We start from the raw sequence: 72,089 nt of genomic DNA on the forward strand, positions 1-72,089 counted from the left end.
AGGGAGGCAAGGAATGTCCAAGAGGAAGAACAGTGAGGGAAATGCTATACTTGGATTCAGGTTTTTCTGACTAAAATACTTTCCAAATGCAAGGTGGCACATCTCCCACAGTTCCATTCCCCACAAGTATTGCTTATCCAGTGAAGGGAAAATGAACCAAGACTTTCAGGCCAAATATTTCCTGCACCAGGGTGGTCCAGGAAAAGTGAGGAGGTGCCCCATAGCCCAGCAGTTATGGGCTACCACGGTTAGTGTGTTTAGCTGAGGGCTGAGGTTCTGCTCAGCTGGAGGCAACATGCAGCAAGAGGGTGTGCCATGGACTCCCTGAAATAAGAAAAGCCTTCTGGTATGAATTTGGTTCCCGCTTAACTGGCCTGAGTCATCCAGTCAAATACCCTCCTAGGGAACCTCCAGTTGAGCTGGCTTCTTTGACAATTGTCCCTTTCTTTTTTCACAGAGCCAGGAAGGGCAATGTGGGTGCTGCCAGAATTCCAGCTTCTTCCAGGCCTTTCCCGTACATCCTGCACCCCCACTCCCCACACCCCTTTTCCTGTGTTCTCACTCCCTCTGTTAGTCTTTCTTCCTAACATTTCTTCTTCAGTGTTTCTTCCACTCTGGCTTCCCATGCATGTACAGATCCTCTCTTTGTGCATCCTTTATTATCTCCCCCAGATTCCTGCCAGCTTGATCTCTCACCCCCTTGCTCTGGACCCCTTCCATACTTCTTTGTGACCCTCTCTACTCAGTCTATTGTCTGTTTTCCTCTAAACTCTAAGATCTCACTCTCTCCCTGTCATTCTCCACCACCTTCTCAGCTGGATATCTCCCCCTCACTAGTTTTCCCTTTTCTCCAGGGAGCCTCTCCATTTCTGGCATCTCCCCATCTCTTCCTAAGCGATTATATCCTCCTCTCTCTCCCTCACAGCCCATCTCTAATTCCTTCCCCTCCGCCTCTCTAGGCCAGGCCACCTGAATCCTATTCCATTTTTAGATGACTGATTATGATACCAGCTTAACTTTATTCACAGCCGGAATGTACAGCTGTTCCTTCCTTTCCTGCTGCTCCACAAAACACACTCAACCTTTTCAAGAACACACATTCCTTACACAAGGCATGTCATGTCCACATACATTTGTATTTTTGAAAACAAAACAACAGTTGTTCTAGCTAAGATGTAGGGTTCACAAGGACCCTTAAGCTTTCAATACACCAAAAAGGAACATGTTTTGCATGTCTACAGAGCACACAAATGTGGCAAAAGTTACCATAACAGTTAGGACTTTTTCACCAAATCATAGACATAGATGTGGAAATCATCATCAAACTTGATGAAATACACAGAGGGTTTGGCTTCCACTTGGTGGATGACCATGCCAATTCGTTTGGAGCCATCTTCTTTGGTATATTCCACATGTTTACCTATCAGGCCATCTACAGCTCCCCCTGGCTCCCTCTCTGCTGGAGGAGACTCATTGGACTCTGGCATGATACGGAGATCACCTTCTTTATAATCGTCTAAAAGCTGGTACATGTACAAGACAGGATCTTTCTCATAGGTAATATAAAACCAGGCTTTCATGATAGGTGCTTGGGCTAAAACCATCCCCCTCCATTCATCCTTAGAACCATGCTCACCCTCAAACATATGTTCCACTGCTTTGCCAATTATGGTGTTTGCAAGGTTAGCATCACTGACTTGAGATGATGCCACCCTGTCAGAGAGAATTTTAAGAGACAAAACTCTTTCATCTCTATGAAGTTCCAGTCCATAGACACAGTCAATTCCATCATATTTCACCAGATAAAGAGAAGGATTTATATGCACCTGATCCAGAACTGTTCCCTTCCACTGGGTGATGGGCTCATCGCCTTCCTTCCATCCGTGTGAAATTCGGCATCCCACAATGTTCCTGAGGGGTTGGGAAGAAGGTCTACCCCTCTGCTTCTTTTGGAAGACTTTTTTCTTTGACATGTTTGCAGACCCAGTGGCCAGTCCTGCATCTGCTCTGGTTTGTTGCCCTTCGGTCTCCTGTACGTTGGGGGTCTTCATGCCTGCAGGTGGAAGAGAGAGGACAGAAAGAAAAATTTATTATGTCATAAGGTGAACTTCTTCCGATAGCGATGTCTCTCTGCACCGTGTGTTGGCGCCAAAATTTTCACAAGGAGCCGCACACCAATGCCGGAAACTCTGGCTGCGTGCCTGCAGTGCCCTCCTTCTATGTTCCTTAATATGTTTGGAAGGGCGGGAGCATTGGTGGTTCTGGCTGGGGTAAGGAACTGTGCAGGAGAAGGGCGGGCTACCTCCTCCTTACTGAGGGTCCCCAGTGTCCACTGCCCCCACTCCCCTGCCACTGGCGCCCACTCCCAGCCCTCTACAAAGCTCCCATCCCTCCATCCCCCTGACCAGCACCCACTGCCCTCTTGTCCTGAAGGCGCTGCAGTTGGCTGCCCACATGCCCCGCTCCGACCCCAATCCGTTTCTTGGTACCCACCGTCCTTGCTTTCCAGCGCTCACCTTCAAATCCTTTCCTGGCTCCTAAGGCCACCCCATTTCCCTATTGCCCATTGCACTCCTCCACGTCACCGGGCGCCCATCCTCACCCCATATATCCCCACGCCCCCCACCCCGTGGAGTTCATCTTCCCCCTTGTCCTTCTTCCACCCTGGCGCCCACCAATGGCCTTGCCCTGCCTGGAGCCACCGCCAGGGATCTCGAGCCTCACGTACCCAAATCAGACACCTCCCTGCCGCCAGTGTTGTGAGCTTGCGGTGAAGGAGGATCCGCAAGAGCTGGGAGGGGGTGATCCTTAGGCGAGGAGCGTGTCTAGGAGGGCGGAGAGGCAGGTGAAGAGGATGACTGTGGTCATCAGATCCCGGCTTGAGAGTCCTCGGCCTTTCTGCTGGTGCTTGGGTCTCTCTGCTACACAGGTTTCCCACTCGCCCTGCTGCAGCAGCAGCTGCAGTCTCCTCCCTCTTAAGGTAGCGCAGCTTCCTGCCAGGAGAGAGTCCTCCCCTTCCTTCCAAACAGAGCGTGCCCCTTCAGTGTACACTCCCTGCAGCCCTGTGGGCACGGGAGTCATGTCTGGTGCCTGGGTCCTTCTCCTTTCTAAAGTGTGGGCAGTTGGGTCCAGAATCACCTCACTGCAATTCCTAATGTCCCTACCCAGGGTTTAGCCTCACTGCACTCACCAACCTCTTCCCCCTCCTGGCCTCTGCCCCTCTGCTTTCCATACTGCAGGAATTCTCCTTTTCCTTGTTCCTAGTGCGCTTATGGTATTACCTTTATATACACGTATATGCCTTTCCTCTCATATAAGGGGACTTGGGGTAGAACAAGAGATGCACAGTGCTCAATGACTCTTGTAATATTTTCTGACTGGTCATTCCCGGTTTTATCTCTCGATTACATTTATTTTTCTTTTTGTTTTTATCTGACTGCAAAATAATTACATGCACTATGTGAACACTGTTTAAATTTCAGAAAAGTGTTGTTAAGAAGAAAATTATTAATCTCACTTTTTTTCCCCAGGGCTCACAACAAAATAATAACATTCATTATTTCCTTTGCCTGTTTTCTAAGCTTTTTCGAATCCTAGCAGAATTTTGTATATTTAATTTGCATATTTAATCTGCCCTTTTTCATATAGAATAAACATTTGCTCAGTGCATTATATGGTTTTGAATAAGTTATTTAAAAAATTCATTCAACAAATATTTATTCAGCACCTATTACATTCCTGTCACTTGGTCAATAACAATCTATTATAGAGTCGCCCATAATTTAAATTTATCTCCTGCTACTAGACATTTAGGATAATGTTTCCACAAGAAATGGTAATATGATCTATTTATCAAAATAGAGAGCTTTGGAAAAAATAACTTTATTTTTTCAGTAGGTAAAAATGGTATTTTATAAATCAGTGGAGGAAGATTGAGTATTTTTTAAGGAATATGGAATGATCCTTTAAATATTTTGGGAAAAGGTTTTATACTAAATTCATACCCATATTAATATTTGATTAATTAAAATGTAAAATGCAGCAGAATAAAACAAAACAAATAGCACATGAATGAATGTAAAACCCCCAAGGACATATGAATATTTTAGTTACTTATGGTATCTGAATCAAGGGATGGGTTGGATGTCGACAGAAATAGGTTTAAAACAATAAAATAATTTCTAAAAAGGAAACTAACATCAATAAAAATGTGAATTCATTGGTGAAATGTCTATTCAAGTTGGGTACACCTTTTTTTATTGTGTTGTTTCAGAGATGCGGAAATATTGGGTCATTCTACTTTGTTCTTCTTATTCAATATTGCTTTGGCAATTAGGGGCCCCATATCTCTCTATATAAATTTGAGCATTAGCTTTCCATTTTTGCAAAGAAGGCTGTTGGAATTTTGATGATTATTCTGTTGAATCTACAAATTGCTTTAGGTAGAAATGGCCAATAAGCACAAGTAAAGATACTCAGCATCATTAGTCATAAGCGAAATGCAAATCAAAACCACAATGAGATATGGCTTTAGCCCCACCAAATGCTTAGGATTAAAAATTAAAAAAATGACAGGTATTGGTGAGAATCCCAGCCTAATCCAATGCTGGTGGGATTGTAAAATGGTACAGCCACTGTGGAAAAGAGATTGGAAGTTCCTCAAAAAGTTCAACATAGAATTAGCATTAAAAAAAAATGATCCATCAATTCCAATTCTAGGTACATAGCCAAAAGAACTGAAAGCAGGAACACAAAAAGATACACATATACAAATCTTCATTGCAGCACCATTCACAATAGTCAAAAGATGGAAACCTAAAAATCCATCAACAGATGAATGGATAAACAAAGTGTGTTATATACATACAATGGAATGTTACTCATCCATAAAGAGAAATGAAGTTTTGATACATGCTACAACATGGATCAACCTTGAAAACTTTATGCTGAATGAGGTAAGTCAGTCAGGAAAGGACAAATAGTGTATAATTCCACTTATATGAGATATCTAGAAGAGGCAAGTATATACAGACCTAACTTTATTAATGGTTATGGAGTTCAAACAGAACAAGGGGATACTGAGTGGTTTAAAATCAGGAAAGGCGTGAGTCAGCGTTGTATCGTTTCATCATACTTATTCAATCTGTATGCTGAGCAAATAATTAGAGAAGTCAGGTTAAATGAAGAAGAACACAGCATCATGATTGGAGGAAGACTCATTAACAACCTGTGATATGCAGATGACAGAACCTTGCTTGCTGAAAGCCAAGAGGACTTCAAGTACTTACTGATGAAGATCAAAAACTATAGCCTTCAGGTTGGATTACATCTCCACATAAAGAAAGCAAAAATCCTCACAAGTGGGAAAACAAGCAACATTATGATAAACAGAGAAAATATTTCAGTTGTCAAGAATTTCATTTTACTTGGATCCACAATCAAAGCCCATGGAAGCAGCAGTAAAGAAACCAAACAACTTATTGCATTGGGTTAATCTTCTGCAAAATGCTTCTTTAAAGTGTTGAAAAGCAAAGATGGCACATTGAGGACTAAGGTACGCCTGATGCAAGCCATGGTATTTTCAATTTTCTCATACACATACAAAGCTGGACAATGAGTAAGGAAGACCAAAGAAGAATTGATGTATTTGAATTACGGTGTGGGGGAAGAATATTGAATATACCATGGTCTGCCAGAAAGACTGAACAAATCTGTATTGGAAGACGTACAGCCAAAATACTCCTTAGAAGTGAAGATGGCAAGACTTTGTCTCATGTACTTTGGACATGTTATCAATAGGGACAGACCCTGGAGAAGGACATCATGCTTGGTAAAGCAGAAGGTCAGTGAAAAAGAGGAATACCCTCAATGAGATGAATTGACACAATGGTTGCAACAATGGGCTCAAATACAGCAAACGATTGTGAGAATAGGCAGTGTTTTGTTCTGTTGTACATAGGGTCCCTATGAGTCAGAACCAACTAAACAGCACCTAACAGTAACAACCCCCAAGAAACCTTTTTATACGTGTTTGTTTCTAATTGCTCCACCATGAAAATTTAAAACCACAGGTATAAAAAGAAAAAAGTAAATTTTTTTTTTACAGGTATACTATCTGTTTATTAATTATTTATATGTCCGTGCTTTATACATGAAAACAGTTAGCCTAAAGCTTACTATTTTTACTCAATGCAGTGATCAGAATGAGTAAAATTTGAAGTTAGACCTTAAATTAAAAATTAGAAAGCTATTAACATCTAACTTAACTGCATAACTGTATTAGCTGACTCAATGCAATTTACTTATACAAAATATAATGTATCAAATTATATATTCAAATTAGTAACTGGCATAAATACATAACAATTGCAATGTAATCACATTTTAAAAAATCATTTGAAACTTATTTTTCCAGGGAAAGTAAAACAATGGAAATTATTAAATTATTTTCTTAAAAAATGTTTTTAACTCTTTCTTGCTAGAGAAAAGTTTAAGCTTAACTAGATGCTAGATGTCGTCAGTATTTTTTTTCTTTTCAGCACTTGACATGATTAATGATAGATTGAATAGTTTTGTAAAATTTATTGTAAACAATTTTTATTTAGTTCTCAAAGCCCAAGTCACATGTAAAGGCACTGAGGATCAAATATAAAGGTAGCTAATGACAGTCAATAGGCAGAGGTAAGCCACCTCTAGTGATATGAGTTCAAGAATAAGCAATTGATTGAAAGTCTTCTGGTCACAACCATCTATTTGCCATGGTTCAGTAGTGCTGATATTACATGCACTTTGTGTATATATCTTCCATGAACTCCACTTAAATGTCGCTGATGTGATACCTAAGAAATCCCCAAAGAGAGAAATTCAATCTAAGGAATAAGATTTTATAAGATATGATTGAGCTTTGGAGTGCCACAAATCATTATAATAGCTAACGTTTTTTCACCTCCCTCCCTGTGCCCCAAAAGTATTAATTTTCTCCCCCTTGGGGGCAAGATCAGCTTTGTCAAGAATGTATGATCTAAGGCTTGCAGGGTAAGGCAGGAAGACTGGATTGTATATCACATACAATAAGATACCTTTGGAGAGTTTTAGGCGAGAGGGTGACATAATCATTTCCATTTTTAAATGATTTGGCTATTATGTGGAGAATTGAAGGAAGGCAAGATTGGAGGCAAGGACACCTGGTTAGGAGACCTTAGTTCCACACACCAAATTTAATCAGGCCCAACGCCTTATCTTCTCTTCCAAATCCTTTAGTTATGGAGACTAAATCCTCTTCCAGGGTGCCAAAGCATCAGGTCATGTGCTTACTGCTCTTGTTTTCATTTACCTCTTAGTTGTTGGTCCCTGGGGATTTTTCTCACCATTTTTAAAGCTCAAATATAAGGAGACCTGTTATTTTATCAAGCATTTTTTAGTGGAAGAGTTTTCATCTACTCACTTTTTATCCTGTCATAAACCAGTGTGCAGTTCCCTTTCTTGATGATGGAGACCAGAAGATTACAGGGGAGTCACAGGAGTCATGTTCCTACTTTATGAGTTCCCTCCCTCAATACTACTGCTGTTCCTTTGACAAGTGAGGTAAGAAGTTCATGGTTAATCTCAGAAGTCACAGGAAGTAGTTAAAAAAAAACAAAGACATTAAGGCCTGTGGTGCGATGGATCACTTTTACATGGCCTTTCCAGCCATGGTCTTGTAACTCCTACCAAATGATTGGATAGGGCTATGCAAATAAGGTGCTTATGGCCCACTAAGGTGATTGGATAGCTTGCTAATAATATAAATAAGGTGCATGGCACCCTTGTGGGGGTGGGTCCATGCAAATAAGGTGTGTGGAACTCTAATGAGGGGGTTGGTCAGTTTTGCCATCCCACTAGGCTTAAAATGACCTATCCCAGAGGCAGAAAGGGGGAGTCTCACTACCACCAATAAGAAGAGACAGGTGTGGAGCACATCTGTTGGACCCGGAGTTCCTGCACTGCAAGCCTCCTAGACCCAGGAGCAAGGGTGGATTATCCAATAGGCAAGGTAAGCAAGCAATATGCTTACCTTGCTTACCAGATCATCTGTAGCGAACAATTCAACGTTTTTTCATCACGTCAAAGATTCTGCTTCTAGGTATGGTTGGCATCTGTCTCTCTCCCAACCCCACAGCACCTTCTTAAAAAATCAAAGACTCTTTTCAAATTTACAAATGCCGACAGGGTGAATGACCCAGTAAGCAAGGTAAGCACAGACTTACTTGTGTTTACTTACTAATCTGTAGTGAACAATTTCACATGGGTTTCTCCACAACTTTGATGTGTAGTGAAATTGTTGACTACAGATAATCTGCACAATGCTTACTTTGCTATTGGATAATCTACTCCTGCCCAGGAGACAGAGAGAGAAGCTGTAACACAGATGACAGTGAAAAACGGTCATGCAGCAGTAGCAAGAGCAATAGCAACACAAGACAGTAGGAACCAGGAGACCTGTGCAAGCAAGGTGGCTGTGGTGGGGCTTGCCGATCCACATAGCTAAGAGTTTTAGCACTTGCTGGACAAGGCCCAGAGTAGGGCCCAGCAGCAGAGGGCAAGAAGAAGCTGCCCTGATCAAGAAGTCTATTCTGAGTTGTACCTTGTTACCACCCTAATAAACCACTTAACTTTAAGTGTGGATCATGAGTTCTCTGAGACATAGTAGCGAATTACCAAATTACTGAACCTAAAGACCAGAGGGAGAGTACTGAGGGGATGGGGATTAGTTGATATTAGAGATCATGGAGTGGTACAGCAGTTTGGAAAAATTGAATATTTGGGACATCTTTAACCTCCGACTCATAGGAACCAGCTTTGTGCTGATCCTTATAAAATAAATTATTTATTTAAGGCCCCACTGAAAAATTTTCTCCCCTAAACTATACCCCATTGCAAATTATGCCCAGTTATATTGTGCAAAATGGTAACTGCACAAAGTTAAGGAATTCAATTTTTTTTCTCATACCAACAATTATATATACCAAACCCAATTCCAGCTCATAGCGACCCTATAGGACAGAGTAGAAGTGCTAGGACAGTGGGGCTTGCTGGACAAGGCCCAGAGTAGGACCCAGCAGCAGAGGGCAAGAAGAAGCTGCCCTGATCAAGAAGTCTATCCTGAGTTGTACCTTGTTACCTCTGTAAAGTTGTTACCTTTGTAAAGTTCTGTAAAGTTGCAATCTTTACAGAAGCAGACTGCCACATCTTTCTCTCCCGGAGCAACTAGTGAGCTCTAACTGAAAACCTCTCAGCTGGCAGTCGATCATTTAAGACTGCACCACCAGGGGTCGCAGAATTATATATAATGGTCATCAAATACGATCTTTCAATTCCTCTGGCTTCATATCTTCATCTGATTTCTCTAGTTGGTGAGTTTGGGAGGAGTTGGGTATCTGAGAAACCTTTTATGTTATCTCTTGGGCCTACCCTCTTTTAGGCAAAAGATGCATTCTGATTTACTCTCTACCACAGGGTAAGCTTTATGGGCAGGATTACTTGTTCCTATGAGGGATGCCTGAAGCTATCCAGCTCTGCCTGTAACTAGGTGAAGCATAAGGAAGTCATTGTGGGCCCATATCTAACTATTGACTTTTAACAATTACAAAGGCGATATTTTGACTTCATTTGTATGATTCTTGTGCTTGTTTCTTGATTAGTTACAAAATTGTAAAGATAAAAAGTAGTTATTTATTAGCCCTCTGAAACCTCAACTGTAACATTATGTTGAACTGTGGCACAGTCTCAATCCTGAGGGAAAGGCCGAAACATTAAAGATATACCTGGATCTAACATTACTTCTCCAAAGTAAATATAAGACTTGGATTACATTAACAGGGAAATGCAAAAAATTCAAGCTCCATACAGAAGAGGATATGGAACAAGGGAGATCATTGCTGATGTCAGGTGTGGATAACATTGCAAAGAATGAGAATTCCAGAGCATTTAAATATGCTTACGTGGAACCTGTACATAGACCAAGAGGAAATTGCTTGAACAAAACAAGGGGATATTGCATGGTTTAAAATCAGAACAGGTGTGCATCAGGGTTGTAACCTTTCACCATACCCATTCAATCTTTTTGCTGAGGAAATCTGAGAAGCTGGACTATATGAAGAACATGGCATCAGGATTGGAGGAAAACTCATTAACAACTCATTAACAATATGCAGATGACACAACCTTGCTTGCTGAAAGCCAAGAGGACTTGAAGCACTTACTGATCAAGATCAAAGACTACAGCCTTCAGGTTGGATTACATCTCAACATAAAGAAAACAAAAACTTTCACAACTGGACAAATAAGCAACATCATGATAAACAGAGAAAATATTGAAGTTGTCAAGGATTTCATTTTACTTGGATCCACAATCAATGCCCACAGAAGCAGCAGTCAAGAAATCAATTGACTTATTGCATTGGGCAAATCTGCTGCAAAAGACTAAAGTATTAAAAAGCAAAGCTGTCACCTTGAGGACTAAGGAGCACCTGACTGAAGCCATGATATTTTTAATCACTTCATATGCGTATGAAAGCTGGACAATGAATAAGAAAGACTAAAGAAGAATTGCTGCATTTGAATTATGCTGTGGGAGAAGAATATTGAATATACCTTGGACTTCCGAAAGAAGGAACAAATCTGTCTTGCAAGAAGTGCAGCCAGAATGCTCCTTAGAAGTGAGGATGGCGAGACTTCATCTCACTTACTTTGGGCATGTTACCAGGAGGGACCAATCCCTGGAGAAGGGCATCACGCTTGGTGAGGTAGAGGGTTAGAGAAAAAGAGGAAGACCCTCAATGAGATGGATTGACACGGTGGCTTCAACAATTGGCTCAAACATAGCTATGATTATGTGGAGGTGCAAAACTGGGCAAAGTTTTGTTCTGTTATACACAGGGTCTCTATGAGTTGGAACTGTCTTGATGGCACCTAACTACAGTATCATGATCTCTAAGAGTTTATATATACATATAAACTGTAATGCATGCACAGAGCAAAGCTGATTGTCTGTGTGAATCCATCACTAATAGCATACTCACCTCCATCTTAACTCACCAATACTCAGAAAGGACCATACTACTTGGTTTTGGGGAGTGGGGAACAGTACCTGCAATGCACTTTGAACAATCCTACTGCAGTATGCGCATGTGTCCTTTATCCAGGCAGGTACAAATTCAAGCCCTACTCTAATCCTACCCACTTTCGAACAGCCAATTGCTTTAAATTCTGCACTAACTGTTCTAATTCTATGACAGACTCTGTTTGGACTACCTGCTACCCCATTACCAAGATATCATCTTTTAGGTTCTTACCTGGTGTCTTAGTTATCTAGTGCTGCTATAACAGAAATACCACAAGCAGATGGCTTTAACAAACAGAAATTTATTCTTTTACAGTCTAGGAGGCTAGAAGCATGAATTTGGGGCACTAGCTCCGTGGGAATGTTTTCTCCCTCTGTAGATTCTGGGGGAAGGTCCTTGTCATCAACCTTCCCCTGGTCTAGGAGCTTTTCAGCACAGGGACCCCAGGTCCATTCCAGATACTTCTTTCCTGGTGGCATGAAGTATCTTTCCTCTCTGCTCAATTCTCTCCTTTACATCTTAAAAGAGGTTAACTCAACATACAACCTAATCCTGTAGATTGAGTTCTGCCGCATTAACATTACTGCCACTAATTCTGCCTCATTAACATCATAGAGGTTAGGGTTTATAGCACATAGGATAATCACATCAGATCACAAAATGTTGGACAACCACACGATACTGGGAATCATGGCCTAGCCAAGTTGATTCACATTTTTGGGGAACATGACTCAATCCATACCCCTTGGTCCTAACATTGGGCTAGGGGAAATTTCCGGGGGCGTGGAGATGACTGCAAGAACATATCTAGATTTCTTTGGGTCACTTTCTGATTCTCCAGTGGGTCATCATCATCAACACTGTATGTGAATCCAGGGCAGTAAGAGCTCAAATGCCTCATCTATGGTTTTCCATGAAAGTTTGTCTGTCTCATGGAAATCTTCAAAAGAAGGCCAAAAAAAAAAAAACCTGTGTTGTTTTTGGCTCCTTCTGTATTTCCCTTTCATCCCATATCCTATCTAATAGCAAATTCTGCAGACCTTACTTGTAAAAATATAGCCAGAATTCGAACGATTCTCTCATGTCCACTGACAGTCAGAAACTACCATTATCTATGATCTGGAATATTGGAACAGCCTCCTAATTGTTCTCCCTGCCTCCACCCTTGCACCCCTATGGGCTATTTTCCAGGGTTGCCAGAGAGAACTTGTTAAAATATAAGACAAATCATAGCACTCCTTTGCTGAAAATGCACAGATGGCTCCCTATCTCATTCCGTGTAAAAGCAAGATTCCATTCTAGGAACTACAAGACTCTAAGCTATTTACCTCTCCCTCATCCCCCCCCCCCTTTTTTTTCATCCCCATTACCTCTCCAAACTCTTCTCCTGCTATTTTCTACCTTGATCCCTCAATTCCAGCCATGCTGGCATTCTCAGTGTTCCTTGACTGTACCAGACCCACTCCTGTCTTGGGGCCTTAGCACTAGCTGTTCCTTCTATGTGGAATGCTTACCCCACATGCAGCCCCATGACTAGTTCTCTCCTTGCCTTCAGATGTTTACTCAAAATCCATGTGTTCTCAGTGAGACCTTTCTTGGCTACCCTGTCTAATAGCAGCCACTTCCTTAATGTTTCATTTTCCCATGCTGTGCTTTGTTTTTTTCCTTCTCAGCTCTTATCACTATGAAAATACTTCATGTTTTGCTTGTTTATCTTGCTTACTGTCTGTCAAACTAAATGAAACTCCATGGGTGAGAATTTTTTTTCTTTTGGCTTCTTTTCTTTCTTACCATATCATCAGTACCTGTGCCTAGAAGAGTGCCTGGCAGAGAGCCCACCCAAAATAAGAATTTGTGGGATGAAGCTAAAACCAGTAAATTAAAAAGTGAATGGAGACCAAGTAAGAAAAAACGGGGACGGGGTAATTTTCTCTGGGTCTAACCAAAGAGTTACAGATGCAAATGCCTCCAGGAGGTAACTGGGTATTTTGTTAGAGTGAAGCATGCCAGCTGGGAGTGTGGCCAACTGGAGAGGGCACTTTGAGTCCAAAATGGGCTCAGCCCTTTCTCAGACCCAGCTGCTTGTGTCCTTGTTGGAATGTAGGCACTAATCCTTGATTTTTTTTTTTAGGAGAAGACAGATATATGGGTTTTTGAAATATGAAATCCTCCAAATGTCCAAAGTAGTTAATTTAAACAGAGAAAAATAAAAATCACGAGGTCAAACAAAATATGATAGCTGATTGAAATTGGCTTATGGTGGTCTCATGGTGTTTGATGGAATAAATCGTGTGATATATGAGAGAAAATTAATCCTACTATGACGAGGTGGGCTTGTCTCGAGTAAATCTTGAAGCAATCAGATTCAAATCATGTTGGACAGAGAGAATGAACTGGAATTATCACCATCTTTCAGTTCCTGGAAGCTCCCTGCCTCCCTCCAGTATGCATGGAGGTAGGGAAGCCTGGGCAGTGGAGACTCGCTAGCACTCTTTCTTAGGGGACAGTGGTATAGTTTAGTGAGGGTTGGGGAACCCAGAGAAAGGTCTTGGGAAGGTACTTCAGGAGAATGACTGCACGAGAATAAGGAGGAGAGAAAGAGAAGAATGCAGACCCATGAATTGGGACACCTTATTTCTGAATGACTTTATTGGGGTTGCCAACTCTTCTCATCACCAACCACCATCCCTGTATGTGGCACAACATACCAGAGGGAGTTAGTCACAGTCACAACTCCCAGCTCAATCTACCTCATGTAGCAGAAGTGAGCTGTGTAAACTTCCATCACAGTTCCTGATGAGCTTGTGTTAGGCAAGACTGGCTAGGAGGTACTTTCGAAGGGGTCGGCAGTCCCTGGCTTTGTGGGGGATCTGGCCAACATGGTGCTTCTGGAGGCAGGAGCTTCCCACTGTTGGAGCACTAGGTGGCACCACCTGTGGATTCAGGCAGCTGCTGAGAGAAGGATGCACTCTCAGAGTACTCCCCATGCCTGGGAGAGACATCGAGCTCAAGCCTCTGAAGTTTCTCCTCTCTAGGGAGGCAAGGAATGTCCAAGAGGAAGAACAGTGAGGGAAATGCTATACTTGGATTCAGGTTTTTCTGACTAAAATACTTTCCAAATGCAAGGTGGCACATCTCCCACAGTTCCATTCCCCACAAGTATTGCTTATCCAGTGAAGGGAAAATGAACCAAGACTTTCAGGCCAAATATTTCCTGCACCAGGGTGGTCCAGGAAAAGTGAGGAGGTGCCCCATAGCCCAGCAGTTATGGGCTACCACGGTTAGTGTGTTTAGCTGAGGGCTGAGGTTCTGCTCAGCTGGAGGCAACATGCAGCAAGAGGGTGTGCCATGGACTCCCTGAAATAAGAAAAGCCTTCTGGTATGAATTTGGTTCCCGCTTAACTGGCCTGAGTCATCCAGTCAAATACCCTCCTAGGGAACCTCCAGTTGAGCTGGCTTCTTTGACAATTGTCCCTTTCTTTTTTCACAGAGCCAGGAAGGGCAATGTGGGTGCTGCCAGAATTCCAGCTTCTTCCAGGCCTTTCCCGTACATCCTGCACCCCCACTCCCCACACCCCTTTTCCTGTGTTCTCACTCCCTCTGTTAGTCTTTCTTCCTAACATTTCTTCTTCAGTGTTTCTTCCACTCTGGCTTCCCATGCATGCACAGATCCTCTCTTTGTGCATCCTTTATTATCTCCCCCAGACTCCTGCCAGCTTGATCTCTCACCCCCTTGCTCTGGACCCCTTCCATACTTCTTTGTGACCCTCTCTACTCAGTCTATTGTCTGTTTTCCTCTAAACTCTAAGATCTCACTCTCTCCCTGTCATTCTCCACCACCTTCTCAGCTGGATATCTCCCCCTCACTAGTTTTCCCTTTTCTCCAGGGAGCCTCTCCATTTCTGGCATCTCCCCATCTCTTCCTAAGCGATTATATCCTCCTCTCTCTCCCTCACAGCCCATCTCTAATTCCTTCCCCTCCGCCTCTCTAGGCCAGGCCACCTGAGTCCTATTCCATTTTTAGATGACTGATTATGATACCAGCTTAACTTTATTCACAGCCGGAATGTACAGCTGTTCCTTCCTTTCCTGCTGCTCCACAAAACACACTCAACCTTTTCAAGAACACACATTCCTTACACAAGGCATGTCATGTCCACATACATTTGTATTTTTGAAAACAAAACAACAGTTGTTCTAGCTAAGATGTAGGGTTCACAAGGACCCTTAAGCTTTCAATACACCAAAAAGGAACATGTTTTGCATGTCTACAGAGCACACAAATGTGGCAAAAGTTACCATAACAGTTAGGACTTTTTCACCAAATCATAGACATAGATGTGGAAATCATCATCAAACTTGATGAAATACACAGAGGGTTTGGCTTCCACTTGGTGGATGACCATGCCAATTCGTTTGGAGCCATCTTCTTTGGTATATTCCACATGTTTACCTATCAGGCCATCTACAGCTCCCCCTGGCTCCCTCTCTGCTGGAGGAGACTCATTGGACTCTGGCATGATACGGAGATCACCTTCTTTATAATCGTCTAAAAGCTGGTACATGTACAAGACAGGATCTTTCTCATAGGTAATATAAAACCAGGCTTTCATGATAGGTGCTTGGGCTAAAACCATCCCCCTCCATTCATCCTTAGAACCATGCTCGCCCTCAAACATATGTTCCACTGCTTTGCCAATTATTGTGTTTGCAAGGTTAGCGTCACTGACTTGAGATGATGCCACCCTGTCAGAGAGAATTTTAAGAGACAAAACTCTTTCATCTCTATGAAGTTCCAGTCCATAGACACAGTCAATTCCATCATATTTCACCAGATAAAGAGAAGGATTTATATGTACCTGATCCAAAATGGTTCCTTTCCACTGGGTGATGGGTCTTCAGTTTCCCTATTGCTCAACGCACTCCTCCACCCCACTGGGCACCCACCCTCATCCCATATCTCCCCCTGCCTAGAGTCCATCTCCCCCCTTTTCCTTCCTCCACCTTGGTTACCACCAATGGCCTTGCCCTGCCTGGATCCCACTGCCAGGGATCTTGAGCCTCAGGTGCCCATATCAGACACCTAGCTGCCGCCAGTGCTGTGAGCCTGTGGTGAAGGAGGGTCCACAAGCCAAGAGGTGGATGCTTGAAGAAGCTGGGAGCGGAGGGTCCCTGGGCAAGGAAGGCAGAGAGGCAGGTGAAGAGAATGGCTATGGTGTCATCAGTGCTTGGCTTGTGTGTCCTCATCTTCCCTGTTGGATCTGATGGCCCCTTTGCCACATCTGCTGCTGCAGTGGCTGCAGTCTCATCCCTTTTCTGTATAGGACTAGGTTTTCAGTTTCCTATTTGTAGCAAAGCCTTGCCTTCCTGCAAGACACTGCTCAGGAGCTCCACCTCTGCTTTTCAAATTCCAGAGCAGTGGCACGTATAATCAGCCCTTTCATTCCCCTGCTTCTTCAGGGATGACCCCTAGAACTGCCCTTTATTTTTTCCAAGGATGTGATCTCTATGGAAGCAGCCTGTCAGACTGCCACATATTTCTCCTGTGGAGCAGCTGGTGGGTTGAAACCACCAACCTTTTGGTTAGCTCCTTTTGGAGCAACCAGGACTTCTTATATGGAGGCATAAATCTACTATATTCAAAAGAAATACTTGTATGTACACACACGTACATATACACACGCATTCCTTCCCATATATATCTACTGATATTCATATTCACAGACACATAATCCCACATGCACACCTTCATCCAATCCCATAAATACAGACTCATATCTTGGTATATACATACACTCTCAAGGATACACATATTAGGATTTTCTCCAAAGAGATGTGTAGCCTTCTTTCAGATTTGGAGACATAATTTTGGAGAAGAAGCTATGGTTTATGTATAGGTTTTAGACAGTAATTCTTGAAAGTTGTAGCAAGTTCTCTAAACCCTTATGCAGTTTCTCAAAAAAAAAAAAAAACCAATTGTCATCGAGTCAATTCCAATTCATGACACCCCATGTGTGGTGAATAAAACTGTGCCCCATAGGGTTATCATGGCCATGACCTTTCAGAAGCAGATCACCAGGCCTTTCTTCTAAGGCACCTCTGGATGGGTTTGAATCCCCTGTTTGTGCCGCCCAGGGATTAGCTCCCTATAATGTGGCATCCATTTGCATCTTGTTTATATCTTTTTTTGTTATTTATAGTACTTAGCACAATATCCTGTAATTCTGAAAACAATGAATATTATTAAGATATGCTATTAGGTAGGATATTTTCAGGTACATGTAACAGTAAAGCAAACTCAAACTGGTGCAAAATGAAAAGAATTTATTGGTTAATGCATTTGAAAAATCTAACACATGTCATGTTAGACTTAATCTGGGCACTCAGTGATGTCACCAAAAACCTTGGTTTGTTCTGTCTTTTCTTTTTTTGCTGATGTCAATTTCTTCCTGAAACTTATGGATGTCAGTCTCTTTGGGATGTTTGTGATTCCTTATTCGTATACAGTGAGGGCCTCACTCCAGCAACTTTTGATCATAATTATTTTGCTTTATTCTGATTGGACCATCTTAGGTAATTTGCTTGCCCTCTTAATGTGGTCAAATAAAATGCTATTTTTAATTATTGTAGGTTTGGTTTATGTACTCTTTTCACATTAACAAAGTGGATCCATTTGGCGAATTGGCTTATGCCAATCAAGGACCATCCCTAAAGTTGGATATAGGGTCAATCACATCAAAATGGCATGGGTGCTACACAATGAAGGAGGATTGAAAAGGATACTGGTGCATTAATCAACAATGTCACTGCGATTCCCAGTTATTACTTTGAAAAACAATCTAAAATTTTCTGTTATTCTTCCAAAATTTGTGTTTGCTTGATACTATTCACTACCAATGGCATATCCACTCATATTTCACTGACTAAAAAACCAAATGAAATCCCCTGCTATCGAGCCAATTTCAACTCACTGTGACCATATAGGACAGAGTAGAACTACCCCATAGGGTTCCAAGGCTATAAATCTTTACAGAAGTAGATTGCCACATCTTTCTCCCAAGGAGCAGCTGGAGGGTTTGAACTGCCGACTTTTCAGTTAATAGCCGAGCACTTTAACCACTGTGCCACCAAGGTGCGACTTTCATTGTCTCATTGTTGTTAGATTGTTAGGTGTTCTCCAATCAGTTCTGACTCATAGTGAACCTATGTAAAACAGAACGAAACACTGCCCAGTCCTGCGCCATCCTCACGATCTTTGCTATATTTGAGCCCTTTGTTGCAGCCACTGTGTCAATGCATCCCATTGAAGGTCTTCCTCTTTTTCGCTGACCCTTTACTTTACCAAGTATAACATCCTTCACCAGGGACTGGTTCCTCCTGATAACATGTCCAAAGTATGTGAGTCTTGCTATCCTCACTTCTAAGGAGCATTCTGGCTGTATTTTATCCAAGACATATTTGTTCCTCTGGCAGACCCTAGTATATTCAATATTCTTCGCCAACGCCATAATTCAAAGACATCAATTATTCTTCCATCTTGCTTATCCATTATCCAGCTGGTGAATGCACATAAGGCAACTGAAAATATCGTGGCTTGGTCGGGTGCACCTTAGTCTTCAAAGTGACTTCTTGCTTTTTAACAGTTTAAAAAGATCTTTTGTAGAAGATCTGCCCAAAGCAATACATTGCCTGATTTCTTGACAGCTGCTTCCATGGACGTTGATTGTGGATTCAAATAAAATGAAATCCTTGACAACTTCAATATGTTCTCAGTTTATGATGTTGCGAGGATTTTTTTTTTTTTTAATGTTGAGGTGTAATCCATACTGAAAGTTGTGGTCTTTGGTCTTCATTAGTAAGTGCTTCAAGTCCTCTTCACTTTCAATAAGCAAGGTTGTATCATCTGCATACTGCAGGTTGTTAATTAGTCTTACTCCAACTCTGATGCTGTGTTCTTCATATAGTCCAGCTCCTTGAATTATCTGCTCAGCATACACATTGAAAAAGTATGGTTGAAGAATACGCACCTGACACACACCTTTCCAATTTTAAACCATGCAGTAGCCCCTTTTGTTCTGTTTGAATGACTGCCTTTTGATCTATGCACAGGTTCCTCATGAGCATAATTAAGTGTTCTGGAATTCCCATTCTTTGCAATGTTATCCATAATTTGTTATGAGCCACGTTGCATAGTCAATAAAACATAGGTAAACGTCTTTCTGGTTTTCTCTGATTTCAGCTAATATCCATCTAACATTAGCAATGATATTCCTCGTTCGACTTCCTCTTCTGAAACTGGCTTGCATTTCTGCCTGTTCACTGTTGAAGCACTGCTGCAACCTCATTTGAATTATCTTCAGCAAAATTTTACTTGCGTGTTATATTAATGACGTTGTTCAATAATTTCCACTTTCTGTTGCATCACCTTTCTTTGGGATGGGCATAAATATGGATCTCTTCCAGTTGGTTGGCCAGGTAGCTGTCTTCCAAATTTCTTGGCATAGACAAGTGAGCATCTCCAGCATTGCTTCCATTTCTTGAAACATCTCATTTGATAGTCCCTCAATCCTGGAGCATAGTGTTTTGTCAATACCTTCCATACTGCTTGGGCTTCTTCCTTCAATACCTTCAGTTCTTGATCATATACTACCTCCTGAAATGGTTGAACATCGACCAATTCTTCTTGGTACAGTGACTGTGTATTCCTTCCATCTTTCTTTGATTCTTCCTGCGTGGTCCAATATTTCCCCCATAGAATGCTTCAACACTTCAACTCGAGGTTTGAATTTTTCTTCAGTGTTTTCAGCTTGAGACTTACAGAGCTTGTTCTCCCTTTTGGTTTTATAACTCCAGGTATTTGCACATTTCATTATAATACTTTACTTTGTCTTCTCTAATCATCCTTTGAAATCTTCTGCTCAGCTCTTTTCCTTCATCATTTCTTTTATTAGCTTTGTTGTTGTTGTTGTTACGTGCCACCGAGTCAGCTCCTACTCATAGCGACCCTATGTACAACAGAATGAAACACTGCCAGGTCCTGCACCATTCTCAAAATCACTGTTATGCTTGAGCTCATTGTTGCAGCCACTGTGTCAATTCACCTCCTTGCGGGTCTTCCTCTTTTTGGCTGACTCTGTTCATTGCCAAGCATGATGACCCTCTCCAGGGACTTATCCCTTCCGACAACATGTTCAAAGTATGTAAGAAGCAGTCTCTCTATCATTGCTTCTAAGGAGCATTCTGGTTGTATTTCTTCCAAGAAAAAATTGTTCGTTCTTTTGACATTCCTTGGCATATTCAATATTCTTCTCCACACCACAATTCAAAGGTGTCAATTCTTCAGTCCTCCCTACTCATTGTAAAGCTTTCTCATGCATATGATATGATTAAAAATACAATGGCTTATGTAAGGCGCACCTTAGTCTTCAAGGTGACATCTTTACTTTTCAACACTTTAAAGAGGTCCTTTGCAGCAGATTTGCTCAATGCAATGCGTCGTTTGATTTCTTGACTGCTGCTTCCATGGCTTTTTTTTGTGGATCCAAGTAAAATGAAATCCTTGACAACTTTAATCTTTTCTCCGTTTATCATGATGTTGCTCATTGGTCCATTTGTGAGGATTTTTGTTTTCTTTATGTTGAGCTGCAATCAATCTGAAGGCTGTGGTCCTTGATCTTCATTAGTAAGTGCTTCAAGTCCTTTTCACTTTCTGCAATCAAGGCTGTGCCATCTGAATAACGCAGGTTCTTAATGAGCCTTCCTCTAATCCTGATGCCCAGTTCTTGTTCATATAGTCCACCTTCTCGGATTATTTGCTCAACATACAGATTGACTAGGTATGGTGAAAGGATACAACCCTGGCACATACCTTTCCTGACTTTAAACCACTCAGTATCCCCTTGTTCTGTCAGAACAACCGCCTCTTGATCTATGTAAAGGTTCCTCATGAGCATAATTAAGTGGCCTGCAATTCCCATTCTTCTCAATGTTATCCATAATTTGTTATGATCCACCCAGTCAAATGCCTTTGCATAGTCAATAAAACACAGATAAATATGCTTCTGGTATTTTCTGCTTTCAGCCAGGATCCATCCGACATCAGCAATGATATCCTTGGTTCCATGTCTTCTTCTGAAACCGGCCTGAATTTCTGGCAGTTCTCTGCCTATGTACTGCTGCAGCTGTTTTTGAATGATCTTCAGCAAAATTTTGCTTGAGTGTAATGTTAATGATATTGTTCTATAATTTTGGCTGGATCACTTTTCTTGGGAATCGGCATAAATATGGATCTCTTCCAGTCAGTTGGCTAGGAAGCTGCCTTCCATATTTCTTGGCACCCATTTGTTGAAACATCTCAACTGATATTCCATCAATTCCTGGAGCTTTGTTTTTCACCAGTGCCTTCAGTGCAGCTTGGACCTCTTTCTTCAGTACCAGAGGAATGGTGTTGCATTCATCGTCTGAAAGAACATTTCAAGATCTATCTTGACGTACAATGCTGTCAGCGATAGGGTAATATCCATACGCCTACAAGGAAGACCAGTTAATACGACTATTATTCAAATTTACACATGAACCCCTAAGGCCAAAAATGAAGAAATTGAAGATTTTTATCAGCTGTTGCAGTCTGAAGTTGATCAAACGTGCAAGCAGGATGCATTGATAATTACTGGTGATTGAAATGCAAAAGTTTGAAACAAAAAAGAAGGATGGGTAGTTGGAAAATATGGCCTTGGTGATAGAAACGATGCTGGAGATTGAATGACAGAATTTTGCAAGACCAATGACTTCTTCATTGCAAATACCTTCTTTCACCAACATGCACATGGACCTCACCAGAAGGAACACACAGAAATCAAATTGACTACATCTGTGGAAAGAGATGATGGAAAACTTGAATATCATCAGTCAGAACAAGGCCAGGGACTGACTGTGGAATGCAACATCAATTGCTCATATGCAAGTTCAAGCTGAAACTGAAGAAAATCAGAGCAAGTCCATGAGAGCCAAAATAAGACCTTGAGTGTATCCCATCTGAATTTAGAAACCATCTCAAGAATAGATTTGGCGCGTTGAACACTAGCAACCAAAGACCAGACGAGCTGTGGAATGACATCAAGGACATCACACATGAAGAAAGTAAGAGATCATTGAAAAGACAAGAAAGAAAGAAAAGACCAAGATGGATGTCAGAGAAAACTCCGAAACTTGCTCACAAAGGTCAAGCAGCTAAGGCAAAAGGAAGAAATGAAGAAGTAAAAGAACTGAACAGAAGATGTCAAAGGGCGGCTTGAGAAGACAAAGTAAAATATTATAATGACATGTGCAAAGAGTTGGAGATAGAAAACCAAAAGGGAAGAACATGCTTGGCATTTCTCAAGTTGAAAGAACTGAAGAAAAAAATTCAAGCCTCAAGTTGCAATAGTGAAGGGTTCTATGGGGAAAAATGTTAAACGACACAGAAAGCATCAAAAGAAGATGGAAGGAATACACAGCCATTATACCAAAAAGAATTAGTTGACATTTATTAGCTTTAGCTACTCTATATTTGCCTTAATTATCCAGTGCTGTTATAACAGAAATACCACAAATGGATAGCTTCAACAAGCAGGAGTTTATTTTCTCCTAGCCTAGAAGTCCAAATTCAGGGTGTCAGCTCCTATGGAAGGCTTTCTCTCTCTCTGTCAGCTCTGGAAGAAGGTTATTGTCATCAATCTTCCCCTGGACTAGAAGCTTCTCAGAGCAGGGACCCTGGGTTCAAAGGACACACTCTTCTCCTGGCACTACTCTCTTGGTGGTACGAGTTTCCTATGTCTCTCTGCTGGCTTCTCTCTTTTATATATCTAAAGAGATTGGCTGAAGATACAACCTAATCTTGTAGATTGAGTCCTGCCTCATTAATATAACTGCCACTAATTCCATCTCTTCAACATCATAGAGATAGGATTTACAACACATAGGGAAATCATGTCAGATGGACTACCACACAGTTCTGGGAATCATGGCCCAGCCAAGTTGACAGATATTTTGGGGGGACACAATCCAATCCATGGCAACATTCAAGAGCAAGTTTGAGTATCTTCTGAAATCCATTTTGGTCTTTCCATTTTTTCCTGTCTGTTTAATGACCTTTTGTTTTCTTCATGTGTAATGCCCTTGATGTCATTTCACAACTCATCTGGTTTTTTCTCATTAGTGTCCGATGTGTCATATTGATTCTTGAGACGATCTCTAAACTCAAGTGGGATGTACTAAAGGTTGTACTTTGGCTCTTGTGAACTTGTTTTCATTTTATTCAGCTTGATCTTGCATAAGAGCAATTGATGGTCTCTTCCTCAGTCATCCTCTGGCCTTGTTCTGTCTGATGATATTCAGCTTCTCCATAGTTTCTTTCCATGAATGTAGTCGATTTGATTCCTGTGTATTCCAGCTGGTGAGGTCCACGTGTATAGTCATCATTTATGTTGTTGAGAAAGATATTTGCAATGAATAAGTGGTAGCAAAATTGCATCATGCTATCTCTGGCTTTGTTTCTATCACCAAGACCATATTTTCCAATTACCAATTCTTCTTTGTTTCCAACTTTCACATTCCTATCACCAGTAATTATCAGCGCATCTTGATTTCGTGTTTGGTCAATTTCAGAATGCAGATGTTGGTAAAAATCTTCAATTTCTTCATCTTTGTCATTAGTGGTTGGTGTGTAAATTTGCATAATAGTTGTATTAACTGGTCTTCCTTGTAGGCTTACGGATATTATCCTACCACTGATAGTGTTGTACTTCAGGCTAGATCTTGAAATGTTCTCTTTGACTATGAATGCAATGTCATTCTTCTTCAATTTTTCACTCCCTGCATGGCTGACTGTATGATTGTTTGGTTCAGGAAAAATTAATTATAGAGACAATATTTGGATTATCTCCCAAATATTTGCATGATAAATAATAAACGACTAAATAACTCTTGATTCAAAAAAGAAACTAGAATGTATTTTGAACTGAATGAAAATGGCAATGCAAATATATCAAAACCTGTGGCATGCCACTAAAGCAGAACTTAGGGGCATATTTATAGAACTAAATGCCTGTATTAGGGGAAAAAGGTCACAAATCAATGACTTCACTTTCTGTTTAAGAAACTAGAAAAAAGAATTGTCAATTAACCAAAAGTAGAAAAAAGGGATTAATAAAAATAAAAGTGGAAAACGAATAAATAAAAACAGAAAAAAGTAGTTCTTAGAGAATATCAATAAATTTGACAAACCTTTAGTGCGATTGATCAGGACAAAAGGACAGAAAACACAAAATGCCAATATCAGCAGTGACATCACTACATATTCTACAAATATGAAAGGAATAATAACGGAACATTATAAACCACTTTATGGCAATAAATTCAATAACTGGTGAAACAAAGACACAATCTACAGAAGTCCAATAAAAAACAAACAAACAAAAAAAACAACCTTAATAACAACGTGGGGTTCTGTGGCACAGTAGTTAAGAGCTGTGGCTGCTAACGAAAAAGTTGGCAGTTCAAACCCAACAGGCACTCACTGGAAACCCTGTGGGGCAGTTCTACCCTGTCCTATGGGGTCACTATGAGTCGAATTTGACTTGACGGCAATGGGTTTAGATTTTGATTTGGTAATAGTACTGTATCTAGCAGAGATATTGGAATTATACTTAAAAATATTTCCTCAAAGGAAACTCTAGGCCCAGCTCTTTTCACTATAAAACTTACCAAATATTTAATGAAGAAAGAATACCAATTCTAAACAAACTTTTCCAGAGAAGAGAGCTTATTTCCCAATTTCTTCTTTGAGGGAAGCATTAACCTGATACAAAAAAAAAAAAAAAGACAAACGTATTATAAGAAAACTATAAAAAATACCTCACAGAGGTAGGGCCAAGATGGCAGAGTAGTCAGACTCTTCCAGTGAACCCTCTTACACCAAAGACCTGAAAAAAAAAAGTGAAATGATTACTTTTGTGACAAGCTAGAAGCCCTGAACATCAAAGGCAAAGTTAGAACACGAACTGAGTGGCAGGGGGAGGGAGAGAAGGCTCAAAAGCAGAGAGGAATTGCCAGACCTGAATAGCTGGGAACCCTCAGACTGCAGTGGGCTGGTGGTAGCATTCGGCTACAGTTTCCTCAGGGAGAAACAGCCAGCCTTACAGCTTACCCACACATCTGGATGCAGAGAAGAATCGCACTCTCGGCAAAAGCTAAGTACTTGTGCATATTTTACCATGCCCCCAGCCCCTGAGCTGGCTTCAGTGGCTATCAATTTCCCTGGGCCAGAGATAGTCCCTGCTAGTGCCTTGAACCATTCTCCCACCCATGGAGAAGGATTAAATTCATGATTGGGGGAAAAGATAATCTGCCAGCTCCACTAACCTGGGGAGCTCAGGATAGAAGCAGCTCCTGTCCAGGTATAAACAGTCAATGGACTTTGAATACCTTTCCCCTCTGAATGGACATGTGTGAGCCTATTTCAGGAGAATGGGCCCTTGCTGGCAGACTGCGGCTGTTTAAGCTGTGTGGTGGAGAGGTGGGTGTTTGATGTTTGACACTGTTTTTCCTATTAAACAGGGCTGTCATCTACCCACATCAAGGACCTAAGGACTGGAAGCTCCACTCAGGTAACCCAGCCTCGTGCAACAGGGGTCCAAGGATAAGTGGTACCTCCCAGTCTTTAAAACCAAGAGCATTGGATGCCCAAGGTCCACCTGCAGAACTTACCCACCAGTGCTCTCTAAGGACAGGGTCACGGTTTCCTCACAGACACTCGGGGGACAGTTGGCAGGTCCCTGCCTTGATCAGAGCATGATCTCCTGCTGAAACCAGATAACTGTACCTACACCAATCACCCCTGCCCCTCTAACACTGTAGGACAGAGCCTGTACCACACACTTGATGACCAACTACCTGGACACTTCAGCTGAATCCATACAAGAAAAGTGAATGGATTCCTAGGCTCATATACCTGAAAACAGCTCTAGCCATCAGGTGAAAGGACGTTAGAGCTTGAAAGGGGAAAATAATCAAGCTAGCTCACTCAAGCAATGAATTCTGACATATCAAAACAAAACAAAGCAAGGAGATAGGATACAGTAAGCAAACATAAAATAAACTAATACAATAACTTATAAATGGCTCAGAGACAACAGTCAATATGAAATCACATAAAGAAGCAGACCATGATCACTCCAAAAAACTCTCAAAACAAAGAATTAAAGGATGTTCTGGATGAAGGTGCCCTCCTGGAATTACCGGGTGCAGAATATGAAAGATTAATATGCAGAACTCTTCAAGACATCAGGAACGAGACCAGGAAGGAGATCAGGCAAAATGTAGAACAATCCAAAGGAACACATAGATAAAGCAATTGAGGAAATTAAAAAGGATACTAAAGAACATAACAAAAAATTTAATAAGCTGCAAGAATCCACATAGAGATAGCAATCAGAAATTCAGATTAACATTAAATTTACAGAATTAGACAACTCAATAGAAAGTCAGAGGCACAGAATTGAACAAGTGGGAGGCAGAATTGGTGAGAATGAAGATAAAGCATTTGGCGCCAATATATTCGAAGAAAAATCAGAAAAAAGAATTAAAAAAATGAAGAAACCGTAAGAATCATGCTGGACTCTATAAAGAGAAATAACCTACGAGTGACTGGAGTGCCAGAACAGGGAGGGATAATGGAAAATACAGAGAGAATTGTTGAAAATTTGTTGGCAGAAAACTTCCCTGATATCGTGTAAGATGAGAAGATATCCATCCAAGATGCTCATCAAATTCCACACAAGGTAGGTCTTAAAAGAAAGTCACCAAGACATTTTATAACCAAACTTTCCAAAACCGAAGATAAAGAGAGAATTTTAAGAGCAGCTAGGGATAAATGAAAAGTCACCTGCAAAGGAGAGTCAATAAGAATAAGCTCAGACTACTCAACAGAAACCATGCAGGCAAGAAGGCAATGAGATAACTTCTATAAAGCCTTGAAGGAAAAAAATGACCAGCCAAGTACCATATATCCAGCACAACTGCCTCTGAAGTATGAAGGTGAAATTAGGACATTTCTAGACAAACAGAAGTTTAGGAAATTTGTAAAAACCAAACCAAAACTACAAGAAATACTGAAAGGAGTTCACTGGTTAGAAAACCAATAATATCAGGTATCAAACCAAGACTACAACACTGGACAGAACAATCAGATGTCAGCACAGACAGGGAAATCACAAAAATAAATCAAAATAAAAAAGGCTCAAAACAGTGATACAGCAGTGTCATTATGTAAAAGAAGACAACATTAAAACAATAAAGAGGGACTAAGAAATGTGGTCATAGATCTTTCATATGGTGAGGAAGAAAAGGTGATAGAAATAAAAGTTAGGATTAAACTTAGAAAAATAGCGGTAAATATTAAGGTAACCACAAAGGAGACTAAAACTCCTACTCATCAAAATAAATACAAGAAAAAAATAGAGACTCAGGGGGAAAAAATCAACTACAATGAATAAGAGGAAATGACAATGTATAAAGATAATCCACTCAGCACAAAAAAATTAAGTGGGAAAAAGAAACAGGCAACAACACACAAAAAAGACATCAAAATGACACCAATAAACTCATACCTATCCATAATTACGCTGAATGTAAATGGCCTAATGCACCAATAAAGAGACAGAGAGTGGAAGAATGGATAAAAAAAGAGGATCCATCAATATGCTGCTTACAAGAGACACACCTTAGTCTTAGAAACACAAACAAACTAAAACTTGAAGGATGGAAAAAAATATGTCAATCAAACAATCAAAAAAGAGCAAGAGTGGCAATATTAATTTCTGGCAAAATAGGCTTGAAAGTTAAATCCATCACAAGGGATAAGGAAGGACACTATATAATGATTAAAGGGACAATATACCAGGAGGATATAACCATATTAAATTTTTATGCACCCAATGACAGGGCTTCAAGACACATAAAACAAACTCTAATAGCATTGAAAAGTAAGATAGACAGCGACACAATTATAGTAGGAGACTTCAAGACAAAGCTTTCGACGAAGGACAGAACATCCAGAAAGAAGCTCAATAAAGACACCGGAGACTTAATCGCCATAGTCAACCAACTCGACTTCATAGATATATACAGAACACTCCACCCAACAGCAGCCAAGTATACTTTCTTTTCCAATACGCATGGAACATTCCCTAGAATAGACCAAATATTAGGTCTTAAAGCAAGCCTTAGAAGCATCCAAAACATCGAAATATTACAAAGCATCTTCTCTGACCACAAGGCCATAAAAGTAAGAATCAATAACAGAAAAAGCAGGGAAAGGAAATCAAATACTTGGAAACTGAACAATACGCTGATCAAAAATGACTGGGTTATACAAAACATCAAGGACGGAATAAAGAAATTCATAGAATTCAAAGAGAATGAAAACATTTCCCATCAGAACCTTTGGGACACAGCAAAAAACAGCCTTCAGAGGTCAATTTATATCAATAAATGCACACATACAAAAAGAAGAAAGAGCTAAAATCAAAGAATTATCCCTACACCTTGAACAAACAGAAAGAGAGCAACAAAAGAAACCCTCAGGCACCAGAAGAAAGCAAATAATAAAAATTAGAGCAGAATTAAAGGAAATCAAGAGAACAGAAAAACAATTGAAAGAGTCTACAAGACCAAAATATGGTTCTTGGAAAAAAATAACAAAATTGATAAATGTTTGAACTAATTAACAAAAGAAACACAGGAGAAGAAGCAAATAACCTGAATAAGAAATGAGATGGGGGATATTATAACAGAACCAACTGAAATTTAAAGAATCATATCAGATTACTATGATAAATTGTACTCTAAAAAATTTGAAAACCTAGAAGAATTGGATGAATTTCTAGAAACACTACCCACCTAAACTAACACAAACAAAGCTACAACAACTAAATAAACCTGCAACAAAAGAAGAGATTGAAAAGGTAATTAAAAAATTCCCTACAAAACAAAAGCCATGGCCTGGACAGCTTCACTGCAGAGTTCTACAAAACTTTCAGAGAAGAGCTAAAACCACTACTATTAAAGGTATTTCAGACCATGGAAAAGGACGGAATACTCCCAGACTCATTCTATGAAGCCAGCATATCCCTGATACCAAAACCAGGTAAAGACACCACAAAAAAAAGGAAGAAAATTATAGACCTATATTGCTCATGAACTTAGATGTAAAAATCCTCAACAACACTCTAGTCAATAGAATTCAAAAACATACCAAAAAATAGTTGACCATGCCCTGACAGGGAGCACAACAGAGAACCCCTGAGGGAGCAGGAGATCAGTGGGATGCAGACCCCAAATTCTCACAAAAAGACCATACTTAATGTTCTGACTGAGACTAGAGGAATCCCAGCGGTCATGGTCCCCAAACTTTCTGTTGGCACAGGACAGGAACCATACCCCAAGACAACTCATCAGACATGGAAGGGACTGGACAATGGGTAGGAGAGAGATGCTGATGAAGAGTGAGCTATTTGTATCAGGTGGACACTTGAGACGGTGTTGGCATCTCCTGTCTGGAGGGGGGATGGGAGGGTAGAGAGGGTTGGAAGCTGGCAAAATTGTCACGAAAGGAGAGACTGGAAGGGCTGACTCATTAGGGGGAGAGCAAGTGGGAGTATGGAGTAAGGTGTATATAAGCTTATACGTGACAGACTGACTTGATTTGTAAACTTTCACTTGAAGCTCAATAAAAATAAAAAAAAATAGTTCACCATGACCAAGTGGGATTCATACCAGGTATGCAGAGATGGTTCAACATTAGAAAAACAATTAATGTAATCCAACATATAAATAAAACAAAGAACAAGAGTCACATGATCTGATCAATTGATGCAGAAAAGGCATTTGAAAAAGTTTGACACCCATTCATGAGAAAAACTCTCAGCAAAATAGGAATAGAAGGAAAATTCTTCAACATAATAAAGGGCATTTATACAAAGCCAACAGCCAACATCATCCTAAATGGAGAGAGTCTGAAAGCATTCCCCTTGAGATCAGGAACCAGACAAGGATGCCCTTTATCACCACTCTTATTCAACATTGTGCTGGAGGTGCTAGCCAGAGCAATTAGGCTAGATAAAGAAAAAAAGGGTATTCAAATTGGTAAGGAAAAAGTAAAAGTATCTCTATTTGCAGATGACATGATCTTATACACAGAAAACCCTAAAGAATTCTCAGGAAAACTACTGAAACTAATAGAGTTTAGCCAAATATCAGGATACAAGATAAGCACACAAAAATCATTTGGATTCCCCTACACCAACAAAAAGAACATTGAAGAGGAAATCACCAAATCAATACTATTTACAGAATCCCCCAAGAAAATAAAATACTTAGGAATAAATCTTACCAGAGACGTAAAAGACCTATACAATGGAAACTACAAGACGCTACTCCAAGAAACCAAAAGAGGCCTACATAAGTGAAAAAACAGACCTTGCTCATGGATAGGAAGACATAACATTATATAACTGTCTATTCTACCAAAACCTATCTATAGATACAATGCAATTCTGATACAAATTCCAACGACATTTCTTAATGAGTTGGAGAAACAAATCAGCAACATCATATGGAAGAGAAAGAGGCCCTGGATAAGTAATGCATTATTGAAAAAGAACAAAGTGGGAGGCCTTACTCTACCTGATTTTAGAACCTATTATACCACCACAGTAGTCAAAACAGCCTGGTACTGCTACAACAACAGATACACAGACCAATGGAACGGAATTGAGAATCCAAACATAAATCCATCCACATATGAGCAGCTGATATTTGACAATGGCCCAACGTCAGTTAAATGGGGAAAAGATAGTCTGTTTAACAAATGGTGCTGGCATAATGGGATATCCATCTGCAAGAAAATGAAACAAGACCCATACCTCACTCCATGCACAAAAACTAATTCAAAATGGATCAAAGACCTAAATATAAAATCTAAAACAATAAAGATCATGGAAGAAAAATTAGGGACAAGGCTAGGAGCCCTAATACATGGCATAAACAGTATATAAATCATTACTAACAATGCAGGAGAGAAACTAGATAACTGGGAGCTCCTAAAAATCAAACACCTATGCTCATCCAAAGACTTCACCAAAAGAGTAAAAAGACTACCTAGAGACTGGGAAAAAGTTTTTAGCTATGACATTTCTGATCAGCCTCTGATCTCTAAAATGTACATGATACTGCAAAAAGTCAACTGCAAAAAGACAGGTAACCCAATTAAAAAATGGGCAAAGTATTTGAACAGGCACTTCACTAAAGAAGACATTCAGGTAACTAACAGATACATGAGGAAATGCTCATGATCTATAGCCATTAAAAACCAACAAAAAAAAAACCCAATGTCATCGAGTAGATTCCGACTCAAAATGCAAATCAAAACTACAATGAGATTCCATCTCACACTAACAAAGCTGGTTGTGGAGAGACTGGAACACTTATACACTGCCGATGGGAATGTAAAATGGTACAACCACTTTGGAAATCCATTTGGAGCTTCCTTAAAAAGCTAAAAATAGAACTACCATAAGACCCAGCAATCCCACTCCTTGGAATATATCCTATAGATATAAGAGCCTTTACACAAACAGATATTTGCCCACCCATGTTCACTGCAGCACTCTTTACAATAGGAAAAAGTGGAAGCAACCAAGGTACCCATTAACAGATGAATGGATAAATAAATTGTGGTGTATTCACACAATGGAATACTATGCATCATTAAAGAACAATGATGAATCCGTGAAACGTTTCATAACGTAGGAATCTGGAAGGTATTATGCTGAGTGAAATTAGTCAGTTGCAGAGGGACAAATAATGTATGAGACCACTATTACAGGAACTCAAAAAATAGTTTAAATGGAGAAGAAAACATTCTTTGATGGTTACGAGAGTGGGGAGGGAGGAAGAGGGCTTTTCACTTATTAGATATTAGATAAGAACTATTTTAGTGGACAAATAAATTATGGTATATTCACACAATGGAATACTGTTCATCTATAAAGAACAGTGATGAATCTGTGAAACGTATTTCATAACATGGAGGAATCTGGAAAGCATTATGCTGAGTGACATTAGTCAGGTGCAAAAGGACAAATGTTGTATAAGACCACTGTTATAAGAACTCTAGAAATAGTTTAAACAGAAGAAAATATTCTCTGATGGTTACAAGAGGGAGGGAGGGAGGGTGGGAGAGCAGTATTCACTAATTAGATAGTAGATAAGAATTACTTTAGGTGATTGGAAAGACAACACACAATACAGGAGAGGTCAGCACAACCGGACTAAAGCAAGATCAAAGAAGTTTCCTGAATAAACTGAATGCTTCGAAGGCCAACATAGCAGGGGCGGGGTTTTGGGGACCATGGTTTCAGGATACATCTAAGTCAATTGGCATAATAAAATCTATTAAGAAAGCATTCTGCATCCCACTTTAGAGAGTGGCGTCTGGGTCTTAAACGCTAGCAAGCAGCCATCTAAGATGCATCAATTGGTCTCAACTCACCTGGATCAAAGGAGAATGAAGAGCACCAAGGACACAAGGTGATTATGAGCCCAAGAGACAGAAAGAACCACATAAACCAGAGACCACATCATCCTGAGACCAGAAGAACTAGATGGTGCCTGGCTACAACTTATGACTGCCCTGACAGGGGACACAACAGAAAACCCCTTAGGGAGTAGGAGAGCAGTGGGATGCAGACACCAAATTCTCATAAAAAGAGCAGACTTAATGGTCTGACTGAGACTAGAAGGACCCTGGAGGTCATTGTCTCCAGGTCTTCTGTTAGCCCAAGACAGGGACCATTCCCAAAGCCAAGTCTTCAGACAGGGATTGGACAGGACTATGGGATAGAAAATGATACTGGTGAAGAGCGAGCTTCTTGGATCAAGTAGACACATGAGACTACGCGAGCAGTTCCTGTCTGGAGAGGAGATGAGAGGGCAGAAGGTGTCAGAAACTGGCCGAACGGACAGGAAAATAGAGAGTGGAGGGAAGGTGCGTGCTGTCTTATTAGAGGGAGAGCAACTAGGAGTATATAGCAAGGTGTATATAAATTTTTGTATGAGAGACTGACTTGATTTGTAAACTTTCAGTTAAAGCACAATAATAATTAAAAAAATATATCTCACATTGTCATAGAGGCAATAATTCTAAGTAAATTTGGCAAATCAAAACTCATGATTAATAAAACAAGACAACACATCATGATCAAATGAGGTCTATGCCAGGAATGCATGATTGATTTAACATTCACAAACCTATCAATGGCAGTCAGTATATTAAGAACCTGAAAAAGAAAAGCCATATGATAATCTCAACAGATTCCTCTAAATTATTTGACAAAAACCAACTCCTGATTAAAAAAAAAAATGTTAGCAAACTAGGAATATAATGGAACTTCCTCAACCTAAAACAGAATGTCTTCCAGAAACCAGAAGATAGCGTCATACTTAATGGAGAAAGACTGAATTACTTACTCCCTAAGATTAGAGAAAAGACAAGATTGCTAGTGCTTGCTACTTCTTTTCAGTATTATACTGAAGCTTGTATTCTGTGAAATCTGACAAGAGAAATAATTAAAAGGCTCCAAGATTGGAAAAGAATAACTAAAACTGTCTTTACTACCAAAGAATGCAATTGTCTATGGAGTCTATAAAAATATACTAGATATAATAATTGAATTTATAATTTTTTTGTATTAAAAGAACAATATGCAAAAATAAGTTGTATTTGTATGCACTAGCAGCGGTCAACAACTGAAATTAAAAATCAGTGATTTATACAATGTCATGAAAATATGAAAAACTTAGGAATAAATCTGACGTTGGATGTGAAAGAGTGAAAACTACAAAACTTCAATGAGAGAATTTAAGGAACACCTAACACATTTGGAGAGAGAAATCTTTTTAATGGTTAGAAGACTTAATTATTTTTAACTTGTAAATCCTCCCCAATTTGATCTACATATTCAAAGCATTCTCAATCAAAATCCCTTCATATATTTTTGTGGAAATTGAAAACCTTATCCTAAAATTCATATGGGAAATACAAAGCACCTAGAATAGGTAAGAAAACTTTGAAAAAGAAGAGAAAACTTAGGTGACTAATCTTGTTTGATTTCTAAGAATTAGTATAAAGCTCAGTAATCAAGATAGTGTGGTCTTGGCATTGAGACAGACAAACAGATGGATGGAACAGAGGAGTGTCCAGAAGTAAATCCATATTAATTTGCAGAACTCTCTTTAGACAACAGTGCAAAGGCAATTCAGTGGAGTGATCTTTTCAACAAATGGTGCTGGAACAATTGGAGACCCACATGAAAAAAAAAAAGAGAGAAAAGAAAAAGAGCTTTGATCAACTTTTGACACACACTGTGCACTACATACAAAATAAATTCAGAATGGACCATATAAAAAACTGTAAAATCTAAGACTATGGTACTTCTTGAAGAAAATATGGAAGAAACCTTTGTGACCTTGGGATATCCAGACATTTCTTATTCATGATGCCAAAAGGTCCAACCATAAAGAAAAAAAAAGATAAATTGGACTTCATTAAAAATACACCTTTGGATCCGGAGTCAACATGGCTCTATAGACAGAAGCACTGCACTGTCCTTCCACAGGAAAGACTCGAAAAACTAAATAGAGACAAACATCAGTCCTGGAACCCTAAATGTCAAATGAAGGGATAAAGAACTCAACAAAGCACAGAATGGAATAAGAAACTGACAGAGAACAGAGAATTCGCCATCTTCGACTCCTCAGACACCAAGAATGCTGGACAGGGAGCATGGAAAGACAGCTTCACGGAGCTCCCATCAGGAGACAGAGCACCCGGTAACCAGTGATACACGCTTTCTCATCCTCCACCCTTCTTCCCACTGCTCAGCCTTTGCCACTTTCTGGTGGGCTTAGGTCGCTTGGTCGGGGAGATGCTGGCTCCTTGCTGCTTGGATTCACCCCATCCACACGAGCCAGCTCCTTCAGTGCTGTTTTTTGCTTCTGTTGTTGCTTTTTTTCTGCTTCTTTTGGCTTCTTTCTCTCTCACCTCCTTTCTTTCCATTCTCTTGAACATCTGGCTCCGTGTGCCATCTCTGCTCCTTCTTGATAGGCTATGAAGTGCCACTTGGCTGGGAAGCCACTTCTCTGGTCTGGGCCACCATATCAGTGGGCTCCCTGGGGGCATTTTTTTTCTTTTTGTTTTTCTTCATTTCTTGGTTTCTCATCTCCCTCTACCTTCCTTCTTTTCCTTGTCTCCCGAATACCTGGTGCCATGTGCCATTTCTGCTCCTTTTAGATGGGCTGTGCAGTGCCCCCAGCTTGGGAGCCACTTCTCCAGTCTGCAATGCCAAGCCAGTGGGCTCCCTTGGGGATTTTTTTTCTTTTCTTTGTTTCTTCTCTCTCTCTCTACCATCCATCTGCCCTTTTCTCCTAAACACCTAGTGCCATGTGCCATCTTTGCTCCTTCTAGATGGGCTGTGCAATGCCACTCAGCTGGGAAGCCACTTCCCTGGTCCACACCACCACACCAATGGGCTCCCTCAGGGCTTTATTTTTTCTCTTCTTGGTTTCTTGCCTCTATCTTCCTTTCTTACACTTCACCTGAACACCTGGCGCCATGTGGCATCTCTGCTCCTTCTTGAAAGGTTGTGCAGTGTCACTGGGCTGGGACTGGCTTCTGGTGGGCTCCTTCGGGGCATTTTCTTCTTCTTTTTTTTTCTTGGTTTCTTGTCTCTCTTTATATCCCTTCTTTTCCTTACTCCATACCACCTGGCATCTTTTTAATTTTTTTCTCACTTTCTTGTCTCTTCCTAAATTCCTCTCATTCCTTTTTCCTGACCACCTGGCTGCATGTGCTTTTCTCTCTCTCTCTTTTTTTAAATCTAGTTTCTTATCTCTCTCTCACTTCCTTTGTTTCCTTTCTCATGCCCACCTAGTTACATGTGCCATATCTGTACCTTCTTGATGGACTGTACCTCACCACTTGGCTAGAAAGCCACTGGCACACAGCTTCCCTAGGTCTGTGCCACTCCAATGGCAGGCTTCCTCAGCATTTTTTCCTTTTCTCTTTTTTCTTGGCTCCTGTTTCTGTCCTCCTTCTTTTCTGTCCCATAACCACTTTGCTCCACACTTCACAACTTACTTCCTGCCTATCTTCACTGTGCACTGAATATCACACCCCCAAACAGCACAGTCACGGTCTACCAAAACCTGTCCTGCAAATTCCTGGCCCTGCCCTGTTGGACACAGTACATGCCACAAACTACCAATCTCAGCCTCTCTCCATCCATTGGACCTGTCCTGCTGCATATAGCAGAGCAAATGGCTCCACCATCTGGACAAGGTAGTGAGAAGTACTATGCTCACAGAAAAGCAAACAACAAAGAAAGCCCAGCCCATCTGCTCAGACATAACCAAAACACAAACAAACAAAAAAATCAGGATGAAACAAACAAATTTACAATCAATAAACAAAGAAGTACTGAATGTCCTAAAGATAGCAGACAATATCAAAACAGGACAGGGTGGTTCCAGTAGGCATCCAAAATAAAACATCAGATGACCGTCCAGTAGAAGAAAAGACACTGGGAATACTTGATAGGGAATTCAAATCTCTAATATTCACTTGAAGGAAAAAGCAGGCAAAATGAGGAAAAAACAGACAAACTCATGGAGAATATAGACAAAATCATGGAAAAAACAGACAAAACAATGTAATAATTCAGAAATATAAAACAGGAACAAAATGTCAAAATAAATTCACAACTAGGTATCATACAAAAACAGTAATTAGAAATCCAAAAGATAAACAATAAAATTTCAGAAATGGACAGTGTCATAGAAGGTTTGAGGAGCAGGTTTGAAACAATTGAAGACAAATCCTTCGATACCACTTTGAGGAAAAATCAGAGAAAAGAATGAAGAAAAATGAAGAAACCCTGAGAATAAAGTGGGATACTGTCTTAGTCATCTAGTGCTGCTATAACAGAGATACCACAAGTGGATGACTTTAATAAAAAGAAGTTCATGTTCTCATAATAAAGAAGGTTAAAAGTCCACATTCAGGGCTTTAGCTCCATGGGAAGGGTTTCTTTCTGTGTCGACCTTCTCATCAATCTTCCCCCCAGACTAGGGGCCTCTCTGAGGAGGGACCCTGGTCCGAGGAAGGTGCTTTGCTCCTGGCACTGTTTTCTTGGTGGAATGATGTCCTCCTTTCTCTCTGCTCCCTTCTGTCTTCCATATCTCAAGAGATTGCCTCAAGACACAGTCCAGTCTTGTAGACTGAATCCTGCCTCACTAAGACAACTGCAGCCCATCCTCCCTCATTAACATCATATAGACAGGATTTACAACATACAGAAAAATCACACAATACTGGGAATCATGACATAGCCAAATTGATACACACATTCTGTGGGGGGGACATAATTCAATCCATGACAGATACAATCAAAAGCAAAAATTTGGTAGTGATCAGAATTCCAGAACAGGGGGAGAAAATGGAAAACACAAAGAATATCATTGAAAAGTTGCTGACAGAAAACTTCCCTAATACGAAAAATGAAAAGCTAACTATCTAAGAAGCTCAACAAACCCCACGTAGGAAAGACCCCAAAATATAATCACCAAAAAAAAAAAAAAAAGGCATAGCATAATCACACTCACTAGAAACAAAGACACAGAAAGAATCCTGAGAGCAGCTCGAGCAAAGTCAAGAGTAACATACAGAAGGGAAAAAATAAGACTCAGCACTGATTACTTGGCAAAAACCATGCAGGCCAAAAGGCAATGGAATGACATACATAAAACCTTGAAAGAAAAAAACTGCCAACCAAGAATAATATATCCTGCAAAGCTCTCACTCAAATATAATGGAGAAATTAGGAGCTTTCCAGACAAAAAGAAATTAAGGGAATATGTAAAAACTAAAACAAATTTACAAAAATTATTAAAAGAAGTCCTTCAGTTAGAGAACCAACAACATCAGGTGACAGCCTGAATCTAGGACACGAGGCTGCATCAGCCAGATATCAACCTGGGTAACTCTCAAGGATAAACCAAAACTAAAAGATTTACAATAGGAACCCAGAGAGGTTAATCTGTAAATGACAATGTTGGAACAATAAAAGAAGGAATAAATGGTGTAGGTATAGAACATTCAAATGGAGAGAAAGTCAAGGCACTACCAAATAATAAAAGAATATTTCAAACTATGGAACATAAGAGCAAATTTGAAGGTAAACAGAAAGTTAACAAACCTATTCATCAAGATAAAGAAGAAAAACATAAAGTCTCAGTAAACACGAAATCTACAAAAGCAAAAGAAATGAAAAAAAAATCCACCAACAAAAGGAATTCAGCCCAGGAGAGTAAGAAGAACAAAGAAGACATCAGTACCACACACACACACACACACACACACACACAAAACTACAAAATGACAGCAATAAACTCACAGCTATCAATAATTACACTGAATGTAAATGGCCTAAATACACCCATAAAGAGACAAAAAGTGACACAATGGATTAAAAATACAGGACCATCATTATGCTGTCTATAGGAGACACACCTTAGAAACAAAGACATAAATTTATTTATAATCAAAGGATGGAAAGAAATATATCAAGCAAACTGCAATCAAAAAAGAGCAGGCATGGCAGTACTAATTTCAGATGAAATAGATTTTAGAACAAAATCCACCATAAAAGACAAAGAAGGGTATTATATAATGATTAAAAGGATAATCCATCATGAAGACATAACCATGATAAATATCTATGCACTCAATGACAGGGCTTCCAAATACATAAAACAAACTCTAACAGCACTGGAAGGAGAAATTGACAGTTCTACAATAATAGTAGGAGGCTTCAACACACCACTCTCGGTAAAGGACAGAAAATCTAGAAAGAAATTCAACAAAGATACAGAAGATCTAAAGACCACAATCAGCCAACTTGACTCAAAGACGTATATAGAACCCTCCACTCAAAGCTGCAAAGTACATATCTTTTCCAACCCACAGGGAAAGTTCTCCAGAATAGACCACATTTTAGGCCACGAAGCAACCCTCAGCAAAATCCAAAACATTGAGATAATAGAAAGTCTCTTCTCTGATCACAACACCATAAAAGTAGAAATTAACAACAGGAAGATCAAGGGAAAAAATCAACCACATGGAAACTGAGTTTAACACCCTGCTTAAAAACCACTGGGTAATAGAAAAAAATCAAAGATGGAATAAAAAAATTTCTAGACTCAAATGAGAATGAAAACACATCACACCCAGACCTTTAGGACACAGCAAAGGCAGTGCTCAGAGGCCAATTTATAGCAATAGATGCACACATCAAAAAAGAAGAAAGCAATAAAATCAAAACATTAGCTACACAACTCAAGCAAATATAAAGAGGAGAGCAAGGAAGACCACAGCCACCAGAAGAAAGGAAATAATAAACATCTGAGCAGAAATAAATGAAACAGAGAATAGAAAAACAATAGAAAGAATCAACCAAACCAAAAGTTGGTTCTTTGAAAGGATCAACAAAATCAACAAACCATTGGCCAAGATGACAAAAGAAAAACAGGAGTGGATGCAAATAACCCAAATAAGAAATGAAATCAGAGACATTACAACAGACTCAACTGACATAAAAAGGGTCGTTAACAGAGTACTATGGAAAACTATACTTCAGCAAATTTGAAAACCTAGAGGAAGTGGACAAATTTCTAGAAACACACTACCTACCCAAACTAACACAAACTGAAGTAGAAAATCTAAACAGACTCATGACAAGAGAAGAGATTCAAAAGGTAAAAAACAAAACAAATAAACAAACAAAAAACTCCAAACAAACAAATGAAAAGCCCTAGCCCAGATGGTTTCACTGGAGAGTAATGCCAAACATTCAGAGGAAAGCTTACACCCGTATCACACAAATCTCAGAACATGGAAAAGGAAGGGATACTTCCTAATTGATTTATGAAGCCAGGATAACCCTGATACCAAAACCAGCCAGAGATACTACAAAAAAGAAAATTACAGACCAATATCTCTTATGAATATAGATGCAAAAATTCTGGGCAAAATTTTACCGACAGAATTCAGCATCAGATCAAAAAATAATAACACACCACAAGCAAGTGGGATTCATACTAGGTATGTGAGGATGGCTCAAATTTAGAAAGTCAATCAACATAATCCACCACATAAATAAAAAAAAAAGAATCACATGATCATCTCCACCAAATAAGAAAGGGCCTTCGACAAAACCCAACACCCATTCCTGATAAAAATTCTCAATAAAATAGGTAGAAAAGGGAAATTCTTCAATGTAATTAAGGGCATCTTTTTTTTTTTTTATACAAAAACAGCCAACTTCGTATGTAACAGAAAGAGGATGAAAACATTCTCCTTGACAACAGGAACAAGAAAAGGATAACCTTTATCACTACTCCTATTTAAGATTGTGCTGGAAGTCCTAGCTAGAGCAATAAGACAAGAAAGAGAAATAAAGGCCATCTGAATTGGTAAAAATGAAGTAAAATTGTTCCTATTTGCAGAAGATATACTCCAAGTAAAAAACCCAAAAGGCTCCACAAGAAAACTACTGAAATTAATAGAAAGATTCAGTACCGTAGCAGGATATAGGATAAACATCCAAAAATCATTTGGATTCCCATACACCAATAAAGAGAATGATGAAAAAGAAATTGGGAAAACAATACCATTTTTCTTAAAAAGATAAAACACTTAGGAATAAATCAAACCAGGGATGTGGAAGACCTGTACAAAGAAAACTGAAAAACATTATTGCAAGAAACCAAAAGATACCTATATTGATGGAATAACATACCATGCTCATGGATAGGTAGACTCAACACTGAGAAAATGTCAATTCTACCCAAAGAAATCTACAAATACAACGCAATCCCAATCCAAATACCAACAGTGTTCTTTAAAGAGACGGAAAAGCTAATCTTTAACTTTATATGGACAAAGAGGCCCGGGATAAGTAAAGCACTAACGAAGATGAAGAATAAAGTAGGAGGACTCACACTACCTGACCTCAGAACCTACTATATAGCTACGGTAGTCAAAACAGCCTGGTACTGGTGCAGTGTTAGATACATTGACCAATGGTACAGAATTGAGAACCCAGGTGTAAATTCATCCACCTACAGTCAACTGATCTTCAACAAGGATCCAAACTCCATTAAAGGGGGGAAAAGATATTTTTTTAACAAATGATCCTGGCAAAACTGGATATCCATCAGCAAAAAAATGAAACAGGGCCCGTACTTCACACCATACACAAAACTAATGCAAAATAGATCAAAATAGGTCTAAATATAAAACCAAAAACTATAAAGATCATGGAAGAAACAACAGGATCAATGCTAGTGGCCCAAATACATGGCATTAACAGAATACAAACCATAACTATCAACACACAAACTCCAGAAGATAAGCTAGATAACTGGGACCTTCTAAAAATTAAACATTTATACTCATCAAAAAGGCTTCACTAAAAGAGTGAAAAGAGAACCTACAGATCGGAAAAAAAATTTTGGCTGTGACAAATCTGACAAAGGTCTAACCTCTAAAATCTACAGGAAAATCCAACACCTCCACATCAAAAAGGCAAATAATCCAATTAAAAAATGGGCAAAGGAAACGAGCAGACACTTTACCAAAGAAAACAGTCAAGCAGCTAACAGAATTGATGCCTTTGAATTGTGGTGTTGGTGAAGAATATTGACTATACCACGGACTGCCAAAAGAATGAACGAATCTGTCTTGGAAGAAATACAACCAGAAAGCTCCTTAGAAGCAAGGGTAGTGAGACTTCATTTCACATACTTTGGACGTGTTGTCAGGAGGGATCAGTCCCTGGAGAAGGACATCATGCTTGGTGAAGTAGAGGGTCAGAGAAAAAGAGGAAGGAAGACCCTCAATGAGATGGATTAACGCAGTGGCTGCAACAATGGGCTCAAGCATAGGAACAATTGTGAGGATGGCATAGGACTGGGCAGTGTATCGTTCTGTTGTGCATGGGGTCACTATGAGTCAGAACAGACTCGACGGCACCTAACAACAGCAATGACAACAACAGATACATGAGGAAATACTCAAGATCACTAGCCATTAGAGAAATGCAAATCAAAATGACAAAGACATCATTTCATTCTGGCATTACTTATTTCACTCAGCATAATGCCCTCCAGATTCATCCATGTTATGAGATGCTTCACAGACTCATCATTATTTGTTATTGCATAATACTCTATTGTGTCTATGTACCACAGTTTGTTTATCCATTCATGTGTTGATGGACATCTAAATTGTTTCCATCTTTTTGCCATTGTGAACAATTGCTGCAATGAACATGGGTGTACATATATCTGTCTGAAGACTTATTTCCCTAGGATATATTCTTAGGAGTGGGATTGCTGGATCATACAGTATTTCTATTTCTAGCTTTCTAAGGAAGCACTATATCCTTTTCCAAAATGGTTGTATCATTTTTCATTCCCACCAGCAGTGCTTAAGAGTTCCAATCTCCCTGCAGCCTCTCCAACATTTGTTATTTTCTGTTTTTCTGATTCGTACCAGTAATGCCAGGGTGAGATGGTATCTCATGGTGGGTTTGATTTGCATTTCTCCGATGGCTAGAGATCGTGAACATTTCCTCATGTGTCTGTTGACTGCTTGAATGTCTTCTTTGGTGAAGTGTCTGCTGATTTCCTTTGCCCATTTAATTGGATTGTCTTTTTGTTGTAGAGATGTTGGATTTTCTTGTAGATTTTAGAAATTAGACCTTTGTCTGATTTGGAATAGACAAAATTTTTTCCCCAGTCTGTAGGTTCTCTTTTTATTCTTTTGGTGAAGTCTTTTGATGACCATAAGTGCTTAATTTTTAGAAGATCCCAGTTATCTAGCTTATCTTCTGGAGCTTGTGTGTTGTTGGCTGTGGTTTGTATCCTTTTAATGTCATGTATTAGGGCCTCTAGCGTAGATCCTATTTTTCTTCTATGACCTTCATAGTTTTGGGCTTTATATTTAGGTTTTTGATCCATTTTGAATTAGTTTTTGTACATGGTGTGGAGCTATGGGTCCTGTTTCATTTTTTTGCATATGGACATCCAGTTTGGCCAGCACCATTTGTTAAAAAGACTTGCGTTTCTCCTTTTGGTGGACTTTGGGCCCTTCCCAAATATCAGGTGACCATAGGTGGGTGGATTTACATCTGGGTTCTCAATTCTGTTTCACTGGTCAGTGTATCTGTCATTGTACTAGTACCAGGCTGTTTTGACTACTGTAGCTGTATAGTAGGTTCTGAGATCAGGTAGTGCAAGTCCTCCTACTTTATTCTTCTTCACTAGTGCTTTACTATCAGGGGCCTCTTCCCTTTCCATATAAAGTTAGTGATAGGTTTTTCCATCTCTTTAAAGAATGTTGTTGGTATTTGGATTGGGATTGCATTGTATTTGTAAATCACTTTGGGTAGAATTGTCATTTTCACAATGTTGAGTCTCCCTATCCATGAGCACAGTACGGTTTTCCACTTATATAGATCTCTTTTGGTTTCTTGCAGTAGTGTTTTCCGGTTTTCTTTGTATAGATCTTTTACATCCCTGGTTAGATTTATTTCCAAGTATTTGATTTTTTTAGAGGCTATTATAAATGGTATTGTTTTCAGGATTTCTTTTTCATCATCCTTTACTGGTGTATAGGAACCCAACTGAGTTTTGCATGTTTCTCTTGTAGCCTGCTACTCTGCTGAATCTTTCTTTTAGTTCCAGTAGTTGTCTTGTGCAGTCTTTTGGGTTTTGTATGTATAGTATCATATCATCTGCAAATAGAGAGAGTTTAATTTCTTCATTACCAATTTGGATGCCCTTTATTTCCATTTCTTGCCTTATTGCTCTAGCTAGGACTTCCAACATAATGTTAAATAGGAGCGGTGATAAACGACATCCTTATCTTGTTCCTATTCTCAAGGGGAATGTTTTCAGCCTCTCTCTCTTAAGAATGATGTTGGCCGTTTGTTTTGCATAGATGCCCTTTATTAAGTTGAGAAATTTCCCTTCTATACCTGTTTAATTGAGAGTTCTTATTAGGAATGGGTGTTGGACTTTGTCCAATGCCTTTTCCTTCATCGATTGAGATGATCATGTGATTCCTTTTATTTATTTGGTTGATTACGTTGATTGATTTTCTAACGTTGAACCATCCTTGTATAGCTAGTATGAGTTCTATTTGGTCATGGTGTATTATTTTTTTGATATGATGCTGAATTCTATTGGCTAGAATTTTATTGAGAACTTTTGCATCTATATTAGTGAGAGATTTGGACTGTAATTTTCTTTTTTTGTGGTGTCGTTGCCTGGTTTTGGTATCAGGGTTATGCTGGCTTTATAGAATGAATTCAGAAGTATTGCTTCCTTTTCTATGTTCTGAAATAGCTTTAGTAGTACTGGTGTAAGCTCTTCTCTGAATGTTTGGTGGAATTCTCCAGTGAAGCCATCTGGGCCAGTGCTTTTTTTGGTCGGTAATTTTTTAAATTACCTTTTTTTTTTTTTTAATAACTTTTATTAAGCTTCAAGTGAACGTTTACAAATCCAATCAGTCTGTCACATATAAGTTTACATACATCTCACTCCCTACTCCCACTTACTCTCCCCCTCTTGAGTCAGCCCTTTCAGTCTCTCCTTTCTTGACAATTTTGCCTGCTTCCCTCTCTCTCTATCCTCCCATCCCCCCTCCAGACAAGAGTTGCCAACACAATCTCAAGTGTCCACCTGATATAATTAGCTCACTCTTCATCAGCATCTCTCTCCCACCCGCTGACCAGTCCCTTTCATTTCTGATGAGTTGTCTTCGGGGATGGTTCCTGTCCTGTGTCAACAGAAGGTCTGGGGAGCATGGCCGCCGGGATTCCTCCAGTCTCAGTCAGACCATTAAGTTTGGTCATTTTATGAGAATTTGGGGTCTGCATCCCACTGATCTCCTGCTCCCTCAGGGGTCCTCTGCTGTGCTCCCTGTCAGGGCAGTCATCGATTGTGGCTGGGCACCAACTAGTTCTTCTGGTCTCAGGGTGATGTAGGTCTCTGGTTCATATGGCCCTTTCTGTCTCTTGGGCTCTTAGATGTCGTGTGGCCTTGGTGTTCTTCATTTTCCTTTGCTCCAGGTGGGTTGAGACCAATTGCTGCATCTTAGATGGCCGCTTGTTAGCATTTAAGACCCCAGACGCCACATTTCAAAGTGGGATGCAGAATGATTTCATAATAGAATTCTTTTGCCAATTGACTTAGAAGTCCCCGCAAACCATGTTCCCCAGACCCCCGCGCTTGCTCCGCTGACCTTTGAAGCATTCATTTTATCCCGGAAACTTCTTTGCTTTTGGTCCAGTCCAATTGAGCTGACCTTCCATGTATTGAGTGTTGTCTTTCCCTTCACCTAAAGCAGTTCTTATCTACTGATTAATCAATAAAAAACCCTCTCCCACCCTCCCTCCCTCCCGCCCTCGTAACCACAAAAGTATGTGTTCTTCTCAGGTTTACTATTTCTCAAGATCTTATAATAGTGGTCTTATACAATATTTGTCCTTTTGCCTCTGACTAATTTCGCTCAGCATAATGTCTTCCAGGTTCCTCCATGTTATGAAATGTTTCATAGATTCGTCACTGTTCTTTATCGATGCGTAGTATTCCATTGTGTGAATATACCACAATTTATTTACCCATTCATCCGTTGATGGACACCTTGGTTGCTTCCAACTTTTTGCTATTGTAAACTTAAATTACCTTTTCAATCTCTTCTTTTGTTATGGGTCTGTTCAGATTTTCAATGTCATCTTGTATTAGTTTGGGTAGGTAATGTGTCTCTAGAAATTTGTCCATATCCTCTAGGTTTTCAAATTTGTTGGACCGTAGTTTTTCATAATACTCTGTTATGATCTTTTCTATTTCAGTTGGGTCTGTTGTAATGTCCCCCATTTCATTTCTTATTGGGTTATTTGTGTCCTCTCCTGTTTTTCTTTGGTCAGTTTGGCCAGTGGTTTTTTGATATTGTTGATCCTTTCAAAGAACCAACTTTTGATTTTGTTGATTCTTTCTATTATTTTTCTATTATCTATTTCATTTATTTCTGCTCTGATCTTTATTATTTTCTTTCTTCTGGTGGGTGTGCGCTTCTTTTGCTGTTCTCTTTCTATTTGATCAAGTTGTGCAGCTAATGCTTTGATTTTGTCTCTTTCTTCTTTTTTTGACATGTGCATCTTTTGCTATAAATTGACCTCTGAGGACCGCCTTTGCTGTGTCCCAAAGGTTTTGGTATGATGTGTTTTCATTCTCGTTTGATTTCTAGGAATTTTTTGGTTCGTCTTTGATTTCTTCTAGTACACAGTGGTTTTTAAGCAGAGTGTTATTCAGTTTCCATATAACTGATTGTTTTTCCCTTACTTTTTCTGTGGTTAGTTACTACTTTGATGGCATTGTGGACAGAGAAGATAGTTTGTATTATCCCAGTGCTTTGGATTTTGTTGAGAGTTGCTCTGTTGTCTAAGATGTGGTCTATCCTGGAGAATGTTCCATGTACATTGGAAAAGAAGTGTACTTTGGAGTTGTTGGGTGGAGTGTTCTATATACGTCTACGAGGTCAATTTGGCTGATTGTGCTCTTTAGCTTTTCTTTATCTTTGCTGAGTTTCTTTCTAGCTGTTCTGTCCTTTACCAAGAGTGGTGTGTTGAAGTCTCCCATTATTATTGTGGAACAGTCAGTTTCTGTTTTCAGTGCTGTTAGGGTTTGTTTTATTTATTTTGGAACCTTGTCATTGGGTGGCTAGATGTTTATTATGTTTAAGTCTTCGTGATGGATCATCCCTTTCATTGTATAATGCCCTTCTTTGTCTTTTATGGTGAATTTTGTTTTAAAGTCTATTTCAGTTGAGATTAGTATTGCCACTCTTGCTGTTTTTTGGTAGTTATTTGCTTGATTTTTTTTCCATGCTTTGATTTTTAATAAATTTACATCTTTGTTTCTAAGGTGTGTCTCTTGTAGACAGCATACTGATAGATCCTGTTTTTTAATCCATTCTGTCACTCTCTGTCTCTTTATGGGTGCACTTAGGCCAATTTCAGTGTAATTGTTGATAGGTGTAGGTTTATTGCTGTCATTTTGTCGTGCTTTTTTTGTGGGGCTAACAAGTCTTTGTTTCTTTTACACTCTTGTGCTGAGTTCCTTTTGTCTGTGGATTTCTTTTGTTTCTGTAAATTTTGTTTTTATTGAGACTTTATGTTTTTCTTCTTTATTTTGATGAGTTGGTTTAACTTTCTTTGTGGTTACCTTGAAATTTACCCTTATCTTTCTAGGTTTCAACCAGCCTATTATTACTTGGTATCACCTTGTCTTCCTCTCCTATAGAAAGTTCTATACCTATACAGTTTTTTCCTTCTTTTATTGTCCTGATGTTCTTGTCATTTATAGATTAACCTCTCTGGCTCCCTGTTGCAATTGTTTTGGTTTTGGATAGTCCTTGAGAGTTCATTTCCAAGGGTGGTATCTGGCTGGTACAGCCTTGTGTCCTAGATTCAGGGTGTGGTCTGATGTTCTTTGTTTTCAGACTGTAGGACTCCCTTTAATAATTATTGTAAATTTGGTTTTTACATATTCTGTTAATTTCTGTTTATCTGGAAATGTCCTAATTTCACCATCACATTTGAATGAGAGTTTTGCAGGGTATATTATTCTTGGTTGGCAATTGTTTTTCTTTCAAGGCTTTATGTATGTCATCTCATTGCCTTCTTGCCTGCATGGTTTCTGCTGAATAATCAGAGCTTAGTCTTAGTGTTTCTTCTTCTATGTGGCTTTTTGTATTTTTCAAGCTGCTTGCAGGATTTTTTCTTTGTCTTTGTCTTTAGCTTTAGGAATGTTGATTATGATATGCCTTGGTGTTTTTCTTTTGGGGTCTATCCTATATGAGGTTCATTGAGGTTCTCAGACAGTCAGCTTTTCATCATTCATGATATTATGGAAGTTTTCTGTGGGCAATTCCTCAATGATCGTCTCTGTGTTTTCCATTTTCTGTCCCTGTTCTGGAACTCCTATTCCTCACAGATTTTTGCTTTTGATTGTATCTCACATAATTCTCAGGGTATCTTCAATTTTCTCCTTTCCTTTTTTCTGATTTTTCCTCAAGCATATTTGTTGCCAAGTGTTTGTCTTCAATTTTGCTGATCCTGTCTTCCGTCATTTCAACCTGTTCCTCAGCCCCTCTACGACCCTGTCCATTTCTGATATCTTGTTGTTTGTCTTTTGGATTTATAATTGTTTTTGTATCATTTCTAGTTGTGCATTTATTTTGGCATTTTGTTCCTGTATTATTTTCCTGAATTTTTCCATTTTATTGATCTGTATTTTCCATAAGTTTGTCTATTTTTCCTCATTTTTGTCTCCTTTTTGATTTAGCTATTGGATTGCTCTGAATATTAGAGATTTGAATTTCCTGTCAGATAGTTCTAGTGCCTTTTCCTCTACTGGAAAGTCATCTGGACACCTACTGGACCCATCCTGTCCTTTTTTATTTTTGACACCTACTGGACCCATCCTGTCCTTTTTTTTTTTTTAATGTTTTGATATTGTCTGCTGTCTTTGGGACGTTAAGTAATTATTTTCTTCATTTCTTGATTGTAGGTTTGTTTGTTTTGTCCTTTTTTTGTTATGTTGGAGCAGGTAGGCTATGCATTCTTTGTTGTTTACTCATCTGTAGTCATGATACTTCTCACCTCCTTGTCCAATGGACAGGGCCAGTCTGTCAGCTATGGTGCAGCAGGGAACGTCCAGCTGAAGGGGAGAGGCTGGGACTCTTGTTTGAGACATGTACTAGGGCCAATGGGGCTTGTCATGAATCAGTGCTGGGTAGGTTCTGGTAGGCTGTGCCTGTTCCATTCAGGAATGTGATGTTCAGTGCATGGTGCAGGTAGGTCAGAAAGTGGGGGGAGGTTGTGATGTGTGGAGGTAATATGGGTATCGGAAAGAGGAGAGAGAAACACGAGCCAAAAACAAACAAATAAAAGGAAAAAAAGAGTGCTAAGGGAGCTTACCGCTGGAGTAGAGAGATGAGAAACCATGGAACGGAGAAAAGCAAAAAGGAAAAAAAAAAAACGGAAAAGAAAAATAGTAACTAGATAAGAATTTGGAAAAGAAAAGCCCCCAGAAGTCCCACCAGTGGGGCTGTGAAGACTGGGGAAATAGCTCCCAGGCTGTACAGTATAGCCTGGCTAGAGGAGGCATAGATGTCACACAGCACCAGGTATTCAGAAGACAGGAAGGTAAGTATAGAGAGATGAGAACTGAGAAATGAAGAAAGACAGAAATGGAAAAAGAGAAAGAAAGAAAGAAATGCCCTCAGGGATCACACCGACATGGCTGCACAGATTGGGGGAGTGGTTCCTAAGCCATGCAGTGCAGCCCGGCTAGAAGGGGCTCCCAAGCAACAAAAAGAAAAAAGAAAACAAACAGAACAAAGCAAAACAAAACAAGCAAAAAAATGCCCCAGGGATCCTACCAGCATGGTGTAGGGGGCCTGGGGAGAGGTTTCTCAGTCAAGCGGGGCTTCACAGCCTTCCAAAAAGAAGCAAAAATGGTACAGGGAGCCAGGTGTTCAAGAATAAGGATGGGGAGGTGGTGGGAGGAATGGAAGAAACCAAAAGAAATGGAAAGAAGCAACACCAGCTCAGAGGGCCAACCCTTGTGGGTGGGGTGAATCCAAGCTCCCTGAGCCAAAGCAGTTGCCTCCCGGCCAAGAGACTGTGGCTGGCAGGAAGCAGAGGAGACAGAAGGGGTAGGGGAAAAAGCGTGGGGGTTAGGAAAGCCTATATCGCTTGTTACCGGGTGCTCTGTCTCCTTCTGGGAACTTCGTGAATCTGCTTTCCCATACTCCCTACCCACCTATCTGCGGTGTGGATGGAGTGAATCCAAGCATCTTGGATGCTGCACATCCTGGCTGGACAAGCCACTGCTGCCAGCCCGGAAGCTCGGAGGTAGAGCAGCAGGGAGAGCATGGGGGGTGTGAAAGCATTTGTGACTGGTTACCCAGTGTTCTGTCTCCTGCTGGGAGTTCCCCGAAGCTGCTTTCCTGTGCTCCCTGTCTGCGGATCCCCGACAGGAGTCCAAGATGGCAGACCCAGGCAGTTATAGATGATAGGGGCCCTCTGCACGTATCTCTCCTCCTTCTCTGTCCTCTGTCAGTTTCTTATTCCATTCAGTGTTTGACCGAGTTCTTTTTCTCTTCATTTGACACTTCAGGTTCAAGGAATGATGTTAGTCTCTGTTTTACATAGTTTTTTGGTTCTTTGCTGTGCAGGCATGGTGTGGTGCTTCTGTCTACTGCGCTGTATTGGTTGGAAGCCCATTTAATGTCATTATTGATGCAGGTGGATTTATATCTGCTATTTTACTATTTGTATTCTATGTGTCTCATGACTATTTTGATCTTTTGTTCCTCCTTAGAAAACCCTGGTGTCGTTGTGGTTAAATGCTATGGCTGTTAACCAAGAGGTCAGCAGTTTGAATCCGCCAGGTGCTCCTTGGAAACTCTGCGGGACAGTTCTACTCTGTCCTATAGGGTTGCTATGAGTTGCAATCGACTCGATGGCACTGGGTTTTGGTTTTGGGTTCCTCCTTAACTGCCTTATCATGTATTATGTGAATATTTTCTATTGTAACATTTTTATTTCTTTAATGTTTTTCTACATTTAAAATATTAAGTTTACTGTATGCATCTTTTTAAAAAAATTTTATTGTGCTTTAAGTAAAAGTTTACAAACCAAGTCAGTCTCTCATACAAAAATTTATATACACCTTGCTATGTACTCCTACTTGCTCTCCCCCGAATGAGACGGCCTGCTCCTTCCCTCCACACTTTCCTTTTGGATTTAGGTCTTTGATCCATTTTGAGTTAGTTTTTGTGCATGGAGTGAGGTATGGGTCTTGTTTCATTTTTTTGCAGGTGGATATCCAGTTATGCCAGCACCATTTGTTAAAAAGACTTTTTCTTCATTTAACTGTTTTGAGGCCTTTGTCAAATATCAGCTGCTCATATGTGGATGGATGTATGTCTGGATTCTCAATTCTGTTCCATTGGTCCATGTATCTGTTGTTGTACCAGTACCAAGCTGTTTTGACTACTGTGGCGGTATAATAGGTTCTAAAATCAGGTGGAGTGAGGCCTCCCACTTTGTTCTTCTTTTTCAGTAATGCTTTACTTATCTGGGACCTCTTTCCCTTCCATATGAAATTGGTGATTTGTATCTCCATCTCCTTAAAAAATGTCATTGGAATTTGTATTGGAATTGCATTAAGTCTATGGATGGCTTTGGGTAGAATAGACATTTTTACAGTGTTAAGCCTTCCTATCCATGAGCAAGGTATGTTTTTCCACTTATGTAGGTCTCTTTTGGTTTCTTGCGGAAAGGTTTTGTAGTTTTCTTTGTATGAGTCTTTTACATCTCTGGAAAGATTTATTCCTAAGTATTTTATCTTCTTGGGGGCTACTGTAAATGGTATTCATTTGGTGATTTCCTCTTTGATGTTCTTTTTGCTGGTGTAGAGGAATCCAACTGATTTTTGTGTGTTTATCTTATATCTTGATACTCTGCTGTTTCAGTAGATTTCTTGAGGATTCCTTAGGGCTTTCTGCGTGTAAGATCATGTCATCTGCAAATAGAGATACTTTTACTTCTTCCTGGCCAATTTGGATGCCCTTTATTTCTTTATCTAGCTTAATTGCTCTAGCTAGGACCTCCAGAACAGTGTTGAATAAGAGTGGTGATAAAGGGCATCCTTGTCCTGTTCCCGATCTCCTGGAAAATGCTTTCAGACTCTCTCCGTTTGGGATGATGTTGGCTGTTGGCTTCATATAAAGGCCCTTTATTATGTTGAAGAATTTTCCTTCTATCCCTATTTTGCTGAGAGTTTTTCTCATGAATCGGTGTTGAACTTTGTCAAATACGTTTTCTGCATCGATTGATAAAATCATGTGACTCTTTTGTGTGATGGATTACATTAATTGTTTTTCTAATGTTGAACCATCCCTGCATACCTGGTATGAATCCCACTTGGTCATGGTGAATTGTTTTTTTGCTATATTGTTGAATTCTATTGGCTAGAATTTTGCTGAGGATTTTTGCATCTAAGTTCATGAGGAATATAGGTGTGTGATTTTCTTTTTTTGTGGTGTCTTTACCTGGTTTTGGTATTAGGGATATGCTGGCTTCATAGAATGAATTTAGGACTATTTTATCCTTCCCTATGCTCTGAAATACCTTTAGTAGTAGTGGTGTTACCTATTCTCTGAACGTTTGGTAGAAATCTCCAGTGAAGCCGCCCAGGCCAGAGCTTTTTTTTCTTAGGAGTTTTTTGATTACTTTTTCAATCCCTTCTGTTGTTATGGGTCCATTTAGTTGTTTTACCTCTGTTTGTGTTAGATTAGCTGTCTAGTGTGTTTCTAGGAATTCATCCATTTCTTCTACGTTTTCAAATTTGTTAGAGTACAGTTTTTCGTAGAAATCTGATATGATTCTTTTAATTTCAGTTGGGACTTTTGTAATATCACCCATCTCATTTCTTATTTGGGTTATTTGCTTCCTCTCCTGCTTTTCTTTTGTCAATTTGGCCAATGGGTTATCAATTTTGTTGATTTTTTCAAAGAACCAGCTTTTGGTCTTGTTAATTCTTTCAATTTTTTTTTGTTTTCTATTTCATTTAGTTCTGCTCTAATTTTTATTATTTGTTTTATTCTGGTGCCTGAAGGTTTCTTTTGTTGCTCTCTTTCTATTTGTTCAAGTTGTAGGGATAATTCTTTGATTTTGTCCCTTCCTTTTGTATGTGTCCATTTATTGATATAAATAGACCTCTGAGCACTGGTTTCGCTGTGTCCCAAAAGTTCTGATAGGAAGTGTTTTCATTTTCATTTTATTCTATGAATTTCTTTATTCCATCCTTTATGTCTTCTATAATCCAGTCTTTTTTGAGCAGGGTATTGCTCAGTTTCTGAGTGTTTGATTTCTTTTCCCTGCTTTTCCTGTTATTGATTTCCACTTTTATGGCCTTATGGTCAGAGAAGATGCTTTGTAATATTTCAACATTTTGGGTTCTGCTAAGGTTTGCTTTATGACCTACTATGTCGTCTATTCTAGAGAATGTTCCATGCGCACTAGAAAAGAAGGTATACTTGGCTGCTGCTGGGTGGAGTGTTCTGTATGTGTCTATGAGGTCAAGTTGGTTGATTGTGGCATTTAGATATTTTTTGTCTTTATTGAACTTCTTTTTGGATGCCCTATCCTTCACCGAAAGTGGTGTGCTGAAATCTCCTACTATTATTGTGGAGCTGTCTATCTCAGTTTTCAATGCTGATAGAGTTTGTTTCCTGTATCTTGCAGCCCTGTCACTGGGTGCATAAATATTTAATATGGTTATATCTTCTTGGTGCATTGTCTCTTTAATCATTTTATAGTGTGCTTCCTTATCCTTTCTGACAGATTTAACTTTCAAGTCTATTTTGTCAGAAATTAATATTGCCACTCCTGCTCTTTTTTGATTGCTGTTTGCCTGACATATATTTTTTTCCATTCTTTGAGTTTTAGTTTGTGTCTCTAAGTGTAAGGTGTGTCTCTTGTAGGCAGCATAAAGATGGATCGTGTTTTTTAATCCATTCTGCCACTCTCTGTCTCTTTATTGGTGCATTTAGTCTGTTTACAGTCAGTGTAATTATGGATAGATATGAATTTAGTGCTATCATTTTGATGTCTTTTTTTGCATGTTGTTGACGGTTTCTTTTTCCCACTTAATTTTTTGTGCTGAGTAGTTTATCTTTATATATTGTCCTTTCCTTTTATTCGTTGTTGTTGATTTTGTTTCTGCTGAGTCTCTATTTTTTTCTTGTATCTTATTTTGATGAGTAGGATAGTTTGTCTCCTTTGTTGGTTACCTTATTATTTACCCCTGTTTTTCTAAATTTAAACCTAACTTTTATTTCTTTGTATCGCTGTATCTTCCTCTCCATATGAAAGATCTATGACTACATTTCTTAGTCCATTTTTATTGTTTTAATATTGTCTTCTTTTGCATAATAACATTGCTGTTTCCCTGTTTTGAGAAGTGTTTTATCTTGATTTATTTTTTTGATTTCCATGTCTGTGTTGACATCTGATTGCTCTGCCCATTGTATTAGTCTTGGTTTGATACCTGTTATTGATTTTTCTAACTAAAGAACTCATTTTACTATTTCTTGTAGTTTTGGTTGGTTTTTATGAATTCCCTAAACTTCTGTTTATCTGGAAACGTCCTAATTTCACCTTCATAACTGAGAGACAGTTTTGCTGGATATATAATTCTTGTTTGGCAATTTTTTTTCAGTCTTTTATATAAGTCATCCAGTTGCCTTCTTGCCTCCATGGCTCCTGCCAAGCAGTCTGAGCTTATTCTTATTGTCTCTCCCTTGTAGGTGACTTTTCGTTTATCCCTAGCTGCTCTTAAAATTCTCCCTTTTTCTTTGATTTTGGCAAGTTTGATTATAATATGTCTTGTGACTTTCTTTTGAAATCTGCATTATGTGGAGTTCGATGAGCATCTTGGATCGATGTCTTCTCATCTTTCACAATATCAGGGAGTTTTTTTGCCAACAAATCTTCAGCAATTTTCTCTTTGTTTTCTGTTATCCCTCCCTGTTCTGGTACTCCAATCATTCATAGGTTATTTCTCTTGATAGCGTCCCACATGATTCTTAAGTTTTCTTCTTTGTTTTTATTCTTTTCTCTGATTTTTCTTCAAATATTTTGGTGCCAATTGCTTTATCTTCAAGTTCACAAATTCTGCCTTCCCACTTGCTCAATTCTTCTCCTATGACTTTCTATCGAGTTGTCTAATTCTGTAATTTTATTGGTAATCTTCTGAATTTCTGATTGCTGTCTATGGATTTTTCCAGCTTATTATATTTTTCATTATGTTCCTGAATAACCTTTTTAATTTCTTCAGTTGCTGTATCCTTGTGTTCCTTGGATTGTTCTGCATATTGTCTGATTTCCTTCCTCATGTCTTGAAGTGTTCTGTACACTAATCTTTTGTATTCTTCCTCCAGTAATTCCAGGAAGACACTTCAATCTAGGAGATCCCTTGATTCTTCGTTTTGAGAGCTTGTTGAGGTGATCACGGTCTGTTTCTTTATGTGACTCGATATTGACTTTTGTCTCTGTGCCATTTATGAGTTATTGTATCAGTTTATTTTATGTTTGCTTATTGTATTGTAGCTTCTTGCTTTGTTTTGTTTTGATATGCCCAAATGGGTTGCTTGAGTGATGTAGCTTGATTATTTTTGCCTTTGTAGGTCTGACATCCTGTCCCTTGATGGCTAAAACTGTTAATAGGTATATCAGTCTAGGAGTCCATTCACTTTTCTTGTATGAATTCAGCTTAGCTGTCCAGTTAGCTGATCCTCAATTGTGTGGTACAAGCTCTGTCCTACAGTCTTAGAGGGACAGGAGTGATTGTTGTAGGTACCTGTATCTGGTTGCAGCAGGGGATCATGCTATGAAGGAGGGAGGGTGCTGAGAATTGTACCCCAAGTGCCTCCGAGGAAAACTTGTCCCTGTTCCCTAGCGTGTACAGGTGGGTGTGTTCTGCTGACAGACCATGGGCAACCAATATTTTTGTTTGTAAGGACTGGGAGGTACAGTTATCCTCAGACGGCTGTCATGGTTGGCTGGGTGACCTGAGTAGAGCTACCAGTCCTTAGGCCCTTGATGTGGGTAGATGAGGACCCTGTTTAATAGGCAAAGCGGCATCAAACATCAAACACTCACCTTTTCACCACACAGTTGAAAGAGTTTTAGTCTGCCAATGAAGTTCTATTCTCCTGAAACTGGCCCAGACATGTCCATGCAGAGGGGAAGGGTACTCAAAGTCCATGACCATTTATGCCTGGGAAGGAGCCGCTTCTGTCCTGAGTATCCCTGTCTAGTGAAGCTGGCAAATTATCTTTTCACCCAATTGTGAATTTATTCCTTCTCCAGGGCATGAAGGATGGCTCCAGACTCTTAACAGGGCCTATCTCAGGCCCAGGGAAATCAACAGCTGCTGAAGCCAGCTTGGGGTTGGTGTCACGGTAAAATATATGCAAGTACTAGCTTTTGTAGAGAGCTCAGTTCTTCTCTGGTTCCAGAGGTATGAGTAGGCTATGTGGCTGGCTTCTTCTCCCTGAGGAAATTGCAGCCGAATGCTAGAACCAGCCCACCACAGCCACTCCCAGGAATGGTGCCTGAGGGCTCTCGGTGATTCAAGTCCAGTAACTCTTCTCTGCTTCTGAACTGTCTCTTCCTCCCCCTGCTCCTCAGTTTGTTTTCTAACCTTACCTTTGATATTCAGGGCTCCTAGCTTGGCACAAATATTCTCGTTTCACTTGTTTTTTCGGGTCTTTGCTGTAAAAGTGCTTGCTGGAAGCGTCTGTCTATTCTGCCATCTCGGCACCACCTCCATACAGTATCCATCAGAATCTACTTTGTATTTACACTAACTTTATTCCCGTAAGATATAGAATTGTTGCTCCTATGTATCTCTAGTTCATCTTCTCCCTTTGGGTGCTATTATTGTTTTACATATTATGTTTATATGCATTAGAAACTCAATGGTGTACTGTTATAATTATTATTTTGAATTATTTTATATCCTTTAAAGAAGCTGAGAGAAGAAAAAAGAGAAAATATACATGTATAGCATTTGTTATATTAACATTTTTATTTACCATTTCTGATTCTCTTTATTGGTTTCCATGGGCTCAAGTTACCATCTTGGAACATTTCCTTAGATGAGTTCCAGTATTGTCCCACCCACCTCTTTCATGCTGTTATTGGCAAATATATTACATTGTTATATGTCATAGTTCTAACAACATAATTATATACATATAAGATTGCATTTTAAAACAATAAGAGAAGGTGGCTTTTATACTGTCCTTTCTAATTCCCTAATTACTTTTACCATTGCTCTTTGTTTTGTTTTTTGCTTATTTTTTTATGTTTGTTTTGGAGTGTGTGTGGCTTTGAATTACTTTTTTTTTATTAACTTTTTTTAATTAACTTTTATTAAGCTTCAAGTGAACATTTACAATTCCAATCAGTCTGTCACATGTAAGTTTACATGTATCTTACTCCCTTCTCCCACTTGCTCTCCCCCTATTGAGTCAGCCCTTTCAGTCTCTCGTTTCATGCCAATTTTGCCGTCTTCCCTCTCTATCTTCCCATCCCCCCTCCAGTCAAGAGTTGCCAACACACTCTCCAGTGTCCACCTGAGTTAATTAGCTCACTCTTCATCAGCATCTCTCTCCCCCCTGCTGACCAGTCCCTTTCATGTCTGATGAGTTGTCTTCGGTGATGGTTCCTGTCCTGTGCCAACAGAAGGTCTGGGGAGCATTGCCACCGGGATTCCTCTAGTCTCAGTCAGACCATTAGGTATGGTCTTTTTATGAGAATTTGGGGTCTGTATCCCACTGATCTCCTGCTCCCTCAGGGGTTCTCTGTTGTGCTCCCTGACAGGGCAGTCATCGATTGTGGCCGGGCACCAACTAGTTCTTCTGGTCTCAGGATGATGTAGGTCTCTGGTTCATGTGGCCCTTTCTGTCTCTTGGGTTCTTAGTTGTTGTGTGACCTTGGTGTTCTTCATTTTCCTTTGCTCCAGGTGGGTTGAGATCAATTGATGTATCTTAGATGGCCGCTTGTTAGCATTTAAGACCCCAGACGCCACATTTCAAAGTGGGATGCAGAATGTTTTCATAATAGAATTATTTTGCCAATTGACTTAGAAGTCCCCTCAAACCATGTTCCCCAGACCCCAGCCCCTGGTCCGCTGACCTTTGAAGCATTCATTTTATCCCGGAAACCTCTTTGCTTTTAGTCCAGTCCAATTGGGCTGACCTTCCTTGTATTGAGTGTTGTCTTTCCCCTCACCCAAAGGAGTTCTTATCTACAGATTGATCAATAAAAAACCCTCTCCCTCCCTCCCTCCCTCCCCCCTTTGTAACCACAAAAGTATGTGTTTTTCTCCGTTTTTTCTAGTTCTCAAGATCTTATAATAGTGGTTTTATACAGTATTTGTCCTTTTGCCTATGACTAATTTCGCTCAGCATAATGCCTTCCAGATTCCTCCATGTTATGAAATGTTTCAAGATTCGTCACTGTTCTTTTTCGATGTGGTATTCCATTGTGTGAATATACCACAATTTATTTACCCATTCATCCGCTGACGGACACCTTGGTTGCTTCCAACTTTTTGCTATTGTAAACAGAGCTGCAATAAACATGGGAGTGCATATATCTGTTTGTGTGAAGGCTCTTGTATCTCTAGGGTATATTCCGAGGAGTGGGATTTCTGAGTTGTATGGTAGTTCTATTGCTAACTGTTTAAGATAACGCCAGATGGATTTCCAAAGTGGTTGTACCATTTTACATTCCCACCAGTAGTGTATGAGAGTTCCAATCTCTCTGCAGCCTCTCCAACATTTATTATTTTGTGTTCTTTGGATTAATGCCAGTCTAGTTGGTGTGAGATGGAATCTCATCGTAGTTTTAATTTGCATTTCTCTAATGGCTAATGATCGGGAGCATTTTCTCATGTATCTGTTGGCTGCCTGAATATCTTCTTTAGTGAAATGTGTGTTCATATCCTTTGCCCACTTCTTGATTGGGTTGTTTGTCTTTTTGTGGTTGAGTTTTGACAGAATCATGTAGATTTTAGACATCAGGCGCTGGTCTGAGATGTCATAGCTGAATATTCTTTCCCAGTCTGTAGGTGGTCTTTTTACTCTTTTGGTGAAGTCTTTAGATGAGCATAGGTGTTTGATTTCTAGGAGCTCCCAGTTATCTGGTTTCTCTTCAACATTTTTGGTAATGTTTTGTATTCTGTTTATGCCCTGTATTAGGGCTCCTAGGGTTGTCCCTATTTTTTCTTCCATGATCTTTATTGTTTTAGTCTTTATGTTTAGGTCTTTGATCCACTTGGAGTTAGTTTTTGTGCACGGTGTGAGATATGGGTCCTGTTTCATTCTTTTGCAAATGGATATCCAGTTATGCCAGTACCATTTGTTAAAAAGGCTATCTTTTCCCCAATTGACTGACACTGGTCCTTTGTCAAATATCAGCTGCTCATACATGGATGGATTTATATCTGGGTTCTCAATTCTGTTCCATTGGTCTATGTGCCTGTTGTTGTACCAGTAGCAGGCTGTTTTGACTACTGTAGCGGTATAATAGGTTCTGAAATCAGGTAGAGTGAGGCCTCCCACTTTCTTCTTCTTTTTCAGTAATGCTTTGCTTATCCGGGGGTTCTTTCCCTTCCATATGAAATTGGTGATTTGTTTCTCTATCCCCTTAAAATATGACGTTGGAATTTGGATCGGGAGTGCGTTATATGTATAGATGGCTTTTGGTAGAATAGACATTTTTACTATGTTAAGTCTTGCTATCCATGAGCAAGGTATGTTTTTCCACTTAAGTATGTCCTTTTGAATTTCTTGTAGTAGAGCTTTGTAGTTTTCTTTGTATAGGTCTTTTACATCCTTGGTAAGATTTATTCCTAAGTATTTTATCTTCTTGGGGGCTCCTGTGAATGGTATTGATTTGGTTATTTCCTCTTCGGTGTTCTTTTTGTTGATGTAGAGGAATCCAAGTGATTTTTGTATGTTTATTTTATAACCTGAGACTCTGCCAAAGTCTTCTATTAGTTTCAGTAGTTTTCTGGAGGATTCCTTAGGGTTTTCTGTGTATAAGATCATGTCATCTGCAAATAGTGATAGCTTTACTTCCTCCTTGCCAATCCGGATACCCTTTATTTCTTTGTCTAGCCTAATTGCTCTGGCTAGGACTTCAAGTACGATGTTGAATAAGAGCGGTGATAAAGGGCATCCTTGTCCGGTTCCCGTTCTCAAGGGAAATGCTTTCAGGTTCTCTCCATTTAGAGTGATATTGGCTGTTGGCTTTGCATAGATGCCCTTTATTATGTTGAGGAATTTTCCTTCAATTCCTATTTTGGTAAGAGTTTTTATCATAAATGGGTGTTGTACTTTGTCAAATGCCTTTTCTGCATCTATTGATAAGATCATGTGGTTTTTGTCTTTTGTTTTATTTATGTGATGGATTACATTAATGGTTTTTCTGATATTAAACCAGCCTTGCATACCTGGTATAAATCCCACTTGATCATGGTGAATTATTTTTTTGATGTGTTGGTGGATTGTATTGGCTAGAATTTTGTTGAGGATTTTTGCATCTATGTTCATGAGGGATATAGGTCTATAATTTTCTTTTTGTGTAATGTCTTTGCCTGGTTTTGGTATCAGGGAGATGATAGCTTCATAGAATGAGTGGGGTAGTATTCCGACTTTTTCTATGCTTTGAAATACCTTCAGTAGTAGTGGTGTTAAGTCTTCTCTGAAGGTTTGGTAGAACTCTGCAGTGAAGCCGTCCTGGCGAGGGCTTTTTTTTGTTGGGAGTTTTTTGATTACCGGTTCAATCTCTTTTTTTGGTATGGGTCTATTTAGTTGTTCTACTTCTGAATGTGTTAGTTTAGGTAGGTAGTGTTTTTCCAAGAATTTATCCATTTCTTCTAGGTTTTCAAATTTGTTAGAGTAGAATTTTTCCTAGTAATCTGAAATGATTCTTTTAATTTCATTTGGTTCTGTTGTGATGCGGTCCTTCTCGTTTCTCTTTCAGGTTATTTGTTTCCTTTCCTGTTTTTCTTTAGTCAGTCTAGCCAATGGTTTATCAATTTTGTGAATTTTTTCAAAGAACCAGCTTTTGGCTTTGTTAATTCTTTCAATTGTTTTTCTGTTCTCTAATTCATTTAGTTCAGCTCTAATTTTTATTATTTGTTTTCTTCTGGTGCCTGATGGATTCTTTTGTTGGTCACTTTCTATTTGTTCAAGTTGTAGGGACAGTTCTGTGATTTTGGCTCTTTCTTCTTTTTGTATGTGTGCATTTATCGATATAAATTGGCCTCTGAGCACTGCTTTTGCTGTGTCCCAGAGGTTTTGATAGGAAGTATGTTCATTCTCATTGCATTCTATGAATTTCCTTATTCCCTCCTTGATGTCTTCTATAACCCAGTCTTTTTTCAGGAGGGTATTGTTCATTTTCCAAGTATTTGATTTCTTTTCCCTAGTTTTTCTGTTATTGATTTCTAGCTTCATTGCCTTGTGGTCTGAGAAGATGCTTTGTAATATTTCGATGTTTTGGACTCTGCAAACATTTGTTTTATGACCTAATATGTGGTCTATTCTAGAGAATGTTCCATGTGCACTAGAAAAAAAGTATATTTTGTAGCAGTTGGGTGGAGAGTTCTGTATAAGTCAATGAGGTCAAGTTGTTTGATTGTTGCAATTAGGTCTTCCATGTCTCTATTGAGCTTCTTACTGCATGTCCTGTCCTTCTCGGAAAGTGGTGTGTTGAAGTCTCCTACTATAATTGTGGAGGTGTCTATCTCACTTTTTAGTTCTGTTAAAATTGGATTTATGTATCTTGCAGCCCTGTCATTGGGTGCATAAATATTTAATATGGTTATGTCTTCCTGATCAATTGTCCCTTTTATCATTATATAGTGTCCTTCGTTATCCTTTGTGGTGGATTTAAGTCTAAAGTGTATTCTGTCAGAAATTAATATTGCTACTCCTCTTCTTTTTTGCTTATTGTTTGCTTGATATATTTTTTTCCATCCTTTGAGTTTTAGTTTGTTTGTGTCTCTAAGTCTAAGGTGTGTCTCTTGTAGGCAGCATATAGATGGATCATGTTTCTTTATCCAGTCCGTGACTCTCTGTCTCTTTATTGGTGCATTTAGTCCATTTACATTCAGCGTAATTATAGATAAATAAGTTTTCAGTGTTGTCATTTTGATGCCTTTTCATGTGTGTTGTTGGCCATTTCATTTTTCCACATACTTTTTTGTGCTGAGACGTTTTTCTTAGTAGATTGTGTGATCCTCATTTTCATAATGTTTAACTTTATGTTAGTTGAGTCGTTACGTTTTTCTTGGCTTTTTTCTTGAGTTATGGAGTTGATATTCCTTTTTGTGGTTACCTTATTATTTACCCCTATTTTTCTAAGTAAAAATCTAACTTGTTTCGTTCTATATCGCCTTGTATCACTCTCCATCTGGCAGTTCAATGCCTCCTATATTTATTCCTTCTTTTTGATTATTGTGATCTTTTATCTATTGATTTCCATGATTCCCTGTTATGTGTATTATTTTGTTTATTTATTTTTTAGAATTAACCTTAATTTGTTTGTTTTTGTGCTTTCCGTATTTGAATTGATATCAGGACGTTCTGTTTTGTGACCTTGTATTGTGCTGGTATCTGATATTATTGGTCATTTGACCAATCTCCTTAGCATTTCTTGTAGCCTTGGTTTGGTTTTTGCGAATTCTCTAAACTTGTGTTTATCTGTAAATATCTTAATTTCGCCTTCGTATTTCAGAGAGAGTTTTGCTGGATATATGATCCTTGGCTGGCAGTTTTTCTCCTTCAGTGCTCTGTATATGTCGTCCCATTGCCTTCTTGCCTGCATGGTTTCTGCTGAGTAGTCTGAACTTATTCTTATTGATTCTCCCTTGAAGGAGACCTTTCTTTTCTCCCTGGCTGCTTTTAAAATTTTTTCTTTGTCTTTGGTTTTGGCGAGTTTGATGATAATATGTCTTGGTGTTTTTCTTTATGGATCAATCTTAAATGGGGTTCGATGAGCATCTTGGATAGATATCCTTTCTTCTTTCATGATGTCAGGGAAGTTTTGTGTCAGGAGTTCTTAACTATTTTCTCTGTGTTTTCTGTCCCCCCTCCCTGTTCTGGGACTCCAATCACTCGCACGTTATCCTTCTTGTTAGAGTCCCACATGATTCTTAGGGTTTCTTCATTTTTTTAAATTCTTTTATCTGATTATTTTTCAGCTATGTTGGTGTTGATTCCCTGGTCCTCTAGATGTCCCAGTCTACATTCTCATTGCTCGAGTCTGCTCCTCTGACTTCCTATTGCTTTGTCTAATTCTGTAATTTTATTGTTAATCTTTTGGATTTCTACATGCTGTCTCTCTATGGATTCTTGCAACTTATTAATTTTTCCACTATGTTCTTGAATAATCTTTTTGAGTTCTTCAACAGTTTTATTAGTGTGTTCCTTGGCTTTTTCTGCAGTTAGCCTAATTTCATTTGTGATGTCTTGAAACATTCTGTAAATTAGTGTTTTATATTCTGTATCAGATAATTCCAGGCTTGTATCTTCATTTGGGAAAGATTTTGATTGTTTTGTTTGGGGTGTTGGAGAAGCTGTCATGGTCTGCTTCTTTATGTGGTTTGATATGGACTGCTGTCTCCGAGCCATCACTGGGAAACTAGTTTTTCCAGAAAATCCGCTAAAAAAAAAAATGAAGTCAGATCCCTATTAGAGTTCTCCCTCTGGCTCAGGCTTTTCGGATGTTAATGGAGCCGCCTGGGGAGGGTGGGGGAGGGATCAGAGAGCTAGGAGTGTAGCACCTCAGAATATAGCCAGAGTTGTTTGTCTTACTTGGAATGACTGCTATATCTGAGATTTCCGCGGGGCGTGTCGCCTATAAGTACTGGGTGTGTGGAGATTGCCCCCCGGGGGGTCTGGCCCGCTGGCGTCATGGTCAGATCCTCCGCTGTCAGCCCCACCCCCAAGGTTAAGTCTTCCCTACTGGGACGGTGCACTCTCGTCTCCAAAATCCGTTGCTGCCTCCCGGGGGCTCCCCATGCCTCCAGCCGCCTTGTGGGGCGCTCCCGCGAACCAGGTGCGACTGCGCGTTCCGACGGGGATGCCGCCCTCCGTGCTCCAATTCCAGCCACTGCCTCCCGGGGACTTCTCCCTCTGGTGCTCCACGTGAACTGGGTGGGCACCCCCCGCATGAACGACTGGACACCCCGGGGTCAATTTAGGGAAATGTAGATGGTCCCCACGCTCACGCCCCTCCGAGCTGCCAATCTCCCGGCGGGACGGCTCCCCAGCTGGGACGCTGCTCTCCCCGCGCCAAGACCAGTCACTGCCTCCCGGGGACTTCTCCCACCGGCTGGGCCGCCACGCTGCCCGTGCCAACTGGCTGGGCTCACTCCCGGGATGAGTTCTGGGGCTAGGGCTGGGCCCCTTGTCTGTGCCGTCTGCCCCCCTGGGCTCTGCCCCAACTCGGGATCCGAAGTTCACCTGCCTGGTGCGCTGGCTCCTGGCTCTGAAAACAATCGCTGTCTCCCCGTATTTGTTCCTTCTCCTTCTCTAAATCTGTGTTTGTTGTTCAGAGTTCGTAGATTATTTTGTATGTAATCGATTCACTTGTTTTTCCGAGTCTTTGTTGCAAGGGGGATCCGCAGTACTGTCCACCTAGTCGGCCATCTTGGCCCCGCCTCCTTTTTATTAACTTTTATTGACCTTCAAGTGAACGTTTACAAATCAAGTCAGTCTGTCACAAAGAAGTTAATATACATCTTACTCCTTACTCCCACTTGCTCTCTCCCTAATGAGTCAGCCCTTGCAGTCTCTCCTTTCGTGAAAACTTTGGCAGCCTCCAACTCTCTCTATCCTTCCATCCCCCCTCCGGACAAGAGATGCCAACACAGTCTCAAGTGTCCACCTGATATAATTAGCTCACTCTTCATCAGCATCTCTCTCCCACCCACTGTCCAGTCCCTTTCATGTCTGATGAATTGTCTTCGGGGATGGTTCCCATCCTGTGCCAACAGAAGGTTTGGGGACCATGACCGCCAGGATTCCTCTAGTCACATCCAGACCATTAAGTATGGTCTTTTTATGAGAATTTGGGGTCTGTATCCCACTGATCTCCTGCTCCCTCAGGGGTTCTCTATTGTGCTCCCTGTGAGGGCAGTCATCGATTGTGGCCGGGCACCAACTAGTTCTTCTGGTCTCAGGATGATGTAGGTCTCTGGTTCATGTGGCCCTCTCTGTCTCCTGGGTTCTTAGTTGTCGTGTGACCTTGGTGTTCTTCATTCTCCTTTGATCCAGGTGGGTTGAGACCAATTGATGCATCTTAGATGGCCGCTTGTTAGCATTTAAGACCCCAGACGCCACATTTCAATGTGGGATGCAGAATGTTTTCATAATAGAATTATTTTGCCAATTGACTTAGAAGTCCCCTTAAGCCATGGTTCCCAAGCCCCCGCCCTTGCTCCGCTGACCTTTGAAGCATTCAGTTTATCCCAGAAACTTCTTTGCTTTTGGTCCAGTCCAGTCCAGTTGACCTGACCTTCCATGTATTGAGTATTGTCCTTCCGTTCACCTAAAGCAGTTCTTTTCAGCTAATTAATCAGTAAAAAACCCTCTCCCTCCCTCCCTCCCTCCCCCCCCGTAACAACAAAAGTATGTGTTCTTCTCAGTTTATACTATTTCTCAAGATCTTATAATAGTGGTTTTATACAATATTTGTCCTTTTGCCTCTAATTTCCCTCAGCATAATGCCTTCCAGGTTCCTCCATGTTATGAAATGTTTCAGAGATTCGTCACTGTTCTTTATCGATGCGTAGTATTCCATTGTGTGAATATACCACAATTTATTTACCCATTCATCCATAGATGGACACCTTGGTTGCTTCCAGCTTTTTGCTATTGTAAACAGAGCTGCAATAAACATGGGTGTGCATATTTCTGTTTGTGTGAAGGCTCTTGTATCTCTAGGGTATATTCCGAGGAGTGGGATTTCTGAGTTGTATGGTAGTTCTATTTCTAACTGTTTAAGATAACGCCAGATAGATTTCCAAAGTGGTTGTATCATTTTACATTCCCAAGAGCAGTGTATAAGAGTTCCAATCTCTCCGCAGCCTGTCCAACATTTATTATTTTGTCTTTTTTGGATTAATGCCAGCCTTGTCGGAGTGAAATGGACTCTCATCGTGGTCTTAATCTGCATTTCTCTAATGGGTAATGATTGAGAGCATTTTCTCATGTATCTGTTAGCTGCCTGAATATCTTCTTTAGTGAAGTGTGTGTTCATATCCTTTGCCAACTTCTTGATTGGGTTGTTTGTCTTTTTGTGGTTGAGTTTTGACAGAATCATGTAGGTTTTAGAGATCAGGCGCTGGTCTGAGATGTCATAGCTGAAAATTCTTTCCCAGTCTGTCGGTGGTCTTTTTACTCTTTTGATGAAGTCTTTTAGATGAGCATAGGTGTTTGATTTTTAGGAGCTCCCAGTTATCGGGTTTCTCTTCATCATTTTTGGTAATGTTTTGTATTCTGTTTATGCCTTGTATTAGGGCTCGTAAGGTTGTCCCTATTTTTCCTTCCATGATCCTTATTGTTTTAGTCTTTATGTTTAGGTCTTTAATCCACTTGGAGTTAGTTTTTGTGCATGGTGTGAGGTATGGATCCTGTTACATTTTTTTTGCAAATAGATATCCAGTTATGCCAGCACCATTTGTTAAAAAGGCTATCTTTTCCCCAATTAACTGACACTGGGCCTTTGTCAAATATCAGCTGCTCATACATGGACGGATTTATATCTGGGTTCTCAATTCTGTTCCATTGGTCTATGTGCCTGTTGTTGTACCAGTACCAGGCTGTTTTGACTACTGTGGCTGTATAATAGGTTCTGAAATCAGGTAGAGTGAGGCCTCCCACTTTCTTCTTCTTTTTCAGTAATGCTTTGCTTATCCGAGGCTTCTTTCCCTTCCATATGAAATTGGTGATTTGTTTCTCTATCACCTTAAAAAATGACATTGGAATTTGGATCGGAAGTGCATTATATGTATAGATGGCTTTTGGTAGAATAGACATTTTTACTATGTTAAGTCTTCCCATCCATGAGCAAGGTATGTTTTTCCACTTAAGTATGTCCTTTTTAATTTCTTGTAGCAGAGCTTTGTAGTTTTCTTTGTATAGGTCTTTTACTTCCATGGTAAGATTTATTCCTAAGTATTTTATCTTCTTGGGGGCTCCTGTGAATGGTATTGATTTGGTTATTTCCTCTTCGATGTTCTTTTCGTTGATGTAGAGGAATCCAAGTGATTTTTGTATGTTTTTTTTATAACCTGAGACTCTGCCAAAGTCTTCTATTAGTTTCAGTAGTTTTCTGGAGGATTCCTTAGGGTTTTCTGTGTATAAGATCATGTCATCTGCAAATAGAGATAATTTTACTTCCTCCTTGCCAATCTGGATACTCTTTATTTCTTTGTCTAGCCTAATTGCCCTGGCTAGCACTTCTAGCACGATGTTGAATAAGAGCGGTGATAAAGGGCATCCTTGTCCGGTTCCCGTTCTCAAGGGAAATGCTTTCAGGTTCTCTCCATTTAGAGTGATATTGGCTGTTGGCTTTGCATAGATGCCCTTTATTATGTTGAGGAATTTTCCTTCAATTCCTATTTTGGTAAGAGTTTTTATCATAAATGGGTGTTGGACTTTTTCAAATGCCTTTTCTGCATCAATTGATAAGATCATGTGGTTTTTGTCATTTGTTTTATTTATGTGGTGGATTACATTAATGGTTTTTCTGATATTAAACCAGCCTTGCATACCTGGTATAAATCCCACTTGATCGTGGTGAATTATTTTTTTGATATATTGTTGAATTCTATTGGCTAGAATTTTGTTGAGGATTTTTGCATCTATGTTCATGAGGGATATAGGTCTGTAATTTTCTTTTTTTGTAATGTCTTTACCTGGTTTTGGTATCAGGGAGATGGTGGTTTCATAGAATGAGTTGGCTAGTATTCCGTCATTTTCTATGCTTTGAAATACCTTCAGTGGTGTTAACTCTTCTATGAAAGTTTGGTAGAACTCTGCAGTGAAGCTGTCCGGGGCAGGGCTTTTTTTTGTTGGGAGTTTTTTGATTACCGTTTCAGTCTCTTTTTTTGATATGGGGCTATTTAGTTGTTCTACTTCTGAATGTGTTATTTTAGGTAGGTAGTGTTTTTCCAGGAATTCATCCATTTGTTCTAGGTTTGCAAATTTGTTAGAGTACAATTTTTCTTAATAATCTGATATGATTCTTTTAATTTCATTTGGTTCTGTTGTGATGTGGTCCTTCTTGTTTCTTATTCGGGTTATTTGTTTCCTTTCCTGTATTTCTTTAGTCAGTCTAGCTAATGATTTATCAATTTTGTGAAGTTTTTCAGAGAACCAGCTTTTGGCTTTGTTAAATCTTTCAATTGTTTTTCTGTTCTCTAATTCATTTAGTTCAGCCCTAATTTTTATTATTTGTTTTCTTCTGGTGCCTGATGGATTCTTTTGTTGGTCACTTTCTATTTGTTCAAGTTGTAGGGACAGTTCTGTGATTTTGGCTCTTTCTTCTTTTTGTATGTGTGCATTTATCGATATAAATTGGCCTCTGAGCACTGCTTTTGCTGTGTCCCAGAGGTTTTGATAGGAAGTATTTTCATTCTCGTTGCATTGTATGAATTTCCTTATTTCCCCCTTGATATCTTCTATAACCCAGTCTTTTTTCAGGAGGGTATTGTTCATTTTCCAAGTATTTGATTTCTTTTCCCTAGTTTTTCTGTTATTGATTTCTAGTTTTATTGCCTTGTGGTCTGAGAAGATGCTTTGTAATATTTCTATGTTTTGGATTCTGCAAAGGTTTGTTTTATGACCTAATATGTGGTCTATTCTAGAGAATGTTCCATGTGCACTAGAAAAAAAGTATATTTTGTAGCAGTTGGGTGGAGAGTTCTGTATAAGTCAATGAGGTCAAGTTGTTTGATTGTTGTAATTAGGTCTTCCGTGTCTCTATTGAGCTTCTTACTGGATGTCCTGTCCTTCTCGGAAAGTGGTGTGTTGAAGTCTCCTACTATAATTGTGGAGGTGTCTATCTCACTTTTCAGTTCTGTTAAAATTGGATTTATGTATCTTGCAGCCCTGTCATTGGGTGCATAAATATTTAATATGGTTATGTCTTCCTGATCAATTGTCCCTTTTATCATTATATAGTGTCCTTCGTTATCCTTTGTGGTGGATTTAAGTCTAAAGTGTATTCTGTCAGAAATTAATATTGCTACTCCTCTTCTTTTTTGCTTATTGTTTGCTTGATATATTTTTTTCCATCCTTTGAGTTTTAGTTTGTTTGTGTCTCTAAGTCTAAGGTGTGTCTCTTGTAGGCAGCATATAGACGGATCATGTTTCTTTATCCAGTCTGAGACTCTCTGTCTCTTTATTGGTGCATTTATTCTATTTACATTCAGCGTAATTATAGATAAATAAGTGTTTAGTGTTGTCATTTTGATGCCTTTTTATGTGTGTTGTTGACAATTTCATTTTTCCACATACTTTTTTGTGCTGAGACGTTTTTCTTAGTAATTGTGAGATCCTCATTTTCGTAGTGTTTGACTTTATGTTTGTTGAGTCGTTACGTTTTTCTTCGGTTTTATCTTGAGGTATGGAGTTGTTATACCTCTTTGTGGTTACCTTATTATTTACCCCTATTTTTCTAAGTAAAAACCTAACTGGTAATATTCTATATCGCCTTGTGTCACTCTCCATATGGCAGTTCTATGCCTCCTGTATTTAGTCCCTCTTTTTAATTATTGTGATCTTTTACATATTGACTTCAATGACTCCCTGTTATGAGCATTTTTTTAAATTAATCTTAATTTGTTTTTGTGATTTCCCTATTTGAGTTGATATCAGGATGTTGTGTTTTGTGACCTTGTGTTGTGCTGGTATCTGATATTATTGGTTTTCTGACCAAACAATATCCTTTAGTATTTCTTGTAGCTTTGGTTTGGTTTTTGCAAATTCCCTAAGCTTGTGTTTATGTGTAAATATCTTAATTTCGCCTTCATATTTGAGAGAGAGTTTTGCTGGATATATGATCCTTGGCTGGCAGTTTTTCTCCTTCAGTGCTCTGTATATGTCGTCCCATTGCCTTCTTGCCTGCATGGTTTCTGCTGAGTAGTCTGAACTTATTCTTATTGATTCTCCCTTGAAGGAAACCTTTCTTTTCTCCCTGGCTGCTTTTAAAATTTTCTCTTTGTCTTTGGTTTTGGCGAGTTCGATGATAATATGTCTTGGTGTTTTTCTTTTTGGATCAATCTTAAATGGGGTTCGATGAGCATCTTGGGTAGATATCCTTTCGTCTTTCATGATGTCAGGGAAGTTTTGTGTCAGGAGTTCTTCAAGTATTTTCTCTGTGTTTTCTGTCCCCGCTCCCTGTTCTGGGACTCCAATCACCTGCAAATTATCCTTCTTGATAGAGTCCCACATGATTCTTAGGGTTTCTTCATTTTTTTAAATTCTTTTATCTGATTTTTTTTCAGCTGTGTAGGTGTTAATTCCCTGGTCCTCCAGATGTCCCAGTCTGCATTCTAATTGCTCGAGTCTGCTTCTCTGACTTCCTATTGCTTTGTCTAATTCTGTAATTTTATTGTTAATCTTTTGGATTTCTACATGCTGTCTCTCTATGGATTCTTGCAACTTATTAATTTTTCCACTATGTTCTTGAATAATCTTTTTGAGTTCTTCAACAGTTTTATCAGTGTGTTCCTTGGCTTTTTCTGCAGTTTGCCTTATTTCGTTTCTGATGTCTTGAAGCATTGTGTAAATTATTTTTTTATATTCTGTGTGTGATAATTCCAGGCTTGTATCTTCATTTGGGAAAGATTTTGATTCTTTTGTTTGTTGGGTTGTAGAAGCTGTCATGGTCTGCTTCTTTATGTGGTTTGATATGGACTGCTGTCTCCGAGCCATCACTGTGAAACTAGTTTTTCCAGAAAATCCGCTAAAAAAAAAAATGCAGTCAGATCCCTATCAGAACTGCCTTTGGATTATAACCGCCACCTTGTTCCCTGAAAGTCTGCGATTTGGATCATATATGCTTGGCTGTAGCTGGTTTTGTGTTTTTAGTCCAATTGGGGGTGGATTTTTGGTCCCTGGGTTTTTTTTGGTTCCTTCTCTCAGACCGGAAGAGTGGGTTAGGAAAAGAGAAAAAAAAAGGGGGAGGGAAGCAAAGCCCCCGCGGAGCCAGTGCCGTTCTCCCTCTGGCTGAGGAAATTCCAATGTTAATGAAGCCGCCTGGGGAGGGTGGGGTAGGGATCAGAGAGATAGGAGAGTAGCACCTCAGAATATAGCCAGAGTTGCTTGTCTTGCTTGGAATGACTATTTTATCTGAGATTGGTGAGGGGTGTGTGGCCTATGTGTGCTGGCTGTGTGGAGATTGCCCCTGGGAATCTGGCCCAATGAAGCCGCCGTCAGATCCTCCCCTGCCAGTCCCATGCCCAGCGTCAAGGTTCCCCTGCTGGGACGGTGCACTCCCGACTCCAAAATCAGTCGCTTCCTCCCGGGGACTTCTCGTCCCGCTAGCCGCGTCGCTGCGTAGCCTCCGCGAACTGGCTGGGCCCCCACCCGGGGTCAGTTCTGGGGGGTAGGGCTGCACCCCTTGTTTGCTCCCTCAGCTCCCCTGGGCCCTGCCCTAAATCGGTGGCCAAGGTTACCTGACTGGGATGCTGGCTCTAGGCTCCGAAAACAATTGCTGCTTCCCCCGAATTTGTTCGTTTTCCATCTCTAAATCTGTGTTTGTTGTTCAGGGTTCGTAGATTGTCATGTATGTGATCAATTCACTTGTTTTTCTGAGTCTTCGTTGCAAGAGGGATCCCAGGTAGCGTCTACCTATTCCCCGTCTTGGCCTCGCCCTGAATTAGTTTTTAGTGTCAGTTGCTGTCGGCCTGAGGAGCTACAAAAGTGGATCTTCTAGCGGTGAATCCTCTCAGTTTTTATCTGGGAATGTATGTCACATTCATTTTGAAAGACTGTTTTCCTGGATTTGAGATTCTTGAATGGCAGTATTTACAGTAATTTGAATACATCATCCTACTGCTGCCTGGCCTTTATTGCTTGTGATGAGAAGTCACCAG

At 39.7% G+C, this 72,089-nt stretch overlaps 2 protein-coding genes across 3 annotated transcripts; both read right to left on the reverse strand.

Moving 5' to 3' along the window:
• Positions 1-110: 110 nt before the first annotated feature.
• On the reverse strand, positions 111-2,051 carry LOC100656911 (spindlin-2). 2 transcript variants are annotated; one of them, XM_010599925.3, is made up of 2 exons: positions 1,827-2,051; positions 111-1,523 (listed from the first exon to the last, which is right to left on the reverse strand). In XM_010599925.3, exons 1-2 carry the CDS (start codon positions 2,049-2,051, stop codon positions 1,275-1,277), a joined length of 474 nt encoding a protein of 157 aa, XP_010598227.1. In that variant the 3' UTR covers positions 111-1,274. The 2 variants fall into 2 exon arrangements, with proteins under 2 accessions (XP_010598227.1, XP_003420428.1); XM_003420380.3 differs by having other exon boundaries at positions 111-2,051.
• A 12,260-nt stretch (positions 2,052-14,311) lies between these two features.
• LOC100663464 (spindlin-2-like) lies at positions 14,312-50,263 on the reverse strand. The gene is made up of 2 exons (XM_064278440.1): positions 50,091-50,263; positions 14,312-15,998 (listed from the first exon to the last, which is right to left on the reverse strand). Exons 1-2 carry the CDS (start codon positions 50,261-50,263, stop codon positions 15,410-15,412), a joined length of 762 nt encoding a protein of 253 aa, XP_064134510.1. The 3' UTR covers positions 14,312-15,409.
• Between the last annotated feature and the right edge of the window lie 21,826 nt (positions 50,264-72,089).

The sequence above is a fragment of the Loxodonta africana genome, chromosome X (genome assembly GCF_030014295.1).
Source record: "Loxodonta africana isolate mLoxAfr1 chromosome X, mLoxAfr1.hap2, whole genome shotgun sequence".
Lineage (NCBI taxonomy): Eukaryota > Metazoa > Chordata > Mammalia > Proboscidea > Elephantidae > Loxodonta > Loxodonta africana.

Coding starts and splice junctions, on each gene's coding strand:
- LOC100663464 (XM_064278440.1), bottom strand. CDS start 50,263: ATGCTCTCCCTGCTGCTCTACCTCCGAGCTTCCGGGCTGGCAGCAGTG. Junction 15,999..50,090: donor AGAAGGAGACAGAGCACCCG/GTAACAAGCGAT, acceptor GGGAAACTGAAG/ACCCATCACCCAGTGGAAAG.
- LOC100656911 (XM_003420380.3), bottom strand. CDS start 2,051: ATGAAGACCCCCAACGTACAGGAGACCGAAGGGCAACAAACCAGAGCA.